This window comes from Gopherus flavomarginatus, chromosome 14, assembly GCF_025201925.1.
Source record: "Gopherus flavomarginatus isolate rGopFla2 chromosome 14, rGopFla2.mat.asm, whole genome shotgun sequence".
In the NCBI taxonomy this organism is placed as follows: domain Eukaryota; kingdom Metazoa; phylum Chordata; order Testudines; family Testudinidae; genus Gopherus; species Gopherus flavomarginatus.
In genome coordinates, this window is record NC_066630.1 from 3,695,001 (window position 1) to 3,753,810 (window position 58,810).

The 58,810-nt window shown below is 58.5% G+C and overlaps 1 protein-coding gene across 1 annotated transcript; it reads right to left on the reverse strand.

Annotated features, from left to right (window-relative positions):
- Nucleotides 1–11,122: 11,122 nt before the first annotated feature.
- Nucleotides 11,123–49,015, reverse strand: CPNE7 (copine 7). Its single transcript, XM_050922653.1, is given in 17 exon segments — nucleotides 11,123–13,174; nucleotides 15,609–15,845; nucleotides 18,227–18,360; nucleotides 18,841–18,892; nucleotides 19,589–19,643; nucleotides 20,905–21,038; nucleotides 23,565–23,624; nucleotides 24,182–24,268; nucleotides 24,925–25,023; nucleotides 25,589–25,678; nucleotides 27,305–27,388; nucleotides 28,589–28,663; nucleotides 29,634–29,708; nucleotides 30,646–30,828; nucleotides 43,788–44,042; nucleotides 48,876–48,971; nucleotides 48,974–49,015. Coding segments are annotated over 17 exon segments (1,896 nt in total). The 3' UTR covers nucleotides 11,123–13,036.
- Nucleotides 49,016–58,810: the final 9,795 nt, after the last annotated feature.

Genomic DNA, 58,810 nt, shown 5'->3' on the forward strand with positions numbered 1-58,810 from the left:
GGAAAGGCCTCGTCTCACTCGCCAGCTCGGCCCCCGAGAGGGTCCTGTCTCACTGTAGAGAGCCAGGCTCTCAGTCCTGCTACAGGGGGTGAGCAAGGCCTCATGCTGCGTGCTGCCCCAGGAGTCCCCACTGAGCTCCGTGGGCCTGGAGAGCAGAGCTGGCCTGGAGTTCCCCTCCCTCCAGGTGGGGTTGGCAGCAGTCAGGAAAGTCCCCTTTGGAACTGTAAAGCCCAGCAAGTGTGAGCTAAGAGCTGAGGTGCCAGGGACCCCCTGTCACAGAGTCCCCGGGTGATGCTCTGGAACTGCTCCCTACAAAGCCAGTCAGGTCTTCAGGGCAAGAAGTTGACATGGCTTCCACCTTCCTGGGTCTCTCCTTGGAGCATTCAGCATCTTCTGCCCCTCCATGTGCTTCCCACAGCGAGTCCGCCTAGGCGGGGTCCTGGGGAAGCCAGAGGGTCCTGCACCCCAACTTCACAGTCAGACGGGACTCTCAGCCAGCCAGTAAAACAGAAAGTTTATTTAGACAACAGGAACACAGTCCAAGACAGGTCTTGCAGGTACAGACAACAGGACCCCCTCAGTCAGGTCCATCTTGGGGGGTCAGGGGAGGCCAGGAGGTCTGTCTGGCCTCCCTCTTTTTTCTCAGCCAGCTCCAAACTGAAACTCTCCGGCCCCTCCTCCTCCGGCCTTTGTCTCTTTCCCAGGCCAGGAGGTCACCTGATCTCTTTGTTCTCCAACACCTTTACCATCCCATTAGTTGCCAGGAGATAGAATGTTGGCCATTTTCTGTCCAGACAGCATCACATCTGCCCTCTAGGGCTCTGCTACAATCACACCCTCTTCTTCCACCACCTAGATACTTAAGATACTTAAGAACTGCATAGGGGAAACTGAGGCACCTCCACAGTATTCAGAGAAAACATTATGAACATTCCCACTTCGTTAACCCCCCCCATGCCTGGGCATGGCAGCCCAGCTCTGCCACTGTACATCCAGCCTGGTGCCCCACCCGTGTGTGGTACAGACAGGGGTGGAGACTGGGGAGGTGGCTGGGCTGATGTTTATAGAGGCTTTTGCAGATCCCAGCTTGTGTAAACAGCCTTCAGGCTGGCAGCACTGAGTGAACCGTTCTCTCCTGCTGAGCGTGCCCCGAGCACCGACAGGGCCCGTCCACGCTAGCAGCTAACTGCAGGCCCTGGCCAGGGCTGACTCCAGCAACTCCACAGCCATCTCCGGTCCCAGCATCGGCTTTCTGCCGCAGGTGCTGCCCCCTCAACCGCCAGCCTTGTCAGCGCTCGGGCGCCGTGCGTCAGTCCCATTCAGCGTTAGCACAATTGGAACAATTAGCCCGACAGCCAGAAATAATCGCTCTGTTCCCGGTGAGCGGCGCTGCTGGAGCTGGGCGGGCGGGGGGAGTGGTGCGCAGACTCACGCTGGACGTGCAGCCCGGCCAGGGATCTGCAGCGACCCAGGTTAGCCACCAGCCAGGAAGCTGATTTCATAAGGCAGTGATTGGCTTTCGCAGGGTGAGGCATACGTAGGGGCTCGAATGAAGGGTGTGGGGGGGCTGCTCACCCCCCCGGCTTGAAGTGGTTTCCATCTTACACAGCGTTTGCAGTTTGGTTCACTGGCTCTCAGTCCCCACCACCGCTCCATACAAATGGTTCCAGCGCCCTGGGGACGTAGTGAGGCAAACGTCAGCCCCAGGCCCAAGCAGGGGAGCAGTCACCTGCCCTGCACAGAGCGCCTGGGCCGGCCGACCTGGCAGCATGAGGCCAAAGTGAAAGGGAAACAAGATGCCAGCTGCTCCATAGGGCCACATGGGGTGTGTGTGTGTGTGTGTGTGTCTGTGTCTGTGAGAAATGCTGTGAAATTCCAGGGCTAAGCCCTCCCCAGAGCAGCCTGAGTGGTGCTGTCCCACGTGCTGAAACTGGTGCCAGGAATGGGAGCCCAGCTGAGTCCATGTTGGGAATCCAGCCACTGGCGTTTCTAAAGTGCTTGGCAGAGCAGCAGCTAAGGGCTCTCGCTCTCTGTTGTTTGGTGCCGCGAAGGCTCGGCTCGCTCGCCACTCACTTTTCACGAAACCTGCCCCCAGAGCGTCCGAGTTGCCGGGATTCTAAGCTGGGTTTATCGCCAGGGCTACAAAATGACCTTTGAATCACAGCGAAGAGGGGATGGGATTAGCGCCTCTCTTTGCAGCGAGTTCCGTCACTCCCAGGAGGAGGGTGAGCAGAGAGCAGGTGTGAAAAATCAGGAGGGGGGATAATAGGTCCTATGGGGGGGACAGGGTCCTGTATAAGACAAAGCCCCTAATATCGGGATGGCCCCGATAGTATCGGGAATTCTGGCCCCCTACCAGGGAGGTCGAGTGAGGAAATGCTCTAAAGAACCTGGAGCGTCTCCTCCACGCACACGCCGGCTTGTCCAGTCAGCCCTGGGCGCCCGGCCGAAGCATCAGTGGGCGCTATAGGCAGGGGTGGGAACTGCCGACCCCAGCCCAGCAGGGCATTCCCCTGCCCCAGCCCCGTGGAGGCGGTGCCCCGGCCCAACCGCGCGCAGGGTTAGAAAGGGATCCCTGCGCACAGCTTCCTGTGCTCAGTTTCATCCCATCACTTCCTGGGTCTGCCACCCCCAGCAGTCACCTCTCCTTCCTGGGTCTGACCTCCTCCACCTGCTAGACGGGGGCTGGCCGCCCTGCATCGCCTACACTAGCCCAGCCCAGCTCTTTCCTCAGAAGCCAGGCCCCTCCAGTGCTTCCAGGGCTTTGGCTGCTTTTCTCCGAAGCCCTTCCAGGCTCTGCGTGCTCTAGACATGGGGCCCTGGCCTCCCCACTCTGGTGTGCAGCCCCGTCACTGGCTGGCCCTGATTGCCTGTTCTCGGACCGTGCCAGGGCAGCGGGCAGATGGGTTCAGCCCATCCTGCTGAGGGGATGTTTCCGGAGGGGAGCCTGCTACCTCTGGTTCCCCATCCACCCCGACCTGTGGGCACAGCTTCACCAGGGATTTCTGCAACTAGTGCCATCTGGGCAGAGAGGAGAGTGAAGTGGGAGGAAAGGGACGGGCGGAGCTGCTTCTGCCACCTCGTCAGGAATAGCCTGGCTACTCCCAACAGCACCAGGGCAACTCCCTCCCTGCTCCCAGCTGGCAGGAATTAGAAGGCAGGTGGAGTCAGTGGGGAGCTCTGGGAGCAGGGATCCAAACCCAGTGAGGTCCATGGGAGGCTATTCTATGACGTCAATCGGTAGAGCACCTCCTGGCTGTTCACTCCGCTCCCTGACCCTCTGGGATGTCACCAGTCTGGGCCCCAAACCCTGCCTGCTCCTCCCCAGAGGGAACTGGTCTGATAACCCCCAGCATGGGCTGTGTTACCAGGGCCAGTGGGGGGTGAAGGGCCATGGAAGCAGCGGGAGCTCCTGGGGGGAAGGAAGGCTTGTGTTGTGTTGCTGGAGCAGAGCTGGCAGTGCCAAAGGATGGCTGGCATGGGGGAACCTGAGGGCACTGACAGGGATGTGGAGGACATCTCCCCTTCGACACCCCAGCATTGGCACCTCTTCCTAGCGTCACTGGAATCCCCCTCCCACCTGCACTCTTCCAATCACTGTGGAGGACCAAAGCCAGTGGCCCCACGCTCTGGTTCCCACGGGCTCGGCTTTGCCTCTCCTGGGGTGGGAAGCCACCCTCGAGAGCCCTGCTGTCCCCATGGCTTTATAAAAAGCTGTGTGGGGCTCGTCCGGTGGGGGAGTGCAGGGGAACGCATGGGGCTGGCTCTGCCAAAATAATCATGAGACTCGTCCCTCCCTGCAGCCCTCTTCTCTGCGCTATCAAACAGCAGCTGCTTGTCTGCCCTCTCAAGGCCTTGCCCAGCTGTCCTGACCCACCCTGTCATCTCTCCTGACAATCTGCCCATGCTACCAGCCTCCATAACCCCCTTGCCACATTCTCAGACTGGCCTCTTTGTGCTCTCTCCTGTGCTGCCCGCTGCTCACGCCAGCCTCTGCAGGACCAACTCCTCCTCCTTCAAAGCTCGCTCTGAAACTCACCTGTGCCGGGACGCCCACGAAGGAATGACAGCGCTTTGGCTGCCGGTGTGCTGCAACCTGCCATGGCATCGGCTCCTTGTGCTCCTGGCTTGGTCTGGCGACAGCTGGCGGCTTGTGTCTTGGATTGTCAGCGCTTTGGTGTCATGACGTCTGTGTCTGCACAGCGCCTAGCGCAGTGGGGTCCTGCTCCAGGGCTGGGGCTCTGAGGTGTATTGTTATAGACACAAATCATGATATCAAGACTGCAGTTTAACCTGGTACAGTGCTACTCCGTGTCACCTTCCTGCTCCCTCTCCTGGCACCATGCCCAGGATGGCTCCATGCGCATGGGGCATGAGGGCTGCTCCCTGCATGCTCCCGCATTGAGAGACACATGTGATGCACCCCAGAAGTTCCCATCAAGCCGAGGGCACTGAGAACACCCGCAGAGGGTGAATCTGCCATGTTTGGGTGGATTCGCTGAACCTGTCCTCACCAGCCCACTCCCAGGCAACAGCCCCCAGCAACCCTCTTGGGCCAATTAGCTGGGAGCAGGCATGGGCCCTTGGCAGCTCGGCTTTGACTGATTTGTTGTGTTTTGTCCAAAATAATTAACTCCTGACAATGAAGTTGTCTGCAGCATGTTTGAGCTCATTAGCAAGGCTAGTGCCTGTTCCTCCTGCCAGCCAGCAAGGCCGGGCGCTGTGCTCCGAAAGCCTCGGCTGACATGTCTGTGCAGCCAGGGAGTGCGGCCAGGGCACAGGAGAGGCATTGCCGGCAGTTAGAAGACAGAATACCCTAAAAACCAAAGCAACTCGCCTTTGGGCTGAGAAGCGCCAACATTCCTAGCTGCTCTGCAGCCTGTCAGCTACCAAGACTATTTCATTCTCGCATGCTGCTATACTGGGCCAAGCGCAGAGGCATCTGCCTGGACACACGTACACACGTGCACAGGTACCTCTCCCCGCCCACACACACACTCCACCAATTGTCCCAAAGGCCGTTACTTCCTGCCACTCCCGAGCAGCCTCTGGCCAAAGAGGTGCATCTGGCAGAACAAAAGGACGCTCACTTTGCCTGTTCTCAACCCCAGTCAAAAGGCTCCACTGGCCCCGGCCCAGCCCAATAGGTCACGTACATCCCTTGGGGGTTTCCAGCTCATAGACTCATAGACTCTAGGACTGGAAGGGACCTCGAGAGGTCATCGAGTCCAGTCCCCTGCCCTCATGGCAGGACCAAATACTGTCTAGACCATCCCTAATAGACATTTATCTAACCTACTCTTAAATATCTCCAGAGATGGAGATTCCACAACTTCCCTAGGCAATCTATTCCAGTGTTTAACTACCCTGACAGTTAGGAACTTTTTCCTAATGTCCAACCTAAATCTCCCTTGCTGCAGTTTAAGCCCATTGCTTCTTGTTCTATCATTGGAGGCTAAGGTGAACAAGTTTTCTCCCTCCTCCTGATGACACCCTTTTAGATACCTGAAAACTGCTATCATGTCCCCTCTCAGTTTTCTCTTTTCCAAACTAAACAAACCCAATTCTTTCAGCCTTCCTTCATAGGTCATGTTCTCAAGACCTTTAATCATTCTTGTTGCTCTTCTCTGGACCCTCTCCAATTTCTCCATGTCTTTCTTGAATTGTGGTGCCCAGAACTGGACACAGACCCAGTGCCTGATCCTTGTTTACACAACAACATCTGCCCGCAGAGCTGCATACTGGGAACAGTAGGATGTGCAACTTGCCAAGGCTTCTCCAGCCAGGGGCTGAGGTGCGGTCAGGAGCTGGCTGACCACGGGGAGCGTGCAGAGCATAGCCTGGCAGAGGAGCGGCTGCCTTGGGCTCGCAGGCTGCGGAGTCCTTAGCATGCAGGCTCACAAATGCTGGGCCAATGGAATTTCCTCGTAAAGCTTCCCTCCGAGCCCCGAGTGCTGGAGAGGATTTTATGGGGGGCCGAGTCTCCCTCCTGCAGAGCATCTCGAAGCCACAGATAACGAGGAAGAGATGAGGAGAGTCTGGTCATCTGAATCAGAATCCATCACAGAGCACAGACAAGGCACCACTATCCCTGCCTGTCCTGGGCCACTCTGCCCTTGTCTCATCTGAGTACCACCATTGGCTGGAGGGCTTCTTCTGGCCTGCCCCTTGTGCCAGGCCCTCCAGCCTCCCAGTGGTACACCTGCCACGGCCAATGCTGCTGTGCCCATCTCTGCCATAACCCGAAATACTCCTGCCCCTTGTGATTAGCAGCGTGTTCCATCAGCCCACGAGGCGCTGGCTCCGAGCTGCACACGGGCAGCCTGGATTCCTGTACAGAGCTCACCGGAGCGCCAGGGCTGTTCAGCCCACGCTGTTTGCAGAGAGGGTTTCACATCCATCAGCCTCACCCGCAAGCCATTGCAATTGCTCACCCCGTGAGTCAGACACTGAAGCTCTTCGGGAGGGCTGCTCTCCCTTACACTGGCCCTTCAGGGCTGTACCCCAAGATCTGCTGTCTCCCAGCCTGGCTCCTCCTGCCGACCCTGCTGCGAAAGCAAGATGTGGAATCTGTGGCATCAGAACAATCTCCATGGCAACAGATTTGGATGCCAAACACACAGGAGTTTGCCATCACAGCAGAATCTCACACGGGGGGATGCTGGGGAGGGGGACCCCCAAGACAGGTCAGTACTGCAACTTCTGCATGCCACACTCAGCAGAACTACCCACCCACATCAGAGGGAGAATGCAGGCCATCCTGCTGCTAAAGTACAGAGCTGCATCACTAAAAGGAAATCTCTGTTAGCTGTTGGCAGTATAAGGCCTATGACACACAGCTGATTCCTGATTCCATCCAGCAGAGAGCAAGGAAGGACACACACACTCACAGACACACAGAGCCATTCCAAGTGCATTCCATTGTAGCCAGCTGGGCTCGGTGTCTGATGATTCTTGCAGAGGTGAAGTTGCTCTTTGCGGCAGGACAGAGCAGAGAAGTGTTCTCCAAGGTTCATGGCCTCACAGCCCAGGTTTATCCCCCTCCCCATTCCAACCCACGCCAGGAGGCCAGAAAGCCAGATTCCTGGTTTGTGAAAACAATGGAGGTTGTGAAATTTGTTTAATTTCCCACTGGGACAAACCCAGACCTTTGGAATTTTTTTGTAAAAAAACACAAGCGGCCAAGTCTCACCCAGAATAGTTAGAGCCTGGGGGCCAAGCCACTCATGCTGGATGTGAGAGCCCCACATTCAAGTTCCCCGCCCCAGAACAAGGAACGGAACCTGGTTTTCCCACATCCCCGATACATGCCCTAACCACTGGGCCACAGGCTCTTCCAGGGCCCCCTTTCTCTGTGACCAGAAATTCCATCCTGGGCCCAAGAAATGTTTCAGCTAAGTGGCATTTGAAGCAAACATTTTTTGCCCAGCTCTGGGGCTGGGCCTGGAAAAGGGATGTCTCAGAGCAGTGTAGATCCCATGCCAGAAGCACGGGGGCACTCAGGGGAGTGGGGAGTCACATTGTGCAGAGAGTGACTGGGGGGCTGAATTCCAGGCGTGGAGGGGGCACCGGAAGGGCAGTATGGGAAGATCACGGGAGTGAGGCTGCAGAAGGGAGCAGGGACAGAGGGAAGATGGCCACACAGCTGGTGACAGCACAGGTGAGGCTGACGGGCAGCAGGTTGGAGGCTGCCATGGCAAACAGGGATATGGATTTGCTGCTGCCACTGCATGCAGGGTGCTTCCCCAGTGCTCTCGGCACATGCTAGGGAAAAAACCCATTTCACAGAGACACCTGCTGTATAGACCCACCCCACTGCCCTGCAGAGGGCCAGGAGAGCACATGGCTGCAGCTTGCACTTTGGAGCAAACAGGAGGCCAAATGGGTCAAGCAGGGTTCTGCAGGGGGGTGGAGGGGAGCATTTCCTCCAGGGCCACTTGTTCTGCAGCTTTAGCAATGCCAGAAAGCAGAGCAGCCTCCGGGCCAGTCACAATCCTGCTGGAGCTGGTGGGCCGCTTTTCCCTGGCTCCAGCCCCGGAGCGTATGTAATAACGGGGTGGGGATGTCTCCTGAGTAAGAACTTGTTCCTGGGGGGGCAGATCCCCAGTTATAGCACTGTCCTGGAGCCTGTGGTCCCCAACACTCCTGCTAGCTTGTGGGAGGTGGCCCATTCAAGGGGAGTAACTCTGCTCTGGAAGTCACTCCCCCAGCTGGTTGTCCTGCAAAGGCCCCGTGCAGGCCCTGCACGAGGAGACCCAGACCCTGCCCCAAGGCACTCCCCAGCTGATGACAACCTCACCACCTAGGAGGAGATGCACACAGAGCTTCAGCTGGTGCTGTGGTGGGGGAGGGGCTTTGACAAAGCCATTATCTGGTCTCTAGAGCAGCTCTGCAGGAGATGGGCAGGCCCCATGCCATGCTCTGGGATAATGACTCCTGCAGCACTCGGCGGGCTCAGCATGGCAGTCGCCTGCGTCCCAGTCATGATCCGACACCTCATGCAATCCATCAGCATGCCGGGCGCTGTCTGTGCCATGCAGCACCAGGAAGAAAGAGGCTGGCAGAGGGACCACCCAGAAGTGCTGTTGCTGAGGCAGGAAGGAGGGTCGAATGCAGCTGGCTCAATGGCAGGTCACCTCGGATGGGCAGCACAGGACCCCTGGGTTTGTCGGTAACGGAGGTAGAAGGGATTGGGGTGGGGGCAGAGAAAGGCAGGAACCAGGGGCCCTTTTCTGACCCTAGCTGTCACTTTAAAGGCTTGTGGGAGGGGCTCTTCCCCTCTGACCTCAATTTGCAGGGTCGTTGACCCCGTGATTCCCCAGGAGCAAACCCCACCTGGTTCATTTGTCAGGCTGCAAAGCAGGGCAGAGAGAAATGAAAAAGCCAGAGATACTCAGAGTAATCACAGCTGGGGCAGCTTGGAAGCGATTTTAAAGCCATTGCTGCTACAAAGTGCAGCAGCTTTAAATTCAAAGGTCTCCCTGCTTTAATGTGACTAATCCATGTTAAATATGCCTGCCGTCCTCATCCTGCTTTGCACGAACGCCAATCTCCTTCCTAATTGGGGTCGCTGGTCTCCATGCAGCAAAATCAATGAGTAGGAGCCCGGCGGAGCCGTGCTTTTCTGCACTGTGTAATTAACCAGCGGAATGCATTGCTGTGGGATATTACTGAGTTTAGCAAATCTCAGGAAACAGTTAGACACAGGGGAATTTCTACCACGCGGAACATGGGGCTCCCAGTGCTATAACAAATTAAATCAGATTGAATCTGTCTCCCAGTTGGAGGCAGGATTTGAAGTTGCCATGGTAAAACATGAAGGAATCCTGTCAGGGCCATTGGCCCAGATCCTGAATGATATTTGGGTACCTAATGCCCGTTGTTGGGAAACCTCAAAGCAACAGCCACAGTCTCCATTTCAGTGCTGCAGAGAACTGTGGGGCATGTTCATAGATCATAAGGCCAGAGGAGACCATTAAGAGCATCTCGTCTGACTCCTCTATAAGCCAGGCCAGCCAGTCCCACCCGCTCACTCCTGCACCCTAGTCTGTGGTTGGGCTGCACCAGGCGGTTTAGAAAAATGTCCAGCCTTGATGTAAAAGAGTCCAAGAGATGGAGACTCTGCCGGCAGCTCCAAGGGTGAATTCCCTTTACTTTCAAAATGTGCATCTTATTTCTAGGCTGAACTTTGCTGACTTTGCCTCCCAGCCATTGAATCTTGTTCTGCCTTGATCTGTTGGAGGAAAGAGCCCTCTGCTATCAGATACCTTCTCCTTGTGTAGGTGCTTAGGGACTGTGGCCAAGTCACCACTTAACCTTTTCCTTGATAGCTATAGAGATGGAGCTCTTTTAGTCTCTCATGGGAAGGTGCATCTCCTTCATGGAGCTCTTCGCTGAGCTCTAATTTTTCAACATCCTTTTAAAAGTGTGGACACCTGAGCTGGACATGGTGTTTCAGTACAGAGCTCACCCATTCCGTAGACAGTATTACTATTTACTGTAACCTATATTCCATGTCCAGAGATAAAGTGTGTCTCTAAATACCGCCATCTCCCTTTTGGCCACCACATCACACTGGGAGCACGTGATCAGTAGTTTTCCTCCAGGACTGCTAAATCTTTGTCAATCACTGCTTCCCCCAGTACAGTTCTGCAGCCTATAAACATGACCTGCATGCTTTGTTCTTTGATATATAGCCCAGCATTTAGCTGTGTTAAAGCTATGGTGTTTTATTATACCCATCTTACCAAGCCACCCAGATTGCCATGTGTCCTCAGCATTATGTACCTCCCCACCAAGCTTTGTAGAGTCTGTAAACTTTATCAACAATTTTATATTTTCTCCCAAGTCACTGATAAAATTATAGAATAGCATTAGACTGAGTACCAGTCTCAGGGGCTGCCGACTAGAAACACACCAGCTAATTCCTTATTAATAGAGCATTTGGAGATCTATCAGTTAGCCAGTTTTTAATCCATTTAATAGATACCATAATCATAATGAATGAGCCAACTTGTAGCTGGGAGGGCTACCAGGCTACCGGGCTCCACTTAAATGTTGGTACATCAGCTTGCCATTCACATTGTGGAGTATGCCATCTGGCAACTTGACCTGTAAGGTAACAACGTTTTGTAGGTGGGAATTTCCCAGGTTTTTTGTAAAAGAGTATCACCACCAAGTGTGATTAAAGGTCTTGAGAACATGACCTATGAAGGAAGGCTGAAGGAATTGGGTTTGTTTAGTTTGGAAAAGAGAAGACTGAGAGGGGACATGATAGCAGCTTTCAGGTATCTAAAAGGGTGTCATCAGGAGGAGGGAGAAAACTTGTTCACCTTAGCCTCCAATGATAGAACAAGAAGCAATGGGCTTAAACTGCAGCAAGGGAGATTTAGGTTGGACATTAGGAAAAAGTTCCTAACTGTCAGGGTAGTTAAACACTGGAATAGATTGCCTAGGGAAGTTGTGGAATCTCCATCTCTGGAGATATTTAAGAGTAGGTTAGATAAATGTCTATTAGGGATGGTCTAGACAATATTTGGTCCTGCCATGAGGGCAGGGGACTGGACTCGATGACCTCTCGAGGTCCCTTCCAGTCCTGGAGTCTATGAGTCTATGAATCTGCTGAGACATCAATGAGGCTACAAATGGAAAGGGCCATCAATCATCAAACTTCAGGGGAGGAGCTGATCGCCACGGGGGTCAGGCAGAAATACTCCTGCTGTGGGACAGCAGTGCCTAACTTGGTGCACCAAGGGGGGCACAGAGGACTCCCAAGTAGCGGGGAACCTCTGCTCTGCTCAGGCAGCTTTCAATAAAATGTACCAACACAGGGGGGAATACAACATTGCCTTTATTGGCTCATTCCTCCCATACAGCAGGAACAGGAGATTCGTCATGCAGACGCTAAGTGACAGACAAGCACGCGGTACATGGAGAACTATGCACAGCTGGGAACAGCGCCTCCACTGGCAACGTGAATGAGCCCAGCTAGCATCATGCACTTGACGGGGAAGTGGCAACACTGAGCAGTCGGGGATCCCTTTCACTGGCAGCTTTGGCCTAGCCATGCCTATGTCACTGCTTCGCTGCACAGGCTGGAGGCAATGCTGGCAAAGTGGCTGTCCCTTGGGCCGGACCGAGCTCCCTGTTCATTCTCTCTCCCCATGCCATGAGATTGCTCTGCTGTCAGAGGTGGGAGGGGCTCCTAGCAGATCAGACTCTGCCAGTTAAGATGGGGGTTCATATATTTTCCTGGTTATTTTTGTTGTTCATTAAAATACTCGGATATGATATACAAAGGGTGGGTGGGAAATGCCCAGCAACCAGCTGCTTCTGGGGCTCAGCGCAGTACAGGGGGGGCAGGACATGGGCCCCACTCTGGGCGGTCTCAGGTGAGAGAGGCAGACAGAGGCAGCAGCAGAACTGTCGTCAGCTCGCATGCGCCATGTTATGGGGGCAGCTCACGCCACCTTGGGAGTTCTCACCTGGCCTCAGCCCAATGAACTGGGGCCCCAGCACGTCTGCTGTGCTGGGCACAAGCCATCCAGGTAAGAGGCCACTCCAGACCCATTGCAAAGGATGGTCAGGTTGCTCTCCAGGTTTCTTTAACAGGCAGCAGGGGCTACTCCTGGGGGATGCTGACATGATCCACAGTCAGGGAGGCTGCTGGTCCAGGGCTGGGGATGCCAGCCGCGTTCTGGGCAGAAGATGGGAAATCAAGCAGTGTGAGAGCAGACAGAGAGGCCTCAACATTGAGTGCATAGGTGTGTATTCCCTGCAGCAGATCTGATTGACTGCTCTTCCCCCAGAGGCGGGGAAGGGAGAGAAGCAGCCAGTCAGAGGGAGTCTCCCAGATCACTAAGAAATTTTATTTCCAGAACTGAGCCAGCCCTTTAGACACTGGGTGCTGGGGATGCCTGAGAACCAGCAAACTCACTGCACAAATGGGTCACTCACCCAAGAGCTGTCAGCCACTGGAGCCCACAAGCCAGGCTCCCTATCCCATTCCTAGTACTCCTGGGACCACCAAACCTGTGCCCTGGAGGCAGCGGGCTCTGGTCCCCACTACCCCCCCGTCCAGCCAGCCCCTCACTCACTCTCTGCTGGCTGACCAGCCACTGCCACCCTCTCTCCCCTTGCCTGCCTGATTCCATCACACTGTAAACACCCACCCCTCTGCATCCAAGGCCAGGTCACTGCATCACGCCTAGAAGCTCATTGTCAAACTAAGCAGGGACCCCGCCCGAGTGAGAAACCAGCAAGGCACCCCCCACCCACCCCGCGCTTCCTATGTGCCTTTGCACTGCTGGCTCAGCTCGCAGTCTGGGTGCTTCAGAGGCCGGGGGAGGCAGGGGGTGCAGCGTGGCATGTGGGCAGTGGTGGGGAGGCTGCCTGGGGCCCTGCACTTGCTGCTGCAGGGAGCCTGTACAATTCAGACAGTGACACACTCTTGCTCTCCTTTGCCTTTTATTTCTTTGTCCATCGTGGGCCAGGCTGAGGGATGACAGCAGGGCAGGGGCGCTGGAGGGGTGGTCCCTCACTGGGGCGAGTTGAGGGTGGAGTTGGGCGAATCGGCTTTGGGACACCGGGGCGGCAGGGCCTTGTAGCTGTAATATTCCACCACCTGCTTCGGCACCTCGGCCAGCACGCACTTCGCCAGGGCCGTGGGAGAGGCCTGCAAGACAAAGGGCAGCTGTTGGCTGTGTGGATGGGAGCGCTGTTGGCTCTGGGCTCTCCCAGCCAGGCGCTCCTCAGCACAGCACCGGAGGGTGGTGGCGAACAGCCTCCCCTCCCCCCAGTGCCCCGTTGTCCTTTGGGGCATAACTGCCATTAGCCCATGCCTGGGCTCTGCCATTTCCCAGTGCTTCCCGCGACTGCATCTGAAGGGTTAATCATGCCCAGTGGCTCTCGGTATCACTGTGGCTAAAGGAAAAGACCGTAAGTCTCCAGGAGCTTCAATTACTGACCATTAGGATCAATTAGCCCTTGGAGTGCCCAAGCAGCTCAGATCTCACGCGGGGCCAGAAATGCAAACTATGGATTCCCCCTCGCCCCCAATTCCATTGCAGGAGATGCAGCTGGGCTGACCCTGAAGGACCCAGACGAGCCATTCCCTCCATCTGGGGCTTCGCCCGCACACACAGTGTCAGCTCAGCTTGATCAAGAGAGATTCCAGCATGGAGCCAGACAAATCCATACACTGCATCTCTGCCCTTTGGCCAGCCCGGCTGCTTAGATGTTTGGCTAGCGTGGCTGGAGATCCTGGCCCGGCGGCTCTGGGGAAGGGCATTGACACAGGCAGAGACGTAGGCCAGGGCTCCCTGGTGGAGCATCTTGCTCATTGCCACCTTCCATGTGCAGGAAAACTCAGGGCAGCGTTGCCAGCAAAGCCCCCAGCCACCCTCCCGTGCTACATACAGCACCTGTGTCCCCGACACAGAGCCTGACTGAGACACAACCCTGTGCTACACACAGCGCCTGCGGCCCCACACAGAGCCCCACCCAGACACCCCCCCTTAGGCCTGTTTAAATGCAGTGTAGACATTTGGGCTCAGACTGGAGCTCGAGCTCTAGGACCCTGGCAGGAGGGAGGGTCCCAGAGCTGAACATCTACACTGCAGTTAAAGAGCCCCTGAGCAGGAGCCTGAGTCAGCTGCAGGGGTCCAGCTGCAGTGTAGACACACCCTGTGTGGGTGAACCAGACAATTGCAACACTCTGCAATGAACGCACACAGGACAACGATAAAAGCCAAAACATCCCATCGCCTGTGGGTGAACATGTCTCACAAAGCGATTGCGCTTCGGCAGCCCCAATAGAAACCGGCACAGGGCTTACATTCAGATCTCTGCTGGATACTACAAATCACGGTCTTCACAAAGACACTGGCTTATTACAACACTCTGTAACCACTAACCCCTTTCTGTCCTGTGACTGCAGGGCTGTCCCTTGCCTCCTTCACCTTGAATGGGCCCTTAGGATATGTGCTAACTGCTTATTGGAAACTATCGCTTTGATCTTGTATTTAGCCGTGACAGCCACATCTACAGTACAGACCTATATTGGAAGAACTAGGTCGCTCAGGGATGTGAAAAATCCCCCAGTGCAGACAGCGCTGTGTGGATGGGAGCGCTTCTCCTGCCAGCGCAGCTACTGCCTCTCGTGGTGGAGTAAGTACGCCGACCAGAGACGCTCTGCCGTCGGTGTCAGAGCATCTTCTCCAAAGCACCGCACTGGTGCAGCTGTGTCGCTGAACGTGAGGACAAGGGGCGCTCCCAGTACCGTTCCCCGAGCAGACAAGAAGCTCCGTGTAAATCGGAAGCTGGTCTCCCTCACCAACAGAAGCTGGTCCAATGGAAGCTGTTCCCTCACCCACTTTGTCTCACCTTTTGTTTCAGCATGGAGCCCAGAGACCATGCGGGTGTCTGGAGCCCCTTGGCTGGGTAAAGGCCAGGGACGTCCCCCTCAGTCCCCTGTGAGCTGCAGGTCAGGAGAGTTTCCTTCGAGGCACAGAGGAAGGACATGGTTTTACTGAACAGGGAGCAAGGGCAGCCAGACTGTGACAGGGCCCATGGAAACCACAGGGAGTGTTAGGTGTTTTTTTACCCCCTCATTAGCTGCCTTCACCAACAGCACAAACCCTGAATCCTGCCCCTGTAGCCCTTGAGAGGGTCAGCAGAGCAGGATGGCACCAGGCCACCCTCCTCTGGGAGCCCCGCGGTGCCAGGGCAGGCCTGAGCCTCTCTGGTTTTGAGGAGGATACTGCCAGCCCCCTTCCTAGCCCTCCAAAGTGCATCTCTCTAGGTATCCCACAGCCCTCATCACTAAGCGCCGCCCTTGACTTACCCTCATGGCACCTTGGGAGGGGTGGCAGTGTCACCAGCCCTGGTGATGGGGAAACTGAGGCAGGGAGCCACAAAGGGACTTGCCCATAGCCAGAGATGGAGTCTGTGGCAGAGCCAGGATGTGACCCCAAGTCACCCAAGTCCCAGCCCTGTACCCTACCCACTAAACCATCCTCCCTGATGCCACGGTGATGGGCACGCCACAGACATGTGCGGTGGTAGCAGCCATGCTGTCATTACGGAAGGGGTCTCAGGGGCTGACTCACGTTCTTGAACTCTCTGAAGGGGACGAACTGCACGATGTCCCGGAGGACGGGCTCCCCCTTCGGGGAGCGCAGGACCCCGTCGTCCCCGTCCAGGATCTGCATGTCGGTGAAGTCCGCGTTGCCCACCCCTACGATGATGATGGACATGGGGAGGTAGGAGGCCCGCACGATGGCCTCCCGCGTGTCCGCCATGTCGGTCACCACCCCATCCGTCAGGATCAGCAGGATGTAGTATTGCTGTGGGGCAAAGCGGGGAGAGCGGCTATGGGTGACTGGGCAGAGCTGAGCTAGCCCCCTGCCCTAGTGCAGGCAGTGACTGATTCCTTGCTCCTCGTCAAGCCCCATCTTATGGCTGCTGGTTCCCGTCTCCCCCAGCACCCTGAGAGACAGAGCGGGGTCAGCACACAGGTTGACAACGATGCATTATGCTGTCATTAATTGATGGCTCAGCCGGCGCGGTAAATGATTCAGTGAGCAAATAGCCAGGGAGGTCCCAGAAGAAAATGACATTTTCCTAAAACACTCCACATCTGCAGGTGTAAATAATTGACGGGATTTTAATGAAAGGCCCCGCCCGCCCTACCCAGTGCACACACGCACAAAGTGCCAGTCCATGGAAGACGCCCCGAGACGCACTGTGACCAAGTGGGAATGTTCGTGCTGTGTTATGTGAATGCTGAGAGGGGATATTGACCTGTGGAGGTTGCAGGGGAGTTGTGCTGGGACGGCCTGCACTGGGGAAGGGAGGATACCTGAGCATGTAACCTGAGAACCCACGAGGGGGTTGGAGGCCAGGTAACACCTCTGCCCCGGAAATTGGAAAAGGACAAAGGCTGGAGGAGGAACCGGGGGGAGGCTGAGTGGGAGGCTGGAGGGAGTTTCAGTTTTGGAGCTGGCTGGAAATGGAGAGGGGTGCCCCGACGGGGCTCGGGCCTCCCAACGGGGCTGTGGCCTCCCTGGGCCCCCAGATGGACCTAACTAAAGGGGGTCCTGTTGTCTGTACAGGCAAGACCTGTTCTGGACTGTGTTCCTGTCATCTAAATAAACCTCTGTTTTACTGGCTAGCTAAGAGTCTCGTCTGACTGCAAAGTGGGGGTGCAGGACTCTGTGGCTTCCCCAGGACCCCGCCTGGGTGGACTCGCTGAGGAAAGCGCACGGAGAGGCAGAGGATGCTGAATGCTCCAAGGAGAGACCCAGGAGGTGAAGCCGTGTGAGCTTCTTGCCCTGAACAAGTCTGCTCCAAGGGAGAGGAGGCTCCCCAAAGTCCTGACTGGCTTTGTGGGGAGCTGTTCCAGAGCATCGCCCGGTGACTCTGTGACACCAGGTGATCAGGGGCGTTGCATGGAGACTGGGATAACTGGCCCCACTGGACTCTGGCACTGCATCTCCAGAGCCAGGAATCTGCTCCATGTATCCCTGTCACTCCACTGCCCCCAAAGAGCTCCGTGCAACCTCACGCCTTTTCTTACTCAGCTAGCCTGGCCCAGTAACTCCACACTGACCTGCCAGAAACTACACAGGCCTCCGAGGGTTTGGCTATTTATCCACAGCTGATCGAATGTTCCTGCAGGACATGAGGCCACTGCATGAGCAGAGGGGAGAGGAGGCCTGTTCCGAGGCGTCCCTGAACTCGGGATCTTCTAATAAGCACTTGGCTTCTGTCACGTGCTCCAGGTCCACCAGGGCCGAGCACGCCGGCTGTGCTGTGGAATGGGCTGCAAATGTCCGTTCAGGCAGATGTCCTGCGTGTGAGGCTGGGCGCTTGCTGCCATGTTAAACGCTCCCAGCACGTGCGGCTGAGGTAGGAGCTGGCATTCCTTCGATGGCCAGGGGCTAGCTCTGATGCCCAGCCAGCAGCCATGGGGCTGACAGCAGTGCCAAGCCATGCTGGGCAGGACTGGCCTCTCCCTGCTAGGCCTGAGTCCCGAGTGATGGGCCTTCCCCACAGCCTGGAATGTCTCACTCTGAGGAAGCTTTCCCTGGCTCTCAGCTGAAGGTTCATGTTGTTTCACCCCATCTCCGCTCGGTGCACTCCCTCTTCCCCGCCACTAACTCCTGCTCCCGCCTGGTGCTTGTGCTGCAGCAGCTCTCCGAGGAGCAGACTCAGCATCCGCCGCAGCGTAAGAGGAACCCTTTGCCCTTCCAGCTGAGGGGTGCAGAGCGAACTCAGCCTCCCAGCGACCCGGGAGCAACACAGCCCCAGGGGGCGGATGAAGAACATTTGCAAAAGTGCCCTGCTGTCTTAGGAGCCAACGTCCCATTTGACAACCAACCTGGCGTCGGACCCTCTCTGAGTCAATGGGCCGTAGTCGCTTTGGCAATGTTACCCTAAGCAACCTGCCCCAGGCCACGGCAGCAGCCTCTCGCCTTGGGATCCCGGGGAGATCACATGAGAAAGGAGGGTCTCAGCCAGGTCCCTCACGTTGCAAACACCACCACGCTATGGGCACAGCTGGTACTCCGTGCCCAGCCCAGGACTGTGCCCTCACAGAGCCGCGTGGCAGAGGTTTACATAGCACAGTTGGAGAGTCTGCGTCCAGGCAGAAGCAAGTGCCGGAGATCCGAGGCCCCTTGGCCTGCAGTGCAGGCAGCACGGTAGGAACGGGGCAGATACTCACAGAAGCCTCCTTCGTTCTCTCCTCCGCTGCCGCCACCCTGGCCACCTTGGAGATGATGGGGGACACGTTGGTGGGGCCGTAGAGCTGGATTTTCGGCAGGCAGTTCTGGTAGGATTCCACCACGCCCTGAATTCCTAGTGGGGGACATCAAATCGGGTGACGAGCCGCCCGGCCCAGCAATTCCACGGCCCAGGGCCGCTAACCTCTCCCTGCCCATCCACTGTGAGGACACTAATGAGGCAGGTCCAGGCCCCACTGCCCGGCTCCACCCATGTGCCCACCAGACAGGCTGCCAGGATTCAGCCATTCCTCATGGGGCGCTGACAGTGGTCAGCGAGGGGGCCCAGGAAGCCTCAGGAGGAGGGCCCCGGATAGGAGCATGGTCCGTTTCCGGCGCAGAGGCCACGACTTGCCGGGCAGGAGGGGAAGCGTCCGTGCTCAGCAGGCAGAGAGGGGGTGGGAGCAGGGCCGTCGAGGGCAGCTGCACACAGGCCCGCAGCCCCCCTCACACACACTCCCAGCAGCGAGGGCTAGATGGGGCGAGGCCTGGCTGCCCCCAGGGCCCTGGCATGGCGTTCAGCAGCCTGGCTCTCACTCTGCTGCCAACCTCTTACCTTCACACTCGTCATCATCCGGATTGAAGTTGATGGCGAAATCATGGGAAACCTACCAGAGAGCAGAGAATGAATCGGGGGGGGGGGCCTCCTGGCCCTTCATGACCCCCCACTGCCCCTTTGTGTGCAGTGAAGGCACGTCTCTAGCCCTGCCTCTCGCCTCCCCGGCTGGACTCTGGCTAAAGGGCAAACAACGCAGGGGCTGTTCCTGCCTCCTCGTGCGAAGCCCTCGCACTGCTCGGCCTCAGCCCTCCCCGGCACGTGCTCTGGAGACCACACTTAGTCCTGTCATTTCTCTGGGGGGTCTTTGTCTGCTCTGCTCTATAGAAATGGCAGGTGCCGTCGACGTGACGTGTCCTGTCAGGGCTGCGCGCTGCTCCCCGGGACAGAGCCCACTCAGCAGCGCCAGCGAGAGGGAGGCCTGCCCAACCGAATCCATCCAAAACCCTCCACGCCCTGAACAGGGGGAATCAAGGCAGGTGAGCTGGGAGCAGCTGAGGCAAGCAGGAGCTGCCCAGCCCAGCCTGCCAACATCACAGCCCCGGACAGGAGCATCCCCTCCCCCAGCTCCTCAGTCCATCACCTCCCCTACCCCCTCTCCTCAGCCCCCCTATAGCCTCTCCTGTATCTCAGCCCCTGTAGCCTCCTCCGCCCTACGCTCCTCAGCCCCCGTAACCTCCCTGGCCCCCACCATGCTGCTCCTCAACTCCTCCCCACAGTCCTGTTTCTTACCCTGCAGGGGTCTTACCTCGTACTTGGGCGGGATCCTCGCACCAAACCCTAAGGCGGAGAATTTCTTATCGCTGGAAGGAAGCAGAAGTCAGATGCTGCTCCAGTGCCCCAGCACCCAAAGCGCCCCCATGCCCCATAAAGGGATCTCCAGGGAGTGAGGGGCCCAGACAGGGCACAATGAACCCTGACGCAGAGCCTCCAGCCGGCAACACCAGCCCCTCCCCGCTCAGCGTCTGCAACAGAGCCCTCTGCCCCAGGAGCCCCCCGGAACGGACCAGTACCATGGTAAAGTGCAGGGACTCCTGCCAGGCCCCGGCCCCACCTGGCATGGGGGTGCCCGGGGAGCACTCAATGTATTGCCTGCCCTCTCCTGCACTGGGAGGGGCCTATCCCAGCCAGCTCCCAGCAGTGGAAGGGCTTGGCAGCTGGGGAGTCGGCCAAGCTGGGGCACTTCTCGTTGGGGCAGCAAGGGGGTGGGCAGCTTTGGGGGTGTCTGGGGCCTTGTCATTTCTGTGTGGCAGAGCCTACAAAAACCCAGAGAGGAAGACCTGGCCCAGACGCAGCTGGGCTGCTGTGTGTGTGTTACAGAGTGGGGGGAGTCAGCACCCAGCACCCCCCCTTTCTGATTTACTGTGACTTTTAGCCAGCCAGTAAAACAGAAGGTTTATTAGACAACAGGAACACAGTCCAAGCAGGGCTTGTAGGTGTCACGGAGTGTGGGGAGTCCGGCCCTGCACCCCTCTTCCTGGGACCCACAGTGACTCTTAGCCAGCCAGTAAAACAGAAGGTTTATTGGACAACAGGAACACAGGTTACAGCAGAGCTTGCAGGCACAGTCAGGACCCCTCCCTCGAGTCCTTCTGGGCTTTCAGGGTGCTTGGATCCTAGCTAGGATACCCTGAATTCCGCCCACACAGCCCCAAGCCCAAACTCAAACTGCTTCCCTCCTGCCACTCCCTTCCTTTGTCCCCTTCCCGGGCAAAGGTGTTGACCTTTCCCCTCCCTTACCTAGCTCAGGTTACAGGCCCTGGCATCGTCCATCCCCTAAAGCCCTCCCCTGCTCTCCCATTCCTCACACAGACAGCCCCTACTCCCTCACAGTAGGTACAACCAGGACCCCTTAGCCAGGTTTTTTTGGCAGGGGGGGGCGCCCAGCAGGCCAGTGGACATGGGGGGCTCCTGTGGGCATGCAGCAGCTGAGAGAGCAGGGCCCAACGGGCGGGAGCCTAGGCAGCCAGCTCTGAACTCCAGTATTCCCCAGAGGGGCTGGGCAGGCTAGCGGGGATGTTCGTCAGACAGGCCAGGCACAGACAGAGCCCAGGGCCGTCTCACCTGTCGTAGTCCTGGCAAATCTCTCCCACTGCCACCAGTGCCTTCAGGTACTCGTTGGGCTGGTAGGGGTTGATGTAGTGTAGAGAGCAGCTGTTCCGGGGGTCCCCGTTCGACGCTGTGAAATCAATAGCCACCTGGGATCGGAAGGCAGGCGGTCAGCAGAGCCAGCCCTGGACTCACGAAGCAGGTAGGTGGAAGCATCCAGCAGTAAAAGGCTTTTTAAACCCACCTTTGTTAACACCCCACCCGCCCCCGACATCCTCCCGGCACCTCCTCGCTCATGGACGTTAGCCCAGGGTGCACCATGGTTTGCAATAAGGGCTGGGGGTGGGGGTGATGCCACATGCGAGGTGGCACCGGCGACAGAGTGTCAAGAGCAGCGGGGAGGAGTTTTCTAAAAGTTCCTGCAAACTTCTTTCATTGCTGCTCGGAAGGAACAGGCGGCCAGCAGGGCTGAGCTAAGCCCGCCGGCGTTTCTGCTCCGCCATTCCCCTTCAAGCCATGTCACAGAGTGATGGGACATGATGTCTCACAACATGACAGGCCTTGCTCCCAGGACCAACCACGGCTCTCGGCTTGTCTCATGCTGAGGAGCAGAGCCAAGCAGTCTGCTTCCCGCATGTTGCGAGTCTGACTCATTCTGAGGAGAAGATGCTTTTGCAAAATGCAATCTGGAGGCTGGTTGTTTTTTCATTTTTAATGAGGAATCTGTGCAAAGTACCAGCAAAGGTCTAACAGCAGGGAATGCAAAACGCTAAGGAGCAGAGGGAAGGAACCTGGCTCATGCCCAGCACCAGAGTGTGACAGAGACTCAGGTGCAGAGCCAAGGAAGGAGGATGTTTTCAGGAACTGATATGTATTTGCATGTGCAAAAAACTATGCACACCCATGTGCTTAACTTACATGTGCAGTTGTACGCACAACTCAGCTAGCTGCAAGTGCAGCAGGTGGTTTAAATGCACAACTACCCAGCTGTGTGTGCATGTGCAATTCTTGCACATCCCAGGCCCCTACAGTCTGCAGGGAAAGAAGCTCACTAGTTTGTGTTTTAATTAATAGGACTGGAGTATGACAAAGAAAACTGCACCATGACTGGCTCTGAGGTGTCAGTAGCCCTTGAGAAGCCACTTAAAACCTTACTGGACTCAGAGAGTTAAACAGTGCATCTGCATCCCGCCTTTCTCTAGCAAACTGAATCTCGGGGGGGGGGGGAAAGAAACCTGCCCCAGGGTCCAAGCAGGGGCTGCACTAGGTACGTCCAGTTCGAGCTCACCTCCTGCATGGCTGATTGTGGAGACTACGCCCTGAAGGTCTGGGGATCTCACTGAGGTGCTAATGGATGACTATGGCCAAGCAGGAGCGGTACGGACTGCTGAACCAGCAGTTAAACAGCATGGGGCAGGTTCACTGGTCCGTTCTGACTGTATTGTCCCAGTCCAGCCAGGGAAGCAGCTGTAAAATCAGCCACGCTAGCCAGTTCATCAGGGTTTACGGCTGCTGTGTACATGAGGCTGCGTGCTTTTCTTGTTAATCATGTAACACTGCGCTGTCCCTCCAAGGCAGCACACAGCGAGCAGGGCCGGTGCAAGGATGTTTCGCACCCTAGGCAAAACTTCCACCTTAGCGCCCCCCCGCCCCCGAAGCAGTTCCCCCCCCGCCCTGAGGCACCCCTTTGCAGCAGCTCCCCACCCTCTGCCCTGAGGCACCCCTCCCACCCCAGCTCACCCCTGCTCCGTGCACGAGCACCAACACCCCGAGCAGGCCGTGGCTGCTTCACTTCTCCTGCCTCTCAGGCTTGCGGTGCCTAAGCTGACTGGTGCCGCAAGCCTGGGAGGCAGAAGTGAAGCAGCCACGGCGTGCTCAGGGAGGAGGCAGGGCAATGCTAAGCAGGGGTGGGGAGTTCCTGTGCATGCCCCACCCCCCCACTTGCTGCAGGCGGCCCTCCCTGCGCTCCCCTGCCCCAGCTCCCTCTGGCTAAATGCCAGCGGCGACCGTCGCTGCTGAAGAAAATGGCGCCCCCCAAATCCCAGCACCCTAGGCGACCACCTAGGTCGCCTAAATGGTTGCACCAGCACTGACAGCGAGGCAGAGAGACAGGAGCCGTGCTACAGAGCCACGCGTCTGCAGGGCTGAGAGCTTGGGGGACCCCATATTTCTCTTTGGGCATGAAGCTACGAGCCCTTTCAAATGCTCCTGCTGGGGGCCCTGTAACAGCAGCTCGTCAGCCCACTTTGCCGTTCATTTCCTTACGGGTGGAACGACCCTGTGCTGATAGAGGGTGCGGGATGGGCAGGCCAGGAAGCCTAATGATCCCGATGCTGGCAGAGGGGAGCTCGTGCTCTGTGCCTACGAAGCCCTTGGCCCCTCTGTGTGCCGTGGAGATCGTCCCCCCAGGAACCAGACAGCGACCCACCAAACACGTGTCCCATAGGCTGCCAAGTAGCCTCCAGAACTAGTGCCCCATGGAATGCCCCATGCCTGATCTCCAGCCTCCTGCCTCATCCGCTCCCCGGGATGGGCCTGAGCAGGATCAACTCCTGTGCAAAGTTCTAACACTTCTGTCCTGGGACCCAGGACAAAGTTTGCTCCGGGCTCACTGCTCATCCCGCCATCCCCGCCGGGGAGGCCTTGCCAGCGGAGGGACAGGGCGTGCTCCTTACCGTGAAGTGGATCTGGCATCCGCCCATGATGTAATCCAGGAAGGAGTAGACCCTGTGGAGCTTCCAAACAAAGGCCGTGTTAGCCAGCCCCTGACAGCACAGCCCAGAGCTCTTCTGGGTTGCTGGCTGGCCTTTCCCGGCAGCGATCCAGGCACAAGCAGCCCGGAAGGACGGACACGAGCGGAGAATTCTGCACTGCTAACAGCTCGATTGCCTGCCAGACAGCATGGGGACACAGCAGCCACCCGCCGGGCACTGGGGGCCAAGGAGGCTGCTGCAAGGGGAGGGATATGGATACAGCAAGACATATTTGTCAGTGTCCCCGAGCCAGGACAGAGCTCTCCTAGTCACTGCTCCTTTACCAAACAGCCTCAGAGGGGGAATACGTCCTGCAGGCTTGTCCGACCAGGCCCCTGTCCCAGAGTACAAAGGCACTTTCGCCTCCTGCTAGCCCCTCTGGCATCGAGGTACCAGGACAGCTGAGGGGCACTGAGTCACCCTTGGCACTGGGCCACTTCCCTTGGGGTCACCACAGAGTGTTGCAGTTCAGGGCACAAGGGCTGACGTGAGAGCTCCAGGAAACGCCAAGGGCAGGCTCGGCCCGGCTCCCGTCTCACCTTCAGATCCAGTAAGATGACCACGCCTGAGTTCTTGTAATTTCGTTTCTTGATTTTGTACTTTGGATTCATGCAGTCCCACTGCACCTTGGAGCACAACAGAGAGAGAGCAGGGGAGATCTGTGATCTGCAGACGAGCAGCCCTGGAGCTCAGCCAGACGTGCTCAGCACCGCAACAACACGCAGCACCCCCGGGCATCCCCGCAGTGACATGCCCCACTGGTCCTGGCCTACAGCCTCCGGCAGCGCTGCATGCACACACGAGTCACACACCCAGACTGTGCACCCAGCAAACAGCGAACCCCAGAGCTGGGCAGACAAGGGGAAATCTGTGTCACAAAACAGCTCAATAACACCCCGGAACATTTCAGGGGGTTGGTCTGATAGTTTGAGGATTTTTCCTTTTCTCATTTTAAACATCAAGGAAGGGGGAGAAGAGAGGGAAAAAACAAAGACCACAAAACAAATGCAACCCATTTTTGTTTTAGTTTTCCTAGATTCCCACCCCCTACCCAAAAAAAAAACAGAAAAATGTGAAACCACCATGTTAGGGACAATTGTTGAAAGTCGGCTAATTTCAGGGAAAAAGTTTTGCCCCAACATGTGACCAACTCGGCCAAATACCCAGCACACACACGCAAAGGGTTTTGACACGGAACAGCTGAGTCACCTCACGTCACCAGCAGCCAGCCCACCTGGAGACCCACATGCGTAGGGTCCCCGCCCCCCCACCCGCAACAAACCTTGTTCTCCCCACTCGCTTTCTGCATTTCCTCAAACGTGGTGTAAAACTCTCCGATGAAGTCATGTTTTCCCCGGGAGTCGTAGTCCCAGACGACACACTATAAGGAGAGGAGCTCAGCTCAGCTCAGCCAGAGGGTCCCACCTCATTCACCACCTCTCTAGGGAGGGGCCTTTCCCAGCCCCCAGCATCCCCCCACACTCACCTTGGGCCCTCGCCGTGGATACGCACCCAGCCCTGACTGTGCATGCAGCATGGTGTCCTTCTTCCAGCCCTGAGCTATATAGACACTTCAGAGGAAGGGTCCAATGCCCCTGGACAGCTATGTAAGCACACAAGGGTGGCACTTACCCTTCTTGGGGGCCAGGTCAGGCTCTGAAGCAGGAGGACCGAAGGCCCTGATCATGTGACTGTGCGTTTGTGAGTGTAGCCTCTGCAGTGACACTAACACATAGGTGCCCTGTGGCAGTGAGTTCCACAGCCCAAGCCTATGTTGCATCAGGATGCATTTACTCTGATACATTGTGCCTGGGTTGCCTTTGACCCTGGGGGCAGGTTGCACTGTGATGGGGCCAGTCCCGCTTGCAGGTGACTCAGTGAGGTGGCCCCTTTCAGCTCCCCCGAGGGCGGTGGCTACTCAGGGCTTCCCCCCTTCCCTTCCTCACCCTCAGCTTCCTCTTCTCCTCACAGCTGCACAGTGAGTTCAGCGAGACCTTGAACGGCTCCCACACGGGGCTCAGGTTGTTCTTGACCACCTGTAAACACAAGAGGGTAGTGGGAATGTGCTGCATACGGCCTGTCGGGGCACCTCGGGCGATGAGCAGGGTGCCCGCCGGGCTTCCATCTGCCAGAGGCCCAATGGGCTTTGCAAACAGCCCTGAGTGGCCCTTGCCCCCCTCCAACCCCTGTGGGCTGAGGCACAGGGAGGGAAGGACCCTGCCCAGGGTCATGCAGGATCCAGGCAGTCCCATGCCCAGCCCTGTGCTCTAGCTGGCACAGAGTCCCCGGGCGATGCTTTGGAACTGCTCCCCACAACGCCAGGCAGGCCTTTGGGGAGCCTCCTCTCCCTCAGAGCAGACTGTCTTCAGGGCAAGAAGCTCACACGGCTTCACCTCCTGGGTCTCTCCTTGGAGCATTCAGCATCCTCTGCCCCTCCGGGTGCTTCCCACAGTGAGCTCGCCCCAGCGGGGTCCTGGGGAAGCCACCGGGTCCTGCATCCCCACTTTGCAGTCAGACGTGACTCTCAGCCAGCCAGTAAAACAGAGGTTTATTTAGACGACAGGAACACAGTCCAAAACAGGTCTTGCCGGTACAGACAACAGGACCCCCTTTAGTTAGGTCCATCTGGGGCCCCCAGGGAGGTCACAGCCCCGTCGGGGCACCCCTCTCCATTTCCCAGCCAGCTCCAAACTGACACTCCCCCCAGCCTCTCACTCAGCCTCCCCCCGGTTCCTCCCCCAGCCTTTGTGTCCTTTGTTCAGTGTCCCGGGCAGAGGTGTTACCTGGTCTCCAACCCCCTCGTGGGTTCTCAGGTTACATGCTCAGGTATCCTCCCTTCCCCAGTGCAGCCATCCCAGCCCAACTCCCCTGCAACCTCCCCAGGTCAATACTCCCCTCTCAGCATTCACATAACACAGCAAGAACATTCCCATTTCGTCACACTAGCCCCTAGCCCGCACTCCGGCAGGGGGAGGTGCCAGGTAGCCATGTCCTAGACAAGAGACTCCCTGGACCAGCATCTATTGCCCCTCTCGCCTCTGTCTCTCCCCTCCCTGCAGGCTCCCACCAGGAAGGGAATGGCAGGGCCCAGGTGGCTGGCAGGCCGGACAGCACCTGACAGCGTAACAGCTCTGCTAGGTGCCTAATCCTCCTAGGCCCCCCATCAGGGAGGCATGAGCAGAGCAGCAGCAGGCACTTCCATGGTGCGCTGCCAGCACAGGGAGCAGCAGGGGCGGGGGGGGGGCCGTCATTCATCCCCTCTTCCCTTCCCAGGCATAGCCCATTACAGCTCTGGGGGCCCTGCTCTGCCAGGGAGCGAGAGGAGCGGGCAGGGGAGGATCCTCTGGCAGCATGGAGTCACGGGGAGCTTTCCAGGCATGGCGCTCTCCCCCTCCGCTGCCCGTCCTCTCCTGCGGGGGGAGCTGCCTGGGGTTGACAAGCACCTCCTGGCTGGGGCTGGAGCCAGGGGCATGAGGCGAGGGCTCCAGCGTCCCCACCAGCCCCTTCTCTGCACCCCATCACCCCATCCCCACCAGCCCCTCCTCCACCCCACTCCCATCCCTTTCACCCCCACTCCCATCACTGCCCACCCTTGTCTCCATTCCCTTCCCCCTGGGTGGCAGCGGGGGCTCCTTGGAGGTTCTGCCATGGCGGGGACCCACCTCAGTGCGATACACCAGCTGCTCGCTCCCGTCGTCGTTGATCCGGTAGAGCTCCAGGAAAGGATCCGACTTGCTGAAGAGATCCTGCCAGGGGGTGGTGAGGGAGGCACAGTGAGCTCCATGGCTGGTGCTGCCCTCCCGCTCTGGGCAGGGCCAGCATGGGGCCAGCTCTGCCAGTCAGAGCAGCAGGACCAACCTCCAGACCATCTCCCCCAATACTCCCCAGACAGGGGACAAGCCGCCGGACCAGCCCTGCCCGGGATGGGGGCTCTGAGCACCCAGGGGCCACTGTGCCAACCCTCCACACTCCCTCGCCCCTGCCATGGCCATGCTGGGCTCCTTCCCTGCCCCTGCTTGGTGCCCACTCTTGCCCTGGCCCCTGCCTGTGGCTCCTGCAGTCTCAATCCTTTGCCCAGCCAGCCTCTCTCGTGCTGTGCCCGCAACAGCCTGCCCCAGTGACTCCCAGCCCTTTGCTATCACTGAACTGCCCCCCAGCATCCCTGCCAGCCCGTGCTTTCCCAAGGGGCTCCAGGGAGCGGGGCTGGGAGAGGGAGATCTTTCACCCCAGCAGGTGAGGGGAGCCCTTTGGACAGCTGGGTGCAGTGAGCTGGGTGGGGCTCGATTAGGACAGGGGCACCAGCACAACCCCCTCATCTCAGAGGGCAGGCTCAGCGGAGGGACAGAGCTCCATGTGTCCCGTCGCTGGGCAGGGCCATGGCCCGCTGACCAGGCTGCTGTGGGGTGAGCTGGCCTGGCCGCCATGGGCGACTCTAGACAATTCGCCACCCCAAGCACAGCGGCATGCCGCGGGGGGTGCTCTGCCGGTCGCCGCTCCCGCGGCTCCGGTGGACCTCCTGCAGGCACGCCTGTGGGAGGTCCACCAGAGCCGCGGGACAAGCGGACCCTCCGCAGGCATGCCGCCAAAGGCTGGCTGCCTGTCACCCTCCCGGCGACTGGCTGAGCACCCCCCCGCGGCATGCCGCCCCAAGTACGCAGTTGGTGTGCAGGGGCCTGGAGCCGCCCCTGCTGGCCACTCCCATCGCGTGCTTTGCCGGGGGCAGCTCCAGCCTCCCCCAGCAGCACCCGAGCATTGGAAAGGTGCCGGAGGAGCACCGGGGCCAGTCGGCAGCCACGGCTCCCAGCTCTCAGCAAATAACCACACTGGCTCCTCCATGCGGCCATTCCCAGACTGCACCCCGCCTGATCCAGGGGGCTGGGGGCACCGTGGTCTCAGCAAAGGCAGAGCGGAGTCTCTCTGCCACCCCCAGCGGTAGGCGGAGGTACCTTGTCGTCCAGCTTCTTGGCCCGGAACGCCAGCTCCACGTAGCCATTGTTGCCAGAAATCTCTTCTGACAGCACCTGAGGGGAGAGCACCAAGGGGTCCTCAGAGACAGGCAGCTGGTCAAAAGCCCCAGGGAGAAACCTGCCCGGTCCTGGCTGCCTGTTGGAGCCACCATGCACAGAGCACACCTGTGAGGCAGTGTCAGCAATGTGTGTGCCAGGCCAGGCAGCAGGGCCCGGGGAGGCCGTTGTGCACCTGCCACACGCCAGGCCAGGCAACAGGGCCCGGAGAGGCCATTGTGCACATGCCACACGCCAAGCCAGGTGGCAGGGCCTGGAGAGGCTGTTGTGCACATGCCACATGCCAGGCCAGGCGGCAGGGCCTGGAGAGGCAGCAGGGGCCAGGGGCCGCCATCCCAGCACGCTCTTTAGTATGTTCTCCTTCACGTTCAAAGAGCACAATTCCTGCGCTGCACGGAGCAGGTGTCCCAGCAGCACCCATACACCAGCTGGCGGGGCTGGACTCTGGGGAATGAATGTGGATTCCCCACTATGGGCAGGAGCCAGGGACCAGTGATGAGAACCTGGGTTCTCCTGGGGAGATGGCTGGGGCAGATCAGGGCTAGTCTGCATAGGGTGGGACGGGCTGGGGGGCAGGAGGAGACGGGCAATGGGAGTTTGGCCCCTGCAGCAGCAGGATCTTCAGCACAAACCTAGCTGGTTGTGAGCCATACCCTGGGGGCAGCAGAGCACCACGCAGCTCTCTAGAGACAGCTCCTGCCCACAGAGTGCCAAGCTCCAGAGCCCGTCAGACGGGTACATGTGCTCAAGGGTTTCCTGGCAGAGCCGTGTGGCACTGAGGCAGCCAGAGCAGGGCACGGGGCGGCTCTGGGGTCTGCCCCTTCCTGTCCTTTCCCAAACGGAATGGCCCAAGCAGGCCCAGCCAAACGTGTTCCCCCCTCCCTGCAGGCTGCATGAGCAGCAGGACTGCTAGGAAGTGCAGAGCCAGAGCCAGCCTGGAGGCACAGGCCAGACCGGCCGCACTCACCGTGATGGTGGACTTGCCGGCGTACTTCCCGTACTTGAGAAACAGCGGCTTGGTCACCCGCTTCTGGGCCACGATCTGGAAGGGAAGATGATGGCATGAGTCGGGGAGGAGGGAGCCATGGGCCCATGCAATGCCCTGGAGATGGGGGCAGGGGACCCATGGGCCCACAGGGAGATGGTGGCACTGGAGTCGCGCTGGAGCATGAGCAGCCATGCTGTGGGAGTCATCTCAGGAGAGGACTCAGGGGACACGGCACGTAAGTCACTCGGGGGACATTGGCGTGAGTCATGCTGAGGCACGAGTCATCCTGGAGGACGTCAGCACGGGGGCCAGTGAACCCCTGCGGATGGAACCAGCGCTGGGCCAAGCCTGTGTCACACGCTGAGCTCCCCCAGCGATTCCCAAGCTGCAGGCGGAGGGCCTGGGGCTGCCAGGCTGTGGTTTCATGGACAGCGCTTGGCCTTTACTGACAGTTAGTGCTCAGATGTGCCAAGCAGCAGCACTTCCTGACAGCGCGGAAATCGCTCCCTTCTCCAGGAGCTGGGAACCACCCCTCCTACGTCAAGTTCTCCCCAGCATTCGCCACGTTGACCCACAGCATCGTCCCTCCGCTTTCCTCTCAGCCCTGGGGACTTCCAGTCCCACCAGCAATGCCATTATAGACTATGTGGGGCTTCCCCAGCCCTGGGAGGTCAGCGCACAACGGGTCCAACGCCAGCCCGTCCTCAGCCAGGAGCGTTCAGAACTCCCACACCTAGGCCATGCCGCTGATTGCAATGATGACATCCTGCAATGTGCAAATATGGTGGCAATACATTCCTGGCACCGCTAAGCCCTTCTGCCGGCCACCCTGAGCCACCTTCGCAGGCCAGGAACGGAGCAGCCCCGTGCCCGGGAGCAGTGAACTGTCGAATGGCAGGATTTCCTCCCCAGGAAACACAGCAGCCCTGCTGGGCCACAGGCTGGGGATGGGCGAGAGGAGCGGCTCCCAGGGGGCAGCAAGGGCAAGTACCTGGCCCACGGTGCACTCCATGCCCCCCAGGAAGTCATCATCGTGTGTCCCGAGGCTGGAGTGCCCATGACTGTCGTACACCTCAAACCGCAGTTTCTGCACTTCCTCGAAGTAATAGTCCACTGTGAAGACCTTGGAGAAGACGGGGTGCAGGTTGCTCTTGATGATCTCACTCCTGTCCACCTGGAGGCAAGAGGAGACTCAGGGTCCAGCCCAGCAGCCCTGGAAACTGAGGGCCTCTCCTGGCCCACCCAGCAGCCGCAGCAACAGCAGTGCAAGCTCCCCCCTCGCCTCACCTCACAGAGTGCCACCTCCCACCCACAGGGCTGGGGCGCCGTCTCCAGCCCCGAGCCTTTGCGCGGAGACTGTCAGCTGGTGCCAACTGGCATGGTGGGCTCAGAGATGCAGCCCCCCGTTCCCAGTGGGAGACCACTGCCTCTTTTCAGCCACAAGGCAGGGCCCGCAGGGCCTAGAGCCCTTTACTGTGGCGGGCAGGGTTCTGCACAGCTCCAGGGCTCTGGCGGGTCAGATAAGATGGCCCCATTACCAGCAGGAGGAGGGTTTCCCCAGCTGCCAGCGCCACAAACTCCCCCTGGGCATGGAGAGTCCATGGAGCTCCCCGCCCACACCACCACCTCTTGAGGGCCCTATGCCAGGCGGTTGGGGAGGGCGGGGCAGTGGGGGGCACTATTCTGCCCTTTGTAATGTCCAAAGAGAAGCATATTTTTTTCCACCGCCTCTTCCCGGCAGATGAGCAGTGACTGGTTCTTCACGTGTCAGACCTGGATGGCACCCAGATGAACCCAGTCCCTGTCCAGGGTCAGGGCCTGCAGCCCCTTCCACTCCCAGTGCCCCGAACCGGTGCTTGGCACTGTGTGGGCACGGCTCTGACAAGGGGCTTTGTTCTTTAACTGCTGCCGAAAACACGACAGGGGGAGCAAGGCTTGAAAAGGTAGGTTTTTGTAGGGTCTACACAAATAGCCATTTTAAAAACATGTCTCAGTTTTCGAGCTGCAGAATTCTTGGAAATGCCCAGCACCGAGGGCTTTTCCCCTCCAAAGATCCCAAGTTCTACATTGGTTTTTAATGCAGTTCTAAAAACAATTTGCACATAGGTCAAAACACAGGAGCCAAATCAAACCTTCGTCTCCGCCCCTCCTGCAGGAACAAACCCGGCATTTGTGTGACCTGCCATGAAGTAAACCCAACAGCGCTCACACCGAGAGAGGGATAAGCTCTAGGCTGCTGCTTTCTCTTGCTGCTCCCATGTCCCTGGCTCGGCGGCAGCTGAGCCTTGCCCCGCTGTCCCCTCTGACAGGCAAGTGGCTTTGCCATCCCCCTCCCAGGAAGCCAGAGCAGGGCCCATGCCCGGCCAAGTTACTAGCCACTTCGTGATCTCAGCAGCTTCAGAATCCCAGAAACTTGCACTTTTAAGGAACCACCCTGAACACAGACTCGTTAGTGTGGGGAATGCAGATGAGATGCTAATGAGCTACTCGATTGTCAGTGACTCTGGGAAGCGAGAGCTGCGTGTGTGGCCAATTCGCTTCTCAGGACCAGGCCTGGGCTATGCAGGTGGCTCTGGTACTGAGCACTAGGGGCACTGGAGGGTATTTGTCCCCTCCTCTCTCCCGTCTCTGGCTCCCACAGACTCCATCCATCCCCTGCAGCGATAACCAGGGAGCTGCCCACCGAGGGGGCCATGCCCGCTGTTCTCTCTGGGGCAGCACCTCCTCCAAGCGACGGCCATGGCAGCTTTGCCACTCTCTCCCTGGAAGCTGGAACTGGGCCCACGCCCCTCTGAGTTACTAACCACCCCAGGGTGTCAGGTAGCTGGTGGGGAGCACCCCACGTTATGGGCGAGAGGGGCGCTCATTCCTCTGCCTTGCGGGCAGCACCAGGGGCACTTGCCCGTTACCTGGGCAGAGAGGGAGCACCCGGTTCTCCGGGCTGCTCAGGCCCACCCAATCAACATGGGATCAGCCCTGTGCATGGAAATGGGCCAAGTACTTGGGTCAGGACCTGCAGAGAAGGGACCCCGGAAGCTGTGGGGAGAGAGAACAGGATTCCCCAAGAGGAGTGAGCCCTCCCCAGGGGAAAGGGGTTCCCTGCCCCCTTGCTCTCTGCTTGTATCATCGTCTTTTCCCCGGGCAGAGGCCCCACCAGCAGCCCTGTCAGCACAGTGGTGGGGGGCAGATGGGGACTGCAAACACTGGAGAGCTGTGATCTGGATCCTCATGCAACTCCCGGGGATGCTGGGCACAGCCAGCTTCCCCAGTAGGTGCTCTGGCATGAGTGAGCTGTGCCCAGCTGTCACTAATTTCAGCCGGGAAGAGTTCATGATGGGAGACTGGTAGTGGGACCAACCTTCCATTTGCTAGCCAGCCCCTGGCTGCGGCCATGGGCTCTGAGCCGGGGTGGAAGGATGAACGCAGGATTTGGACCCTTCGTGGATGTGCACAAAGCGAGGACGTGGAGGACTCAGGCCCCACTGCCAAGGCAGAGGCCATGGGGTCCGGGGTAGGAGTGGAGCTCAGCCATTGGAGGACTCTGCAGGGCTGGAGCCTTTTCTCTATTGGGATTATCAAGCTGCTGCCGCAAATCTCTGTGGCAGTGTCAGGCTGCTGAACAGACGCACACAATTTGACGGCTTAGCAGACTTAGCTGCAGCTTAAGCCCCTGGCTGCTGTTCGGCTGGGGCTCGGCTGCACTGCATGGAAACCAGCATGTTTTTATCCTTCCCTGCACTTGCTATGCATCTGGCACATCACCCCACCACTCAGCTGCCCCTGGCTGCCTCTCCTCATCACCTCTCATGCCTTCCAATGGAGCCTGGAGCTGGGAAATTGCCTAGCCCATCACTAGTGCTTTATTCAGCATGTAGATCCGTGTCTGCCCAGGGGCACCATGTGCAGATCTGTATCTGCCCGAGGTACCCTGTGCAGATCTGTGTCTGCCTAGGGGCATTGTGTGCAGATCCGTGTCTACCCGGGGGCACTGCGTGCAGATCCGTGTCTACCTGGGGGCACCGCGTGCAGATCCGCATCTGCCCGGGGGCACCGCGTGCAGATCCACGTCTGCCCGGGGGCACTGTGGGTGGGGGTGGGGGTGAGAAATGTGACTGTAGTAATGACTAGTTTGAGGATTTAGAAAGCATCTCACTGCATCCCAGACCCACTAGCCAGGTGCTTTGTCTTCCTCCGGCTCCCACAGATGCTCGACAGCTGGGCCTGCCTGGGGAGAATCCCTGGGAGAAGTGTTATCCAAACGGCTGATCCCCTGGGTATTCCTCATCCCTGCCACCCTGCCAGGTCACAGCATAGCAGAACCAACCACCTGTAGCATGGGGCACTCAACCATATCACATACTGGCCACTGCCAGATGGGGCCAGAGTCACTGCCCCCAGATATAGAGCCAGCCAGCCTGAGTGGGCAGTAGGTCAGCAGCTGTTCTCTATGTCTCCGGACTGGACCAGCGCAAGTCTCAGAATCAGGTGCCAGTTTAATATTATTGATTGGGGAGCTCCGGGAGGCCCCAGCCCTGGCACCGTTGTCCAGGGTGCTGTACAAAGAAAGTGCAGAAGAGAAGAATGAGGGGGGATTTGATAGCTGCTTTCAACTACCTGAAAGGGGATTCCAAAGAGGATGGATCTAGACTGTTCTCAGGTTCTCAGCGGTGGCCGATGACAGAACAAGGAGCAATGGTCTCAAGTTGGGGTGGGGGAGGTCTAGGCTGGATATTAGGAAAAACTATTTCACTAGGAGGATGGTGAAGCACTGGAATGGTTTACCTAGGGAGGTGGTGGAATCTCCATCCTTAGAGGTTTTTAAGACCCGGATTGACAAAGCCCTGGCTGGGATGATTTAGTTGGGAATTGGTCCTGCTTTGAGCAGAGGGTTGGACTAGATACCTCCTGAGGTCCCTTCCAACCCTGATATTCCCTGATTCTATGAAAGAAAACAAAGCCAGGTCCGGTCCCAGGGTGCTCCTCTTCCAGGATTATTACTAGACACAACAGGTGGCTAATCAGACACGTAGGGACCGGTGGGGGCAGAGGGCAGGTCACAGCCAACGTGGGGGTGTTTGCATGGACACGAGGGAACACTCTGACTCCCAAGCAGAGCTCTCGTCCCACAGAGGCACTCAGATATTTGATTGAAACGTGCTGTTTCCAGGATCGCTTTCCCTAGCCTGGCACAGGAAGGGAACCCACAGGGGTCAGGAGATGGGGAACCAGGGTAAATTCCACTTTATAGTCAAGCCAGCTGGAAAGGCCTGGAGATGCTTTGCCAGCTGCAATGGGGCACCAGGGATGCCCACCAGGGATGGGCTCCAGCATGGGGTATGGGTGAAGTGTGCCCTTGCCCTCGATCCTCTACTCACTGTCAGTATAGAGGGGGAACAGGATTTCTCAAGAACTGAACAGAGATTCCTATGAAGGGAAAAGCACCTGGTTCTGCTACGAAGTGGCAGCACGGCCCCGCAACCCCAGAGGAGGGAGAGACCAGAAGGGGTTAACAGAGGTTCCTTTGCAAAGCGCACCCCATTCATAAACTAAAGTAGCAGATTCCAACACAGAATCAAAGCACAGGAACCTCTACTCATTGCAGTCCAGCGCTCCAGCCCCTGCCAGGAGAGATCCTTGTGGTCTTGCCCTGCGGTATCCAGCGGGGAGAGGCTCTAAGATTAGCAGAGACCATGGCATCCCTTTCCATACTGATTACACGGTTGTGCTTTCTGGTCAGTGCCTGGAACAGGGATTTCATCTGGGTTTCAATACGGCCGTTATCAAATCTCAGCTGTGTAGCAACTGATTTCTAGGAGCGTGTTTATCTCGCGAAACCTCAAAAAAGATTGTCTCACTAATGAGCTGGGATGATTAATTAGATGCAATAACAGTCCACACTAATCTCATTGCATCGCGTTAGTACATTGGCAGGGCACTCAGCTCCCAGGGTTACACATGGGGGACTCCATGGAAAGTGGAACCCTGTCTGGACGTGGCGGCTGGAAATCCAGCTTCTCTTTCACGGCAGAGTCGGATGCCAGGTAAACGGGTGGGAACCAGGTGACCTTCTTGGGCCAGCGTGGCTGTCTGCTGTTGAGCATCAAGCTCAGCTTCTGAAGCCAGAAGCCATTGTCAGGTTGGACTCAGGAATCTGAAAAGCCCCAGTAGTTCTCCAGGGCAGTGGAAATGACCCAGCTCAGCACCTGTTTCCTACTGATTTTCTCGGCAATCAAAGTGTGAATGGCAGTTTTATGACACAGCGCAGAGCCAGCTCCAGAAAAGAAATGAGTCTCAATAATTGCTACTCAGGCACATTCCAGTGAAGTGCTCTGGGAAACAGGAGCCCAGTTCTGGGGGTTGTTTCACAGCATCCTGCCTAAAGCCCTTCCACCGCATCAGCTGGATTCCTCATCTCTTGGTTTGAATCTGCTCTGTAGCACTGCCGTGGGCAGGGGCAGCCTGGGGCACGTTCCACCCGAGGCAGCTGCATGCCAGTCGCAGATAAAGTGGGGTGTCAGGGTGCCCCACCATGGCTTCATGACGGGCACCTCAGAAATACCATATGGAGACTGGATGTTATAATGAGTCCATAGCCACCTAGGCCTTCATCTTTGTCACTTTGCTGCATACTACAGCCACTCAGAATAGTGGGAATGGAACTGACCTCTCACTCCCAGCACCCAGGCCGCTCCCACTAAAGGAAACTCCCCACTGGTCATTAGCAGTATTGTACCTATGACACATGCTGAGCAGGTCTGATTCCATCCATCAGAGGGCACCTGAATCTGTGAATGGGAATTAGAGCCATCACACGAAGCTGGAAAGTGGACACAACAGTCCCTCAGAAACACTCATTTTGTTTCCTTGTGACCCTGCAGCAGGGCACTGCCTGGCTGCTCTCGTCAGGTCTGAGGAGGCCAGATGGGGGTGTTCCTCACATCCAGCTGGGGTCACCTTCCCCTATTGCTCTCCTGGTCCTGGCCTGGCATACGCCCTCCCGGTACCCTCGGGTGCTCAGGCGCTGAAGCTCACTAGCACCTCCACCCACCGTCCCGAGGGGCAAGTTAATCTCTCCCTTTGAAAGCAAACTCCTGTTGCCTCTCCCAGGCCAGACGCCCCATTAGGCAGAGCTCTTGGCAGACAATCCAGGGAACCATCAGTGAGCTACAAAGGTGGCCAGAGAATCAGCAGCGCACATGTCCCCTGGGTGGGCCAACCCCATCCCGGCAGTTCCCACACACTGAACTGTGGCCCCACTGGCCCGGAGTGGACCCCCACCTGCGATGGTGCTGCACCTACAGAGTGACGTGGTGGCACCTTTGCTTCCTGTCCCCTGGCCCTGGGCTCCCCTGGGACTAGGTCAGGCCCCATGGCGGCTTAGAGTAGCCCCTGGGAGGGCTGCTCTCAGTCAGACCCACTGCAGTGGGCCCCAGAGGGTTATTCCAGTAGGTGGGAATAGCCAGAGCACTGCGGGGTTTGAGCATGGCCCCTTCTGGCCCTTGTCCCTCACCCACTGTCCCCGTGCCTCTCATGCAGGGAGGGCAGCTGCGTGAGAGGGCCCCCTCCCTGGACGACGGTGCCAAGAGCAGTGTCTGTGCCACACGCTGCAGGCCAGCAATGCCCTTGCTGCTCAGAGTCACGTGCCCGCGGGAGAGGGTGGCAGGGACCAAGGAAGCAACTGGGTCCTGGGGACTGATCCCTGCAGGATCCACTCCCAGTTTGAGAGTGAGCCAGTGAGAACTACTCTTTGAGTGCAATCTTTCAACTATTTGCACATCCACCTTCTTGTAATTTCATGTAGAGCACATTTCCCTTGTTTCCTTCTGAAAATGTCATGCAGAACGGTGTCAAAAGTCTAACTAAAATCAAGATCTATCACATCTACTATCACATCCCCACATCCTGTAGGTCAATAACCCTGACAAAGAAGGAAATCAGGTTAGTTTGGCATGATCTGTTCTGAACAAATCCCTGCTGTATATTCTTTATAACCCTGTTCTTAAGCACCTATCCTCCAGGTGCTTCCAAACTGATTGCTTAATAATTTGTTCCAGTATCATTCCAGGTATCAAGATTAGATTGACCAGCCTATAATACTCCAGGTCCTTTTTGTTCCCCTTTCTAAAGCTACATACTATGTTTGCCCTTCTCCTGTCCTCTGGGACCTTACCGATCCTCCATGAGTCCTTGTAGATAATTGGTAATGATTCTGAGATTGCTTCAGCTAGTTCCTTAAGTACTCTAAGGTGAATTTCATCAGACCCTGCCAAATTGAATCAATCTCACTTATCTAAATATCTGTTAACCTGTTCTTTCCCTATTTTGGCTTGCGTTCCCTCCTCCATGTTCTTAATATTAATTACGTTGAATATCTGGTCACCATTAACCTTTTTAGTGAAGACTGAAGCAAAATAGGCAGCAAGTATCTCAGACTGCTTGATGTCATCAGTTATTAGCTCTCCTTCCCTGCTGAGTAGAGGACCTCCACTTTCCTTCGTCTTTCTCTTGCTCCTACGGTAGTTAAAGAAATGCTTTTGATTGCCTTTTATGTCCCTGGCTAAGTGTAACTCATTTTGTGCTGTAGCCTTTCTGATTGTTGTCCCTACATGCTGGTGCTGTTCTTTTGTGCTCCTCTCCTCCTTAGCAATGTGTCCATGTTTCTGCTTTTTGTAGGATCCTTTTCTGGTTTTCAGGTCATTCTAGAGCTCCTGACACAGCCACACTGGCCTCTTACGAATCCTCCTGTCTTTCCTTTGCACTGGGATAGTTTGAAGTTGGGCCTTTAATATTGTCTCCTTGAGAAACTGCCAGCTCTCCTGATCATCTATATCCCTTAGATATTCTCCCCGTGGGACCTCACCTACCAGGTCTCTGAGTTGCTTAAAGTGCGCTTTGTCCTTATTGTACTGCTCTCATGCCTTCCTTTCCTGAGGATCATAAAAACAACCATTTCATGGCCATTTTCACCCAAATTGTCTTCAGCTTTCGGATTCGCAGCCAACTCCCCCCATTGGTCAGAATCAATCCTAAAATGGCTGTGGCTCGGGTTACTTCTGCCACATTCTGGAACAAAAAGCTGTGCCCACCATATTCCATGAACTTACTGGGCATTTTTTGTTTTGTACTTTTTCAACGGCTAACACCAAACCACCTTCTTGAGCCAAAGATAATTAATCATGAAGTAGTTACAGAAGAGCCAATACCAGGAAACTAGCACAAAAGAAACATTACGATAAGAATATCCAACAGATAGCAGATTCAAATTCCACATTCCACATTCAGATTTCAAAACAGAAAGAGGCCAGCAATCTGCCAAAGTGACAGCTCTAACATCTGTCCCGTGTTATACCCACGGTGATGGCTCCGCCCTCTGTACCAGGCTGTACCCACGGTGATGGCTCCACCCCCTTCCCATGCTGTACCCATGGTAACGACTCCGCCCTCCATCCCACACTGTACCCACAGTGACAGCTCCACCCCCTGTCCCACACTGTACCCATGGTGACAGCTCCGCCCTCTGTACCACACTGTACCCACGGTGATGGCTCCGCCCTCTGTACCATACTATATCCACGATGACAGCTAACGACTCCGCCCTCCAACCCATACTGTACCCATGGTGACGGCTCTGCCCTCTGTACCACGCTGTACCCATGGTGATGGCACCACCACCTGTCCCACGCTGTACCCACGGTGACAGCTCCATCCCCCGTCGCACACTGTACCCACGGTGACAGCTCCACCCTCCGTCCCACACTGTACCCATGGTAACGGTTCCGCCCTCTGTCCCATGCTGTCCTATGTCACAACCAGGTCTGAGGCATGTCCTAGCGGAGGAACAGAAGCCCCCTGGACCAGTCCCAGGAGGACAGAGCACGCACACCCACCCCATCCCTGACAACGCCAAACACCAGAAGCGGCACATAGGGGCTACGGGGGGAAGAACCCCCAGGCCTGCCCATCTAAGTGCAGCAGAAGGCGCTGTCAGAAGGACTAGATGTGGCCATGGAGCCCATCGGTGGTGGTTACAGACGACACCCTGCATGCGGCTCCTGGCCTGGTGGGCTCGGGCTGCGTGGTCTGTTAGCTAGCCAGGTTCCTTTGGGGGGGGGGTCATTTTTAGCCAACTTCATATTTTATTGGCCTTTGATTTACCAAGTGAAGGCAGGGGTGTAATGGCAATCCCTGAAGCCAGGAGGCGCCAGCCCGGATGTGAGATGGGGTGACCCTGCGCCATGCCATGGGTTGGCCGGTGGGAGACACAGGCCAGTCTCTCCCCAGGGCTGCTGTCGGGCCCTTGTTCCAGAGGGGAGTGGCAGGGGCTGTGGGGAGCAGTGGGGCCCTGGGGCAGGGGTTTTGGCTGGCACCCGAGTCCCTGTGTGCCGCAGGAAGGGCTCGATGTGCGTTGTCTCATGCACTGAGCCATGCTGGCAGAAGGAACAGTGGAGCCGCTTCCAGGAACGGCGCAGACTCCCACACACCAACCCCCTGCCAGCTCTGAGTCAACAGGACAACTTCCTGGGGAAGGCACCCTGCCAGGACAGCGCCAGCCCCAGATCAACCCTGGCGAGCGCAGCACCACCCCTGCCAACACCTCCATGCACTGGAGAGCCACAGCCCCGCTGCCTCCCTTGCTCGCCATGGGCAGGGCCCCTGCAGAACCCCACCCACCACCTAGCACCAGCAGGGAGCCCGCGGCTCCAGCCTGGCCCCTCACAGGGTCAGCACCAGTCCCAGCAACATGCTACCCGCCCCTTGGCACCCAGCTGATCTGCAGCCCAGCAGGTCACGGAGAAGGTGGGAAGGGGGCTCTGCAGGCACCGGGCTCAGCTCGGCTCCCTCCCTGGCCAGCGCTGGGCTGTGGCCTATGGGCAGCAGGATGTGCGTGGCACCTTGCATCCCAAGCTGCCTCAGTGCCCCGGCACCACAGCCCCCATCTCCTGCTGGGGATAGCCCCAGGAGCAGGGGCAGGCCGGGTCATTTCCAGCACAGAATGCAATGGGCCCTCCTGGGGATGGAGACCCTGCCGCGTGCTGCAGCGCCTGAAGTGGATGTGTCCCCTGTGTGTTATTTGTACCACAAACCCCCCTTGGGCTGGGGGCTGGGCACCCCAGCAGGTGTTTGACAACAGCTGGACCCAGGCACCCATCCCAGAGGGAGTTTTGCCCATATATAGTACGAGCAAGCAGCTCTCGATGCAGCCCAAGGGGATCAGCTGGGGCAAAGGGCAAAGGGGGGACACTGGGACCCAGGCAAACCAACTGCAAAGTCCCCAGGCTTGGCCACTCTCCCTGTAGTGATGCCCCCAGACCCCATCGCTCACATTCACCCAGTGTCACATGATAGGTAATTAACAATCATTAATTAGCATCTCCATTAGCCCTAGCATCTCCATGGTGAGGCAGAGTGGTGGAGCTATCCCTGTGCGACTGATGGGGAAACTGAGGCACGGAGGGAGGACGGGACCTACAGGTTTATGCATCGATTGTTTAGGCCAGAGGGGCTCATTAGCCCCCTGCCACCAGGCTGACCCTGCCTGGCACAGGCTGGAGACCCCTGCCCAGAGAGCCGGCCTCAGAGCTGGGAGCTGAACCCAGGTCGGCCCCCTGCCTCCCCAGGCTCTGCTCACTCTGCCGGGCAGGAGTGAGCACGGGCAGGCCAGGGCCCCATGTACCCCACAGCCCGGCTCATAGCGCAGCATGGCTAGGTGGGGTTTAAACCCCCCCAGCCCTCAGAGATGTCAAAAAAGCCTCAGTGCTGCTAAAAATAGTCCCACAGCAGAGCGATGGGGCCAGCGTGTGACCAAATCCAGCTTAAGCAGGGCTCAAGGGATGGGCTTAGTGGGGATCAGGGGAGCGGGGGGCTCTGCCTGACGCTCCTGTCCCTCCCTCTTCAACCAGGCTCATAAGGTGGCAATGCCTCACGCCTGGGGCAGGAGGCTGCAAGCCAGGGCTCCTGGTTCTGTCACTGACTGTGGGCAAGGCCCTGGACCGCTCTGTGCCTCAGTTTACCTCTCTGCACCCCCTGCCTTGCGGGGCTGTGACAAGGCCCTTTGTGGCCCTGGGCTGAATGGCTGAGCAGGGCTTTCGCCGGCTGCCACAGCCCACCCATGGGATATGTGACCCAGCCCCGCCCGGGCGCTGCTCCTCGGTGTGAACAGGGCTGACATGAGGATGTCCTCTCCAGGCGAGGGACCAGGGAGAGGCACCAGGCTGGGGCTGCTGCAATCACAGAGTGTGTCTGGCGAATTGGTGTTGTGGACCCTACCAGGGAACACCAGCTAGTTAACCACCCCCTAGGCCCAGTGCACTTGGAGGTGGGGGAAGTGTGGCGCATGTCCCCCCCGACCCCCAGTCAGACACGCCTGCTCAGCGCTGCCTGCCCCAGCTCACAGGGAATTCGCCGTGAGAACCAGCTCTGGGAATCTGGCCTTTTCCTGACAGCAGTCAGCAATTCCCTGAATACACCTGCAATCGGCGCCAAGCCACTGAGTACATCCTATGGACAGTTCCCAGCTACATGTGTTCTGCCCGGACCCGGTGGTCACCCGGGATCACTCCCGGCCCCGGATGGGATGAGCGCAACTCTCAGGATCAGGCCCCCAAGAGCAGGTCAAAATGGACGTGACACGAATGCGCCCCTGGGCTGGCTCCGAACCCTCTGCTCCCGGGACCCCCATCTGCAGGGAATGGCCATGAAAAGAGCAGCCAGGGGAAGCTGTTCTCAGCGCAAACATCCCTCCAGCTCTGCTTCTGAGGCTGCGTGGGGGGGGGGGGGCGACGGGGAAGCAGAACTCCCCCTGCGCCCATGCAGTTCCACCACTTCTGATGCCCAAGCCCAGCTGGTTGTGCTCAGGGCACGGGAGGAAGTCAAAGCAACCCTGCAAGTGCCTGGGAACGTGAGGGTTTGCACAGGCTCGGGGGACGCAGGTCACTCACGCCGATGCAGAGCGTCTACACTGCAGCAATGTCGTGGGGAGAAGCCCTGTGCATGTTGTGGCAAACTGGGAATGTTCTTAATGTTTTCTCTGAATACTGTGTTGGTGCCTCAGTGTCCCCATGGCAGTTCTTAAGTATCTAGGTGGTGGAATAAGGGTGTGTGATTGCTGCAGAGCAAAGGGCCAGTGCACCTAAATGCCTGGCACTCTGTCTCCTAGCAACTGCTGGCCTGGGCCCCTCCTCTGCAAAGGTGCCAGCTGAAGGTGTTGGAGACAAAGGGATCAGGTGACCGTCTGGCCCGGGAAAGGGGCTGAGCAGAGAGGAGGGGCTGGAGCGGGTTGTTAGTCTGGAGCTGGCTGGGGACGAGGAGTGAAGTGCAGACGTGGGTGTCTGGCTCATTGCCCCCCAGAATGGACCCAGCCGAGGGGTCCGGTTCGCTGTATCTACAAGCTCTGTTTTAGACCCTGTTCCTGTCACCGAATAAACCTCTGTTTTACTGGCTGGCTGAGAGTCACGTCTGACTGCAAAGTGGGGGGTGCAGGACCCGGTGGCTTCCCCAGGACCCCGCTGAGGCGGGCTCGCTGTGGGAAGCACACGGAGGGGCAGAGGATGCTGAATGCTCCAAGGAGAGACCCAGGAGGTGAAGACGTGTGAGCTTCTTGCCCTGAACAAGTCTGCTCCAAGGGAGAGGAGGCTCCCCAAAGTCCTGCCTGGCTTGGTGGGGAGCAGTTCCAGAGCATCGCCCGGGGACTCTGTGACACGTGCCACCCGCAGCGCAGGGATCCTGATGCCGGCCGAGCCCTGGGACCCTCCCGAATGGATCCATAACACCAGGCGTTTACAAAGTGTTCCGAGGCCACAGAGCGACTGAGGGGGTGGGGAGGGCTGCTCAAATGTGGAATTCGCAGCCCCAGACAAGCGTGTTTTCATCCAGACCCCACCTCCCCCTTGAACACTGATGAAAATTCCTGTTCAGCATTCGGTGAGAAGTCCCTTGGCCCAGCCCTGGCTAGAGCCCTCTGGGGTAGGTGCTGAGCCCTGCTCCCCTGGCTGTCCCACATCGCCCCCAGCCGCCAGCCGCTGGGCACACCCAGCTGGGCCGTCCTGCCAGCACTGTGCATGCGGGCAGCCCAGTACAAACACAAGGAGGCCACCCAGCCCCAGCCCGGCCCCACCGCCTGCGCCTCCCACCTACCTCCATCCACTGGCCCTGGGACTGCATGAGCAGCACCACACAGGGGTCTGACTTGTTGAGCGTGTCCCGGTCGAGCAGGTGTTTGCAGCTGACCCGCAGCTCCACTTTGGAGACACAGGTGGCAGAGACCACCCCCAGGGAGGACTGGGATGCCAGGTCCGGGATCTCGTTCATCCTGGCGCAGGGCGGGATGGGCAGGGTCCTTGCTTGGAGGAGTCGGTGGTGGGACGGACAGGCAGAACGTGGAGTTAAGATCTGGATTTGGGGGCAAAGAGCATCCAGGGCTGTGATGGGTGGAGACCGGACTCAGATGCAGCCCCGGGAAGAGTTATGGGACTAGGGCTCGTTCCAGCCCAGCAGCAGCAAGCCCAGAGGAGTGCAGCCTCTCGGGGCAGCCGCCAGGGAATCTCCCGTTAGACACAGGCTGGGAGTTGGGCTGGGCACCGAGCCCTGTGGCAGAGAAGGAGCTCAAGTGAGGAGGGGCACAGCCCCAGTTAGCCGGTAGCTTCTGATTTGTTCCTCACCGTCACTGGAGTCTCTGAACCCTGCACTGCATGACTGTGACCTACAGGAGGCGCTGCCACCTCCAGAGCCCACCGCAAGCCAGCTGCCAAATGAAGCCAATTAGGGTTTATTTCCCCCCGGATACTGAGGAGTGAGGATGCGTTGTTCTTCGCCTCCAGGCTGACCCAGGGGCACCGGCTGCAGCACGAGCCACCCCCTCCCTCTCTCCCAGCTTTGAGTCACTTGTGTCCTGGCGAATGGCAGCTCCGGTTCACGCTCCTATGGCCTCTGCCTGGCCCTCGCGCTGCCCTGGCCAGCGGGGAAGGCTAAGCCGCTGCTTTCATCGGGGCGAGGGGAGGAAGCCGGGAGAGAAGCAAGCTGGATGGTCAATGGGCTCGGCTGCAAAGTCAACAGCTAAATGGAACCCCCCGAAAAACGTCTCGAGTGGATGGTGAGGCTGGCTCAGCAGCAGCGAGGGGTCGGCTGCAGTCAGCAGCGGACAGCCTGGCCAAGGGGGCCACCGGTGAATTGTCCAGGGGTGTCTGGGCCTAGGAGCGGGAGGCTCCTCCGGGCAGAGGGTGAAGGAAGGATCCGCTGTTTGGCCTGGGCCAGTGTCTCTTGGGGGACAGCCGCTGGGGGTCGCTCAGCGGGGTCACCTGTAGGGTCCAAGAGCACAGACAGGTTGGATAAAGGCAAGGGCCCCTGAGACCCCTAAGCACAGCCCCCTCTCTCCCCAGGCACACTCCGGGAGCAGGAGGGAGGGACCATCGGCGCAGGGCAGGGAAGGATCTGAATGGAAAGGAGAGAACCATGCACCCAGCCCCCTCCCAGAGCTGCCTTCCCCTCTCCCCCAGCCAGCGCCATGTGACTGGCACACCAGCCTCTCCTGGCAGGGGCAGGGTGGCATGGCTCAGCACAGATGCCCCGGAAGGGGAGGAGGCAGGTTGTGTGAGCGCCAGCAAGACGCCAATGGCAGGGATTCAAATCCACCCTGCTGAACAACAAGGGGCAGGAGCTGGCGTATGACAGCTCCCCCCGGCAGGCTGCCCACGTGGGAGCCACGTGCAGGACCCCCCCCACCGGCCACTCAGGCATAGCAACCCAGGCCAGGCCACCCCCCAGGGGGCCGCGGGCCGGGTCAGTCCTGCCTGGGGCTCCTCACTCCATTCTGCCCAGGCCAGAGAATCCCCTGCTGCCCAGCCAGCCAAAGAGCATGGACTTCCCAGGGCCCACCCCACCCCAGGGGCTCCATAACATGCCACCCCCCCCGCCGAGCGGCAAAGCCCAGGCCGTTGCCAGGCGAGCCCAGGAAGTTCTCCTCCCTCCCTGCTCGTTGCCATGAGACTCGGCTGAGGGAACAGCTGGCACAGCTCTTCTGTGCGCTGCGAACACCAAGGGCACCTCGGAGAGACATCCCCTGGGGCCCGCACGTCCTGGTCTTGCACTCGGCAACACCTGGGTTCAAATCCCACCACACGTCCCACGTGATAAGGAGCCCTGGGGCCTGTGGGGCTCCTGGGGACACGCAGCTCCCTCCCAAAATCACCACAAAACTGATCACCAGTCTCTGCCCAAGAGCCGCCCAGGGCTGGGCTAGCAGGGGGCTGTGGGTCGGGAGTGAGGGGCACTGGCAGAGCTGGGGAGCAGGGTTAGCAGGGGGCTGTGGGTCGGGAGTGAGGGGCACTGGCAGAGCTGGGGGGGCAGGATTAGCAGGAGGCTGTGGGGTCGGGAGTGAGGGGCACTGGCAGAGCTGGGGGGGCAGGATTAGCAGGAGGCTGTGGGTCAGGAGTGAGGGGCACTGGCAGAGCTGGGGAGGCAGGGTTAGCAGGAGGCTGTGGGTCGGGAGTGAGGGGGCACTGGCAGAGCTGGGGAGGCAGGGTTAGCAGGAGGCTGTGGGTCGGGAGTGAGGGGCACTGGCAGAGCTGGGGGGGCAGGATTAGCAGGAGGCTGTGGGTCGGGAGTGAGGGGCACTGGCAGAGCTGGGGGGGCAGGGTTAGCAGGAGGCTGTGGGTCGGGAGTGAGGGGCACTGGCAGAGCTGGGGAGGCAGGGTTAGCAGGGGGCTATGGGTCGGGAGTGAGGGACACTGGCAGAACTGGGGGGGCAGGGTTAGCAGGGGGCTGTGGGTCGGGAGTGAGGGGCACTGGCAGAGCTGGGGAGGCAGGGTTAGCAGGGGGCTATGGGTCGGGAGTGAGGGACACTGGCAGAGCTGGGGGGGCAGGGGTTAGCAGGGGGCTGCGGGTCGGGAGTGAGGGACACTGGCAGAGCTGGGGGGGCAGGGTTAGCAAGGGGCTGCGGGTTGGGAGTGAGGGGCCACTGGCAGAGCTGGGGGAGCAGGGTTAGCAAGGGGCTGTGGGTCAGGAGTGAGGGGCACTGGGCAGAACTGGGGGGGCAGGGTTAGCAGGAGGCTGTGGGTCGGGAGTGAGGGGGCACTTCCAGAGCTGGCGGGGGAGTCTAGGGCTGGGATGAGGGGCAGTGCTGCAGGTTGCATGGGTAGAGCTTGCCCGGGGTCTATATGTACCTCCCAGATGAAGGGAGCCTGCAGCCTTCCAGCCTCACTCCCACAGCAGGCACTGGGACAGGCAGAGGGCAAGCGGGCACAGGGAGCCCCAGCTCAGTGAATCCAGCACAGGCTAAAAATGGGGCAGGAACCTGGGCAGGAGGAACTGGAGTGCTCAGAAGGGAGGAGATGGGAGAGGTCCCTGGCCAGGGCCCTCCGTACTTGGGGTGGGAGAGAGAAGATGTGATTTGGGGGGAGCAGCTGGTGGAGATGAGTCACTTGGGGCCACAGTGACTGGTCCTGGCTCCAACCCGGCTGTGCTGGGTGCACAGGGCACCAGGAGCACCGGGCGGCTGGCTGGAGCCAGAGGGACACGCGGTGCCCGCTTACCCTGGGAGGTGCTTCTGGGGACCACGGTCCCTGCTGCTTCTCTGGGTTAGTCCTTTCTCCCTGGAGGGGCTGTGGGAACCTCCGTGAGGCCGGAGTCCCCCCGGGGGCCAGGGCCAGCACTGACTTTGCCACATTCTGGGACTAGAGGCCAACGCCGCGTGCAGCCCAGGGCCGGGCACCAGAGCTGCTCCTGCGGGGCCCAAAGGCTGGGAGCCCAGGGGAGTGTGGGGGAGAGGAGCTGGGAAGAGCAGGATACTGGCCAATGGCAGAGAGCTGCGGCGGGAGGGGACCTGCCACCCCACTCCTGCAAATAGGGTGACCAGATGCCCCAATTTTATAGGGACAGTCCCGATTTTTGGGTCTTTTTCTTATATAGGCTCCTATTACCCCCCACCCGCGTCCCGATTTTTCACATTTGCTGTCTGGTCACCCTACCTGCATATGCTCCTTCTTATCACACCCTCCCCTGGGCACAGTGCCTCTGCCCTGCCCCGGGTAACCCAGCCAGTGCTGGGGGTGAGCTCCCTTCCTTCCCTGCCCTCCTCCCCCGTGCAATGGCTTCAGTCAGACTCACCCCGGCCACTCTTTGCTGCTAGGGGAGCCATGTTGGGAGTTGAGACCCTTCAGATCTCAGTGCCCAGCTCGGCCAAAGTCCCTGCTCCCCCCCACACCTCCCCGTGTACCCACTGGGGTCCCGCTCCCCCCCAGCTTCCCCGTGTTATCACCAGGGTCCAGCTCCCCCCCCCCACTCCTCCCCGTGTACCCACTGGGGTCCCGCTCCCCCCCCAGCTTCCCCGTGTTATCACCAGGGTCCAGCTCCCTCCCCCCCACATGCCTCCCCGTGTACCCACTGGGGTCCTGCTCCCTCCGCACACACTCCCCGTGTACCCACCGGGGTCCCGCTCCCCGTGTATCTGGGGGATGCCCAGGAATGAGCTGCACCCTGGGCTCAGCAGGACTTCGGGCCGAAGGCTTTGCCTGCCCGCAGCCATTCCCAGGTTGGCCCAGCAGAGCCCAGTGGGCTGCGCAGGGCTGGATCTGCCGGGGCAGACCTGGCTGTGGCTCCAGGCTGCTCTATTGCCCTTCCAGGGGGTGCCAAAGTGCCCCTCACCCTGGCACCTGGCACAGCCCACCGTGCAGACTCCACTGCAGTCGGGATCTGGAGGGGTGTCGCTGGCCCGTGTCTGTGCCCAGCTGGCACAATGGGATGTGCTTGGCATTCCCCTTCGCTCCCCGGGGAAAACATGAGTGAGGGGGGCAAGACAGGGCATGAGGACCCCACAGGGCAGGGAGAGGCAAGGGGTCTCTTCCAGCCTCAAGTCCCCTGACCTTGGCACCCAGCCCGCAGTCTGTGGCTTTCACGCTGGGGGGGGGGCACACGCACATCGCTGGCTCCTGCACACACTTACTTTGGGCTCAGACTCAGAGGGGGCCATGCCATGCAGCGCCCGTCGGTCACACTTCCCCAAGCCAGAGGCTGTGGCTCTTTGTGCCAAGTGGCAGCTGCTGCCAAAGTTTGCTGGGAAAGTTCTGTGGGCAGCGGCCCATTGCCCCGGCACATCGCATTTGCCAAAGCCCCGGGAGCCTCCCCTGCCAGCTGCACCCACCCGGCAACTCCCCGACTCCTTCACAGCCCCGCTCGCAGCGGGGATCCCTCTGTCCCAGCCCCTTGGTCTGCTCTCCCCCACCCGCTCACCTGCTTGCCGGCCCCCAGCCTCACTTCTCTCTGCGCTGCCTCCTGGACCCAGCGAGCGCTCGCACCACGAGCATCCTCTGCCAGCCTGAGCCGCGCGCTGCCTGCCACCTCCACAGCCTCTGACTCAGGCTGTACTTCATGAGCAAAACCCTAAGAGGGAGACTAGCAGCAGCTTTTAACTGCTTCGCTGCCAGCCCCAGCGCTGCGCTGCCAGGCTTGGAGCAGAACTCAGCTCTGCAGAGACGCCAGCCAAAGAACATTTTCATCCGTTGGATGGATCCAACCCGGCGGGCCCCGATCAATGCACCCTTGGGGGCTTAGGAACTAGCGGATGCAGTCACGGAACTGTTAGCAGTTACCTTTGAGGACTCCCAGTGGACGGGCCAGGGCCCAGAGGGCTAGAGAAGGGCAAACATTGTACCTGTCTTTAAAAAGGGGGAACAAAGAGGACCCAGGGAACCCGACTTCCATACCTGGAACGCGACTGGAACAAATTGTTAAACAATCAGTTTGTGAGTCCCTAGAGGATATTGAGTTCTGAGGACCAGTCAGCATGGGTGGTGGCCAAGAACAAATCATGCCAAACCAACCTGAGCTCCTTCTTTGCCAGGGTCACAGGCCTCGTGGCTGGGGGAAGCAGGAGACGCGGTAGATCTTGGGTTTAGTGAGGCTTTTGACATCTCATAGTGAACTAGGGGAATGTTGGCTGGGTGAAATGACTAGAAAGTGGGTGCACAAGGGGTTGAAAGACTGGACTCAGGGAGTTCTCAGTTGTACCCTTCAACCTGCTGTCAGCTAGGGAAAGGCTGGTGGTAAGGACGATGGAGATCAATTGTTCTCCACGTCCACTCAAGGTAGGAGAAGTGATTGGCCCCATCTGCAGCCTGGAAGATTGAGGTGAGATATTAGGAAAAGCTTCCTAACTCCCAGGGGAGTGAAGCACTGGAGCAGGGACACGGGAGGCTGTGGAATCCCCATCGCTGGGGGGTTTTCAGAAGAGGATGGACAGACCCCAGTCTAGGTATACTCAGCCCTGCCTCGGCACAGGGGCTGGAGTCGGTGACCTCTCAAGGACCTTCCAGGATTGTGATTCTCAGAGCTGCCTCGGTGCATGGCAACTCTGGACTCATGTCCCATGAAAACACAGGCCAGAGCATCTCCTGCCATGCAGTGCTGGCTTGGGGCTGCCAGAGCCCCGTAGCCAGAGGGCTCCATGCTCTGCTTCTTGCTGCCTGGATCACAGCCACGCACAGCAGGAAAGGCCACGCTCCAGAATGGCCCTGTCCCACTGGAACCCACAAAGTTCCAGGTAGGCCAGCACTGACCCCCTCTGGCCATCTCCCCCAGGGTGGGGCCATCCCCTCTCCCCTGCAACCAGCACCAACCTCCCATGCTCCCTCCCCATCCCCAACACCCCCCTGCTCCCGGGTGGTTTCCAGGATGAAATCCTGCCACGGCTACAGAAAAGGCACCTGGGAATTTTGCAGGACCCTCCCCCCTCCATGAGGCCACAGCCCTCAGGCACTGCACAGGCCACAGTAACAGGCCTGGGGGATTCGGGCTTTTTTCCATCCAGCTCTGCCAGCCATCTACCAGTGAACCCTGCATTGCAGCCCCATCCCATGTGTGATGTTATTGATATAAACTGGGACCATATAGAACATGGTTTGCAACCAAGGTCCTGTAGTGGCACCAAATCTTATGTAAAGGGGGTCTATAAGGTGTCTAAGACCAGGTTATGTGTTGCTGGTTATGATTATGCTGTCTGTATGTCTGTATCATTTTGTAGTTAAAGTTATGAGTATTGGCTCTATACTGTCTGTATTTCAAATTTGTGCTGTAGTTCTGAGAAAAATCCCAGACAAGTTGGTGTTAGCTCTGCCTAGCCTGCCTGATGGCCCATTAAGGACCATCAGCTACACAACTGACCCGTTGAGAGGAGGCAGATACGCCATGTAACTCAGCAGGGTGTGCAGGAACTTGCTCATGTGACTCCAGACTCCATTTTGCTGTAATTTTCCACAGTAAGAACAAAGAAGTGTTCTTACACCTGGAAGTGCCTATATAAGGCAAATGCCTCATCTCTATCTGGTCTTCAATCCTGCTTCCTAACTCTGGAGGGGACTTTGCTACAAGCTGAAGCTCTACACAAAGGACTGATGACCCATCCTAGTGGGGGATGTTCTCCAGAGACTTGATTTAAACCTGCAGTTTACTCCATCACTGCTACAAGCCTGAACTAAGAACTTTGCCATTCCTGTATGTAACTGATTCCATTTAACCAATTCTAGCTCTCATCTCTACCTTTTTCCTTTTATGAATAAACTTTAGATTTTAGATTCTAAAGGATTGGCAACAGCGTGATTTGTGGGTAAGATCTGATGTGTATATTGACCTGGGTCTGGGGCTTGATTCTTTGGGATCGAGAGAACCGTTATCTTTTATTGGGGTGTTGGTTTTCATAACCATTCAGCCCGTGGACGGGGACTGGTGGTGGTACTGGGAGACTGGAGTGTCTAAGGAAATTGCTTGTGTGACTTGTGGTTAGCCAGTGGGGTGAAACCGAAGTCATTTTTGTCTGGCTGGTTTGGTTTGCCTTAGAGGTGGAAAGACCCCAGCCTAGGGCTGTGACAGCCCTGTTTGGGCAATTCATCCTGACTGGCACTCTCGGGTCCTGCCAGAACCACATTGTCACACCATGTCACTGGCACTTCTCACTGTATCGCCAACCTGCCTGCCCGCGCTGCCCTCCCCTGCGGAGACACACACGTGTCTGGGAGCTGGTAGAGCTGATTTCGGAAAGACGATGAAATTAGCTCATATTTGGAGCTATTAGAATGCAGATGTGGCTAAGGACCACGGCGACAAGGGCGTCGCAGGAGCTAATCCCCAGCCTGCATGGCAGAAATAGGGCACCCGCCTTTCAGTCTGGCATGACACACTCCAGCGAGAGCTCTGCCGGCCCTGGGGCAACGCTCGTTGGGACTGACCCCAACAGCTTCTAGCAGCAGCTCAGCAGGGGCCACAGAAGGGCAGGAATGAGAACGGCACATTCAGGGATCCAAGAGACGGGGGCCATCCATCCCCATGCTTCAGCCACCAGCTGGGGTCAGGAAGTGACAGCACCTCACAACACACGCTGCACGATATAGCAGGTGATGTAACTCCTTCCTCTGGAGCATCAGCCATTGGCCGCGGCTGGAGGCAGGAGCCGGGGCCCATTGGTCCTGGCCCCACGTGGCAGCTCCTGTGCCCTCACGCCAGTCTGCAAGTCACAACGCACAGACAGGCTGCGTCTACCAGGCAAATCCCCCCCATGCTCCCACTCCTGGGGGCGCAGAGACCCTAGCGCTGACAGGCAGGGGATGTCCTCGAACCCGGCTCTGATCAAGTGTAAGTCGCAGCAATGCCAGAGCCCTGTCTGCTCTGGTCCCCCACTCTACTGTGAACACCAGCAGAGCTGCACCAGTGCTCGCAACAACAGGGGAGCCCCCAGGGTGCCTGCTGCAGGCCAGGCCCCAGCACAAGGCAGCCACACGGGGGCACGAAGGAACTTGGCCTGCTGACTGCTCCGTTAGTGCTCAGGAGCCAGGCCCTAGCCTGTAGCACCATCACTGTTCATCTGACTCCTTGCACAGAGCAATCAATTCTCTCTGAGCACTCGCTCTCCTGGCCCAGGGGCCTGCCCAGTATCTGAGAGCCCTGCTCCCAGCAGGCAGCCAGCGAGCCCCAGGCAGTATTGAAACGGATGCTGGATGAGGCATGGGGAAGCTGGAAATCCCCCCATCATTCTCCTATTACATGTAATTGAAGGACTGTGATGCAGTAGGGACTGTCTGTGTGGGGAGTGGGAGAGCAGGGGAGGACTTTAGGAGATGGACGATGCCAGAGCCTGTAACCTGAGCTAGGTAAGGGAGGGGAAAGGTCAACACCTTTGCCCGGGAAGGAGACAAAGGAAGGGAGTGGCAGGAGGGAAGCAGTTGGAGTTTGGGCTTGGGGCTGTGTGTGTGGAATTCAGGGTATCCTAGCTAGGATCCAAGCACCCTGAAAAGCCCAGAAGGACTCGGTGGAGGGGTCCTGACTGTGCCTGCAAGCTCTGCTGTAACCTGTGTTCCTGTTGTCCAATAAACCTTCTGTTTTTACTGACTGGCTGAGAGTCACTGTGGGTCCCAGGAAGAGGGGTGCAGGGCCGGACTCCCCCACACTCCGTGACAACTGGTGGCAGCGGTGGGATATACTGCACCCCGTGGACGGCGCTTCCTGCAGTAAGTGACTGGGGAGCAGTAAAACGAAGGGGTGGTTAACCCCTGGGAGTGTGTGCCCAGTGAGAAGGACTTTGCAGTAACAGGGTCCCCCGGGGATTGCAGCAAGCGGTCCCAGGGGCGGAGGAGTCTGCAGCTCGACCTGGCAGAGAGGTGGTGACCTCAAGAAGGGCTGGTGCACTAGGGGTCCCCCTGGAAACCGTGGGGAGCGGCGAGCACCCCGGCCTGTGAGTGGCCAGCAGGAAGATGTATGCCAAGCGGCGCAAGTGTGACCTGGTGGAGCTGTGCAAGCAGAGGGGGCTGCACCCAGGGAGACGCACCAAGGACCAGCTGATTGCCCAGCTGGAGGAGGGAGACCGCATGAATGAACGGAGCCCTGTCGCTGAGGGAAGCAGCCGAGCAGATGCAGCGCAGGCACCAGTGTCTGTCCCCGCTGGGAGTGGTCAGCCGGCGGACGAGGGCTTCCCGAGACCCCCCTTCCTAGGCGTAGAGGAAGGGCGGGGAGGAGCCCAGTGTATACCGAGGGCACCGTGACACCCCCGGCCAGCAGGGGATCCTCCCGGCAACGCTCGGCATCCGTGGAGCGGATGCGGCTGGAATATGAAAGGGAGCTGAGACGGGAGGAGCTCGAGTTAAAGAGGCGAGAGCTGGAGGAGAAGGCGAAACAGCGTGAACATGAGGAGAACCAGCGCCAGCATGAGCAGGAGGAGAAGGAGAAACCAGCGTAAACATGAGCGGGAGGAGAAGGAGAAACAGCGTAAACATGAGCTGGACCTGGCCCAGCTGAGGAGCAGTGAGGCCCCAGCTGCGGTGAGTGAGGGGGGACCTAAGCCTACAAAGAGCTTTGATAAGCACTTGCTGCCCCGGCGTAAGGAGGGGGAGGACATAGATACCTTCCTGACGGCCTTTGAGAATGCCTGCGAGCTGCACAGGGTTGACCCTGCAGACAGGATCGCAGTTCTCACCCCCTTACTGGACTCCACAGCCGTGGAGTGTACAGCCGACTGAAAGGGGCGGAGGCAGGGGACTACGAACTGTTCAAACAGGCCCTGCTCCGCGAGTTTGGGCTGACTCCTGAGATGTACCGGAAAAAGTTCCGGAGCCAGCGTAAAACCCGTGAGGTCACATACCTACAACTGGTCAACCGGGCGCAGGGGTATGCCCGCAAGTGGACAGCTGGGGCCCAAACTAAAGAGGACCTGCTTGACCTATTCATACTGGAGCACCTGTACGAGCAGTGCCCGTCCGACCTGAGGCTGTGGTTGATGGACCAGAAGCCGGAGAACCCGCAGCATGCAGGCCAGCTGGCCGACCAATTTGTGGACAGTCGGGCAGGGGATGGCAGGGAGGAGTCTCGAAGGAGCAGGCCTGCCTCAACGCAGAGAGAGAGTCAACATGGGACCTCCCAAAGGGGGCTATGGAGAACCCCCCCAAAAGGGGAACATCCAGCGGCAGGTCCCTCCGACCCACTCAAGGGGACCCACGAGATATGGGCTGCTATCGCTGTGGCCAACGAGGTCACATACGGGCCCAGTGCCCCAAGCTCAGGGACAGACCAAGCAGACCCAACCCGCAGAGGGTGGACTGGGTAAAAACCCAATCGGAGGAGGGGCTACATTCCCAGGAAAGGGGGTTGGCAACATACCACCTATGGATGCTCCCGGTTCCGGGTTTTTGGTTTACCGGGTGGGCGCGGGGCTGCCCCTCCGGAAAGAGTGCATTGTTTCCCTGGAAGTGGATGGGAGGAAGGTCACTGGGTACTGGGACACGGGCGCAGAGGTGACGCTGGCCCGGCCCGAGGTGGTGGCCTCAGATCGGATGGTGCCTGACACCTACCTGACCCTGATGGGCGTGGGCGGGACCCCATTCAAGGTACCCATGGCAAGGGTACACCTGAAATGGGGGAAGGAGGGCCCCAAGGATGTGGGGGTACACCAATATTTGCCCACTGACGTGTTAATGGGAGGGGACCTTGAGGACTGGCCTACTAACACCCAGAGTGCCCTGGTCGTGACTCGTAGTCAGAGTCGGCAAATGGCACTGCACCCCGAAAACGGGGAAGGTACTCGACCTGAGGTGCAGGACCCTAACTCAGGGAGCGGGGAACGCCCAGGGGCACGGTTCAGAGAGGCTGCGGCCTCAGACCCAGCCAGCAAGAGAGAGCCGGTCCCCATTCCTGTCCCAGCTGCTGAGTTCCAGGCCGAGTTGCAGAAAGATCCCTCCTTGCGGAAGCACCGGGACCGGGCTGACCTTAGTGCGGTACAGACCATGAGGAGAGGTTGCAAGGAGAGGTTCCTGTGGGAGAAGGGGTTCCTGTACCGAGAATGGGCTCCCCCAGGGGAAGTAGAGTCATGGGGGATCAGGAGGCAGCTGGTGGTTCCCCAGAAGTTCCGTCACAAGCTGTTGTACCTGGCCCATGACATCCCTCTCGCAGGGCACCAGGGAATCCGGCGCACCAGCCAGAGGCTGCTACAGAACTTTTACTGGCCTGAGGTCTTTACCCATGTCCGACAGTACTGCCAATCCTGTGACCCCTGCCAGAGGGTGGGGAAGGCCCGGGACAAGGGAAAGCAGCTTTGAGGCCTTTACCTATCATAGAAGAACCTGTCCAGAAGGTGGCCATGGACATAGTGGGACCTCTCAGCAAGACGACCCGGTCAGGGAAGAAATACATCCTGTGGTGGTGGATTTTGCCACTCGCTACCCCGAGGCAGTGGCCTTGTCCTCTATCGAAGCAGACACAGTGGCAGATGCGCTGCTGACAATTTTCAGCCGGGTGGGGTTCCCCAAGGAGGTCTTAACGGACCAGGGGTCCAACTTCATGTCGGCCCTGCTCCGGTCCTTATGGCAGAAATGTGGGGTCCAGCACAACTGGGCCTCAGCGTATCACCCCCAGTCCAACGGGCTGGTAGAAAGGTTCAACGGGACGCTGAAGATGATGCTAAAAACATTTATGAACCAGCATCCGCAAGATTGGGACAAGTACTTACCTCACCTGCTGTTTGCGTACAGGGAGGTACCCCAGGAATCTACTGGGTTTTCACCTTTCGAACTGTTGTATGGAAGGCGGGTGAGGGGGCCCCTAGACCTGATGAGGGACGAATGGGAGGGGAAGGCCTCTCCCGAGGGAGAGTCAGTGGTGGAGTATGTCCTGACCTTCCGGGAAAGACTGGCCGAGCTCATGGGCCTGGCCAGGGAGAATCTGGCCCGAGCCCAGAGGAGGCAGAAGGTCTGGTATGACCGCACAGCCCGAGCCCGTGCCTTCGCCACCGGGGATCAGGTGATGGTTCTCATCCCCGTGAGGAGAAACAAACTCCAGGCCGCCTGGGAAGGGCCCTTCAAGGTTATCAAGCAACTGAATGAGGTAAACTATGTGGTGGAGCTGTCAAACCGGGCACATCACCGTCGGGTGTACCATGTGAACATGATGAAACCATACTATGACAGGGGGAATGTGGTGTTGGCCGTGTGTGGACATTGGGAGGGGCAGGGAGATGACCCCTTAGTGGATCTATTCCCTGGGACAAAAACTGGTTCCCCCCTGGAGGCGATTCCCCTCTCTGATCAGCTGACCCCAGGCCAGCACGCTGAGATCAGAGGGGTGCTGCATCTATACCGACAGCTGTTTTCCAACCAGCCTGGACGCACTAATTTGACTGTCCACCGGGTGGAGACCGGGTCACACCCCCCTATAAGATGCTCCCCTTTTCGGGTCACTGGTAAAACTGCCCAGGATCTTGAAAGAGAGGTCAGGGACATGCTGGCTTTGGGGTGATCCAGCCGTCTTCCAGCCCTTGGGCCTCGCCAGTAGTGCTGGTTCCCAAGAAGGATGGGTCAATCCGGTTCTGTGTGGACTATCGAAAGCTCAATGCCATCACCGTATCTGATGCCTACCCTATGCCCAGGCCTGACGAGCTCCTAGACAAGCTGGGAGGTGCACGGTACCTCACCACTATGGATCTTACCAAAGGCTACTGGCAAGTGCCGCTGGACGCAGATGCCAGGCTGAAATCGGCCTTTATCACCCCTCTGGGGCTCTATGAGTTTTTGACCCTGCCCTTCGGCCTCAAGGGAGCGCCGGCCACCTTCCAGCGCCTGGTGGATCAGCTACTGAGGGGGATGGAGAGTTTTGCCGTGGCGTATATTGATGACATCTGCGTCTTCAGCCAGACCTGGGAGGACCACGTGTCCCAGGTTAAACAAGTCCTGGACCGACTCCGAAAGGCTGGGTTAACAGTAAAGGCTGAGAAGTGCAAGGTGGGGATGGCTGAAGTATCTTACCTGGGCCATCGGGTGGGGAGCGGCTGCCTGAAGCCGGAACCAGCCAAGTGGAGGTGATCAGAGATAGGCCTGCTCCCCAAACCAAAAAGCAGGTCCAGGCCTTTATTGGGATGGCGGGGTACTATCGAAGGTTCGTGCCCACTTCAGTGCCATAGCCGGCCCCATCACTGAACTGTGCAAAAAGGGGAAGCCAGACAAGGTGATCTGGACTGAGCAGTGCCAGGAGGCTTTCCGGGCGCTGAAGGAGGCTCTGGTTAGCGACCCAGTTCTGGCAAACCCAGATTTTGACAAACCCTTTATGGTGTTCACACCGATGCCTCAGACACGGGACTGGGGGCGGTGTTAATGCAGGAGGATGAAAGGGGGAGAGAACACCCCATCGTGTACCTGAGTAAGCTGCTACCCCGGGAACAAAGCTACGCGGCCATCGAGAAGGAATGCCTGGCCATGGTGTGGGCCCTTAAGAAGCTAGAGCCATATCTCTTTGGGCGACACTTCACCGTGTACACCGACCACTCTCCCCTGACCTGGCTGCACCAGATGAAAGGAGCCAACGCCAAGCTCCTGAGGTGGAGCCTGCTCCTGCAGGACTATGACATGGACGTGGTCCATGTGAAGGGAAGTGCCAACCTGACAGCGGATGCGTTGTCCCGGAGAGGGGACCCTGAACTTCCCCAGGTCACTGGGCAGAGTGACCCCGCTCAGTTCAGTCTCGAAGGGGGGAGAGATGTGATGCAGTAGGGACTGTCTGTGTGGGGAGTGGGAGAGCAGGGGAGGACTTTAGGAGATGGACGATGCCAGAGCCTGTAACCTGAGCTAGGTAAGGGAGGGGAAAGGTCAACACCTTTGCCCGGGAAGGAGACAAAGGAAGGGAGTGGCAGGAGGGAAGCAGTTGGAGTTTGGGCTTGGGGCTGTGTGGGTGGAATTCAGGGTATCCTAGCTAGGATCCAAGCACCCTGAAAGCCCAGAAGGACTCGGTGGAGGGGTCCTGACTGTGCCTGCAAGCTCTGCTGTAACCTGTGTTCCTGTTGTCCAATAAACTTCTGTTTTACTGACTGGCTGAGAGTCACTGTGGGTCCCAGGAGAGGGGTGCAGGGCCGGCCTCCCCACACTCCGTGACAAGGACATTAGTCAGGCTGCAGGATCCAGGGTGGAAACGCCACAGGCAGGGGCTAGCAGGCGCTGCTGTCTCTTGCCCGCAGTCTGGGGGCTCCCGCCAGCCTGGCTGTGTTTGCACCAAACAGACTCCACCGCCAGCCTGAACCCTGTAGCCATGCTCGTATCCAGGCTGGTGGGATCCAGGAATGCCCACCCTGGCGAAGCCCCCTGGTCGGCCTGCCCCCAGCACTCCCCACAGGGCGCTCGCTGGGGGGCCCAGTCTGCACCCTCCAG